We start from the raw sequence: 72,089 nt of genomic DNA on the forward strand, positions 1-72,089 counted from the left end.
ATTTATAAATCAAACTTTTCCCACATAAGTTCATCTAAAATTGATTTACTTGTGACAAACTCACCCTTTCATATGTCAAGTCGTAACATAAAAAATAATCATAATTGACACTAATGCTAGAAGAACAGTTTCATCATACCATTCAATATTCAATGTCAACATTATTGAGGTGACAATTTTATTTTTGACGAGATGGTTTGAGGTTTTTAATCCATCAACCCACTTTCATCCACCCTCGTGTTTTAAGTCATCAAAAAAATGGGTTGAGAGAGGGTTGAAAGAGACTAACTCGCCAACCTATTTTTATATATATAAAAAAACTTATTTTTCTTAAACTTATTTTTTTACATGAAAATAAATCAACTTATTTCAAGAGTAATTTTTTATAGTTGTCTTTTATCCTAATCATTGATTTTCTTTAAATCTAATGGTTAAAACTAAATACTTGTTACAACCATTAAATTTTAAGAAAATAAATAATAATAATGAAGAGTAACTATAAAACATCAATTTAAAGCTACACGAAAACTATGAGGCATGGATGCATTTGAGGTGGGGAGTGAAACAAGGTCATCAATGTGGACATCCTAGATGAATTTTACCACTAACTTTCAATTAGACCATGAGTTTCAAACTTTTATACACTGAAAAAATAAAAATTGATAAAAACTTTGAGTATGATTTCATAACATATAAGTGTGATAAAACATGTCAATTTATCCTATCCATCAAAAGTGAGTTGATCTGTTCCACTTCAAATAAAAAAAGTAAGTTAAAAGTTAAACATATTTAAATGAATTTAATTAATTTTATCTTTTAATAGTGTTAAATAATGAATATCTATTAAAAAATTAAATGCATTACCTTAAATTTTGAATTCTAATTTATTTAGAAAAAAATAAATTAAATAAATATTAAAAATGTATGTCCTCTATATAAATATTTATATAATACATGTACCGTATTGATAAAAAAATAGAATACATGCACGGATGCATGTATGTACTCATGTTCCAATTCAGGAAAAAAAAGAAAAGAAAAACTCATTCTCCATTTCACTAGTGCTCCTCCAAGTTAACGCCTTTCTGGGCTACTGGCACCGTCTGTCTGGGAAACGCGAAACCTCAATGGCAATGGCAATTGCTCATAGCACGCACTCTACACTTCCCAGCGCGAAACCCTAGCTTCTGAGTAGCAGAGTTTTCTTTATCGTGTTCCACTCCCTCGAATCCGATCACTTTTCCTCTTCAATTTCGCTCTTGCTGACCTTTATCGTGCCAATTCGCTGAAGGTGAACAACAACAACAATCCTCTTAGCTCTATTCCTCTCATGTTTCCCCAATCGGTATTTTTTTAATCCTGCATTTTACTTTGAGAATTTAGAATTGATCGCTTGCAGTTGAATACTTTTTATTTATATTGTTCTGCAATCTGCATGTTGTTTTCACTGGAACTTCATATTTGTGCAGTGAATTTCATTATCATTTTCGTTTTTATGCTTTTAGGAGTTTGGCCGTGTTGTTAAGAGTCGACGTTGCTTTCTTTTATTTAGTTTTTGAAAATATGTTAATTTGATTTTTTTTTCCCTTTCGTAAATTTCTCTCGATGCTTGCATTGGTTGATGTTTGGTGACAATTCCCATTTCCGGACAATGTGACACAAGTTTTTTGTTGATTACGCCAGGGCTTTATAAAAATTAGAAAAGACAAAAAAGGAGATGTCTCTTTGCTTACATGCTTGATCGTTGTTGAACATTTCACTTTATTATGATTTTCTCGTTTTGATTAGAAGTTGCGTACCTTTTTCTTCACTTTGGTTCTAAGATGCATGTGTTCATGCATTATTTCTTTCTTCTAAATAATACGATTCCATAGATCAAGGCGAATTCTAATTTCTAAAATTGTACTTGTTACCAAGGTTTTAAATTGCGGTTTTGTGGATTTCTTGATATTACGGGGATATTGAGGTTGGATGCTGCCACAGTTATGGTTGTGATGCAGTCGCATTGTGGTTGCAGACACCCAAAAACCTTGACGTTGAAACTGAAATCGTGATTGCAGACCCTTTTTAAAACCTTGCTTGCTACTTCACAATGATATTTTTTGGAATTGATCAGTAAACCCAACACAACTGCTAGTACTAACAGTCTAAAATTAATTTGTATCTTTCAGGTGCCATAATATTAAGCCTGGGAGAAACCTTAATGGCTCACTGTTCTAACAAGGATAATGACCCAAGTGCATCTCAATTAAGTTGGTGGTATGTAGATATATCTTATCAAGAACTAAAAAAGGGAAGTTACAAAGTGATGCGCTCAGATGAAACTTTCATTTGTCCGTACTGTCCTGAGAGAAAACAGGATTATAAGTACAGGGAACTCCTTAATCATGCTTCTGGGGTGGGTCGGAGTAGTTCAGAAAAGAGAACTGCAAAAGAGAAGGCTAATCATCTGGCTTTAGTGAAATATTTGGAAAAGGATCTTGTACATATGGATGTCCCATCAAAACCTGTAGATAAAGGTCTTCCTGTTAATGAAGTTACTATAACAAATTTTCTGTTTAAAATTTTTCCCTTGTTTCTTATGCTGAAACTTACCACAATTCACAAGGATAGTTGATGGAATAGTGCAGATATCTGATAAAGTAACATGACAACAGTCAGCACTAACACTATTTTTTGTCTTTCAGGTGCCAAATTATTAAGCCCAGGAGAAACCATAATGCCTCACTGTTCAAACAAGGACACTGATATAAGTGCATCTCAAATAAGTTGGTGGTATGTGGATACATCTTACGAAGAACTCAAAAACAGAAGCCACAATGTGAAAACCTCAGATGTGACTTTCATCTGTCCATACTGCCCTAGGAGAAAACAGGATTATTTGTACAGGGAACTCCTAGAACATGCTTATATGGTGGGTCGGAGTAGTTCTGAAAAGAGAAGTGCCAGAGAGAGGGCCAATCATCTCGCTTTAGTGAAATATTTGGAAAATGATCTTATTATTATGGATGGCCCGCCAGAACCTGTAGATAAAGGTGATCCTGCAGTTAATGAAGTGGCCATATCAGTTCACGATTTTTTTTATTCCCAAGTTACTGAATATGAAGAAACTTGCCAATTTATAAAGATATTTTAATGGAACAATGAAGATGTCTGTAAAGCAACATGAGAGTAGTCAGTACTAACACTAATTTTTTATCTCTCAGGTACCAAATTAAGCCTAGGACAAACTGTAGAGGCTCAATGCTCTAACAAGGAGACTGGTATGAGTGCATCTCCAATAAATTGGTGGTATGTAGATAAATTTTACAAAGAACTCAAAAAGGGAAATCACATTGTGCAAACCTCAGATCAGACTCTCTCTTGTCCATACTGCCCTAGAAAAAGAAAACGGGATTATGTGTACAGGGAACTTCTTGAGCATGCTTCTGGGGTGGGTCAGAGTAGTTCACAAAAGAGACATGTCAGAGAGAAGACCACTCATCTGGCTTTAATGAAATATTTGAAAAATGATCTCAAGTATATGAATGATCCATCAAAATCTGTGAATGAATGTAACCCCCCAGTTAACAGGGGGGATCAGAGCAGTTCACAAGAGAGAAGTGTCAGAGAAGACGCTACTCATCTGCCTTCAGTGAAATACTTGAAAAAGGATCTTACAAATGTGAGTGGTCCATCATCAAAACCTGTAAATGAAGGTGATCCCCCTGTTGTTAATGAAGAAGTTTTTCTAGTTATTGGTTATGCTGAGATTGGTTAATTCTATTCACTATGATGTATAATGGAAGTATTCTGTGAAGTAAATTGTTTTTTTTAATCAAAATTAAAAATCTGCAAAGTAACATAATGGCAGTCAGTACTAACACTGATTTTTTGTCTTTCAGGAACCATAACAGTAAGCCCAGGAGAAACTGTAATTGGTTGCTGCTCTAACAAAGATAGTAATATAAGTTCATCTCAAATTGTGTGGTATGCAGAAAATTTTTATGAAGAACTCAAAAGGGGGATACACAATGTGAAAACCTCAGATGAGACTTTCAGGTGCCCATACTGCCCTAATAAAAAGATAAACCGGGATTATGCGTACAGGGAAATCCTTGAACATGCTTCGGGGGTGGGTCAGAGTAAGTCTCAAAAAAGAAGTTTCATCGAAAAGGCCAATCATCTGGCTTTAGTAAAATATTTGAAAAGGGATCTTATGAATGTGGGTGCTCCATGTCCATCAAAACCTATGGATCAAGGTGATCCCCCTGTTAATGAAACAATTATAACAATGTTTCTGTTTCTTTTTCCTTGTTACTGAATATGCAGAAATTGGCCAATTCACAACAATACTTTGTAGAACTAATCTATAAAGCAACATGACAACATTTGTTGCTAACACTAATTTTTAACTTTCAGGCACCAAAACAATAAGCCCAGGAGAAACTTTAATGGGTCAATACTCTCATAAAGACAATAATATAAGGGAATCTCAAATAAGTGGGTGGTATGTACATAAATCCTATGAAGCACTCAAAAAGGGAAGCCACAACGTGAAAACCTCAGAAATGACTTTCTCTTGTCCATACTGCCCCAATAAGAAGAGAAAACGTGATTATCTGTACAGGGAAATCCTTGAACATGCTTCCGGGGTGGGTCAGAGTAGCTCAGAAAAGAGAAGTGCCATTGAAAAGGCTAATCATCTTGCTTTAATAAAATATTTGGAAAAAGATCTTATGATTGTGGATGGTCCACCAAAAACTGCAGATGAAGGCAGTCCTCCTTTCAATTTTGAGAAGCAGTTTGTGTGGCCATGGACTGGGGTTGTGGTTAATATTCCTACTAGACTGACAGAGGACGGACGTTGTGTTGGGGAAAGTGGTTCCAAGCTGAGGGATGAATACCGAAGTAGGGGATTTAATCCAAGAAGAGTCCGCATTCTTTCAAATTTCTGTGTCCACTCTGGAACTGCAGTTGTGGAATTCAATAAAAATTGGACAGGGTTAGATAATGCTTTAGCATTTGAAAGAGCATATGAATTAGATCATCATGGGAAAAAAGACTGGTTTGCTAATACACAGCATAAGTCTGGTATTTATGCATGGATTGCTCAAGCTGATGACTACAAGATGAACAATATCATTGGGGAACAACTGCGGAAGATGGTGGATATCAAAACAATATCTGAACTTATGGAAGAAGAAGCTCGGACGCAGGATAAACTTGTGTCCAACTTGAATAACACTCTTCAGGTCAAGAAGAAGCGATTAAAGGAAATGGAAGTAAAATATTATGAGACTTCACGTCGTATGGACATTGTAATGGGGGAAATAGATAAGCTCACTCAAGGTCACAATCAAGGTATCTATTATTGTTGAATCTAAGTTGTTTTCTTCTCTAATTTGGATCATGAATCGTTTGTTGTTTTTGTTAGTGTTCTGCTAGATCTTCTACAATACATTTCTGACATTTCATTTTTTTAAATGATGCTGAACTATTTTATTGATATTCAGAGATGAAGAAAATACAGTCAAGTGCAACTCAACACTTCCAGAATATTTTTAATGGTCATGAAAGGCTTAAGTTGCAACTAGAATCTCAGAAAAGAGAGCTTGAGTTGCGGAGAATTGAATTGGAAAAACGTGAGGCACGTAACGAAAGTGAAAGAAAAAAGTTGGAAGAAGAGATTATGGAGGTGTAGTGTTTTCTTATTACTGTTGCATCTCTTCTATCATGCTGTGATTGAAATTCCTATGAAAGGGAAATTGAAGGAAAAAATATTGTTTAAGGATGATTAATTAAGATGATCAACATTTACATGTTTTAGTGATTTCAATGGAGGAGTTGGTCACCAAAGTTAATAAATTTTCCATTTTTACTTATCAAGTTTGATGATCAGTTGACTTTGTGGAGAACTTAGTCCAAGAATATAATCCAATTGATTCCTATTATTGTAGTATGCAATTGAAGGCTACACATTTTCATTGTTCTTTGAAAATCCATTTTTGTTTATTTTGCCAGTCTTAAATGGACTGCATGAGATGGTTTCTGTCAATGAATATTGTAAATTTCCCTGAAGTGTGTCCCTTTTCTTTTCTTTTTTTTGTGGGTGGGGATTTACTCTAGTCTTAGGATGTTAAATGTAGTGTATTTCAAAATGGATGTCAATAATAATAATAATAGTAATAGAACTCCATTTAGTTTTCATATGCTAAGGAGTGATGTTATGAGATGAAATTTAGGGAAAGGAGGGCAAAAATAAAAGCCAACAGTTTAGAATTGTATGTCCAAGAAATTCACTGGGATTTTTTTCTTTCTATTTTTACACTATTTTTTCCCTCCCAGTAAGGATGTGGAATCTAAAACAAAAAAATTGGCCTTATGTTTTTTTTTTTTGTGACTTTGTAATCATTTAACATTAACAATGATGATCTGTCCAATATTTTTTTTGTAGAATGTTATGTTTAGCAATGCTGATGTCTATTTTCTTTTTAGAATGCATTGAAAAATAGCTCTCTTGACATGGCTGTTCTGGAGCAACAGAAAGCTGGTGAAAATGTTTTGAAACTGGCTGCAGATCAAAAGGTTTGTGTAACCTGTTTTTTGTGCATTTTTGATGACTGAAAGTGTCATTGTCCACATCAGGATAGCTGGTTGTTAATGCTATTTGACAATCTATTTATCCAGCGGCAAAAAGAACAATTTCATGCTAAAATAATCCTGCTTGAAAGACAACTGGAAGTGAAACAAAAACTAGAATTGGAGATTCAACAACTGAAAGGAAAATTAAATGTCATGGCGCACATAGAAGATGATGGGGACTCAGAAGTTTTGAATAAGGTGGATGCTTTACATAAGGATTTAAGAGAAAAGGAACAGTCACTACGAGACTTGGATTCCCTGAACCAAACACTGATTATTAAAGAGCGTCAGAGCAATGATGAGCTACAGGAAGCTCGAAAAGAATTGATTAATGTAAGTGTTTTTTAACCAATTCTATCTTTTATTCCTTTTGTGTCAATTTTGTAAGAGCATCTTCTGAATTTTCTCATATTTGAATTCTTGGCTGTATGTAGAATATGGCTCCAGTCATGTTTTAAATGATGATTTTTTTGTCTTTTTAAATTGTTATATAATAAGAAGCATGATATTAATTTATTAATAAAACTGCCCTGCATATCGCACATTGCCAGATGCTCGGATGTACACGGTTGGTGTTATGCATTTAAACATGGGATGCATGAACATACTATTTCCTAGGTGCATTAAATGCCATTATTTCCAATATGGGGCATAAGGCTCAACCGTACACTGGAACAGGGAAGGGAAAGCAGTGGGGTTCTCCTTACTTTCTTGAATTCACAAAGAAGAAAAGAACTATTGGAGGAAAGAAAGCATTGGGTCTTATGAAAAGAAAAGGACATTTGAAGTCCAAAACACATTGGGAAGGGGGAAAATTGACATTTGTGTAAAATAGTTGGAAAATGAATCTTTAAATTGAAAAAACTAAAAATAATTAATTAAGAACATATAAGAGAAAAAGTGACAAATTTTATTTAAAATTTAATTAGTACACTACTTGCAGTTGCTCATATTTCTTAAATTTCAAATATGCGCGCGCAAATGTAATTCTTCTAGATGTTTTTGTAAAAATTATGTTAAGAGCATATCAAATTAATATTTCAAAACTATTACAAACCTAAATAGCATATGAACTATGTATACCATTACTCCCCTCCCCACATACCATACATTTGATGTAGTAACATACTGCAAATCACGTACATGTACCTGTTTTGAAGAGTATTGCAAACCAGATAACAATGTTTAAACTATTATAGTGTGGGGTATTCAATACTCATTTGTTACTCTCATGTTTTTAATTTTTTTACTTTCTTGAAATTTTATCTATTGCAGGGCATTAAAGAGATATCTTGTCGTGCTAATGTTGGTGTGAAGAGAATGGGGGAGCTTGATATTAGACCATTCCTTGAAGCTATGAAGATAAAATATAATAATGAGGATGCAGAAGATAGAGCTTCAGAACTGTGTTCGTTGTGGGAAGAGTATATAAGGGACCCAGACTGGCATCCATTTAAAATTACCATAATTGAAGGGAAACATCAGGTGTGCCTTACTTAAGCTTATAGATATCATTATCAAGTCTTAATCAAATCTGGCCTTTTCTGTTGTAAGCACTGCATTTGTCTGTATGTTGTTGTACTGTTGTCTGAAGATAATGAATGTCCTTGAAGGCTATTTAGCTAGAAACATGGAACTTGAGAAGCTTAATCTATAAACCTTGGATACCTATTTGGCCCCTGGAACATGTATTTCTCTCAATTTGTGTTGTCTGAAGAGCATTTTATTTTTATGATTTCATTTTCATGTTTTGCAGAAGTAGATTGTTTTTGACTGATTGATTTACCTGCCCTCGTCCCTAGATGAACTTTTGATGGCCACGAACGGGAAGAAAAGTTAATGCTGAATGTCATTGCTATATTAAATATTCTGATCAGCATGTATGTCGTTAATAATGTCATCAGATATTAATTTTAGAACTAAGATAAATGGTGCCTATATTTAAGAAAGTAGATTAGGATATCTATTAAATGTGGTTGGAACAGCGCATCTCCAACTTCTAGTCGTCTGTGCATGACCAGCTTGCTTAGCTCATTCCACTAGTTTGGGACAATAATTTTTCAATATATATCTATTTGATCTATACGATGGTTTTCATATTCATTTTAATCTACAATTTATTGCATTATTTCTCTAATATGTGTTTTTCTAACTTATCTGGCTTCTTGGTTTTTTCATATCAGGAAATCATAGATGATGAAGATGAAAAGTTGAAGGGACTGAAAAATGAGATGGGTGAAGGAGTCTACAAAGCTGTGGTGACAGCTTTGACAGAGATAAATACATATAATCCAAGTGGGCGGTATATAACCTCTGAATTATGGAATTACGAAGAGGGAAAAAGAGCTACCTTGCAAGAAGGAGTAAAATTGTTATTGATGCAATGGAAACTAACTAAACAAAAAAGGGGGACAATGTGAAGGCCGCCGGTATGTGTGTAAATTAAAATAAGGCACTACAATTTTCTTTTGAACTATACATTCAGAAAGAACAGGATTTTACTCATGCAATTTAGTAATTGCTAAAGAATTCAACATAGTACCTTGGGCGCCGGCTGCATCTTTTCTTAGAATATTGCTAGAAAATTTATAATATTCATAAAATTTGGTTTTTTCCTCCTACCTATTTGATCACTGTTTCAATGTAACTGCGAAATATAATACTGAAGGGTTTGATTTGGTTACAGGAATAAATAAACATGTTGCTTTCGCAGAAGGGCTAAATGGGCTTTGAAGCCAAGCCGTCACATCTAAGGGCTGAATATTTAAGGAATACAGGTTGTATTTAAACTAATTTTCTCTTTCCACTCCATAATTCTATGGAGGTTCTTTTATTACCAATCTGTGTTCATAACAATTATGCTTACTGTTTAGGTCAAGTTCCATCTTTGACCTAAACTTACAATTCAGATCCCTAAATGTGTGAAACATTCAATGTAAAGTGTTGAGATATGATAAAAATAGGCTACTAAGATAAATAAAAATTATATTTCCTAAATCAGCAACATAACAGAATCTGAGTCATCTCAACTTTTTTAAACAGCATTTCTAATAACTTGTTACATAGTTTTATGGATATTGACATATTGTGGGTTGAAATACGTGAGTGACTGAGTGACCAGTTACCAGTACTACTGGTATTTACTTCTCCCTGTAACTCCTGAAGCTCTCCCTCCTTGTCATTCTATGTTGTATTATTAGTTTGTTCTAATAATCAATAATTAATATATTTAAGAAATTACTTCACTTAAAATGTGGTCTTCAACCAACTAAATATATAAGAAGCTATTTACTTAAAAGAAATAAGTGCATGCCTCCTAAAGAGAGAAACCCAATGAAGAAAATGGCAATTAGTGTGTGCTGCATTGCAAAAATTGCTATGCATTTTGTCTCTGTTCCTTAACCCCACCAACTGAAATTTGGAATTGCAGTTTGAAAATCTACTTGGCTAAGGACCAGATAATGACAAATGTGCGAGCCTCAGACTTCAGAATCAGCATATTTGTTATTTTGGTTAAAAATCAGAATCGGCATATATTTAGTTCTTAACGGCTATGAAATTTTGTTCTCCTTAATTTAGATCTTGGGTTAAATAAAGGAGAAAAAAAATAAAACACTGCCACACCAGCATTTTCATACTCATTCATATCAGATTCCTCTTAATTGGTCAAATTAAGTTTAAACCCTCTCTTTGTTTGCGATATATTTCGAAGCTAAGTTTGATAAAAAAGAAAGGATAAAAAAATATTTTTAATAAATTTGTAAATATTAAAGAAATAAAAAAAAACACAAACTCAATATTTTTAATCTTTTGTTTTTTTTTATAATATATAATTCTTTTAATTTAAAAATAATATATTCATCTTCTCTTTACTCTTTAAAATCTGACTTTGAAATATACCACGTTTTATTGGACAAGTAACAAATTTCTTAAAATCCATAAACTTCTTATCTCTTACATATTTAGGCTTTTATGAGTTGTCTTGTGTTGTCCTTTCCCTGCTTCAACTCCTAAGCCCGTATATTTCTTAGAGTGAAATTCTACCTTATTCCAACAATCACTAAAGTCCACTATTTTTTAGTAAAATAAAACGAGAATAAAATTTTATTCAATAAAGAAAATTATATATTTTTCAACAAACCAAAGAACAAATTAGTTTTTTTTTTAATCCATGTTACTTTTATTTTGGCATCGAAGAAAGTTAGGAGAAACAACACGGAAGGTATAGAATCTACTTTGCTACCAATTTATGAAGAGACAAATACGGTCAATTAGCACCCATTCGCATAATTTTATTTTTTCTCCTTTTGCTTTTCGGCGCAGGCAAGCGTGCTTAACAGCTTAAGAACATCTCATGCATGCATCAAACACACTTTGTCAAATCTCAATTAGTAGCTTATCACTTCACCAAATCATATACGTAGTTGGAGGCAAAAGAGAAAATTATGGTTCAATCAGAGCCCGTAATACCAACTTAACTAAACAAAATTGACATCAAACATTCAAACCCCAGCCTAACAAAAGTGAACAAGAAAAATTATAAAGAAGAAAAACAAGATAAGATAAACACACTTGATCTTTTCATACAATATATATAAATATACTAAGATAAGAAACATAGCTGCGGGCTCATGCATTTGAAGCCACTTCAGCCCGTTACATAAAGTTTCCCTCCATTTTCCTAGAATCCTACTATAAAACTTCAAACTCGTATACCAAGACAACGAAAAAAGTCAAAAAGTTTGACTAATCACTACCACAACATTACTTTCCCACCATTTTTTTTCTCGCCGTTTCCCTTATATCCACATCCCAAGGTAAATTCAAAACTACAGAGGTAAAAAAAAAAAAAAAAAAAAAAGCCATGAAACATAGTAATTAGACTTTGAAATTTTTGCCGGTGAATGTTTGACCAAATTGCCAATTGGCGGGTACGAGGTTCCAGGAGGTGGAGGTGCGTCGGTCACTGGCTGTGACCCTGAAGGAGAGTGACTGACCAACCAGAACAGCGTTTGATTGCCAGTTCTGACCCCAGTTGCGGCTCATGCTCATCCACCCAGTCTTCGACCCTTTCACGCTCGTCTTCACGATATCCCCTGCACCCGCGACGTTGGTGATCAAAACCAAGTTGAAGTAACGGAAACCGTTGATCGTGAACCTCATCCCTCCCTGCTTACGGCAAGGCACCCTGCACATCACCGCACACAATCACGCTCGTCAAGGGCATTATTCGTAATTAAACACAACCACGAGGGCAACTACAGTTACATTCAGTAATCGCACGTAATAATAAAAGATGAATCTGAATTCTGGTTGGTTTCGTGAATCGTGCAATTACGCGGCAAAAGGTGCACGTTTGTCAAAAATCCTGAACCGGTTTCAGATGAACGGTTCAGGTTCACTCTCTTGCCCCCTCTGAACCATCAACGGTTCTTATAAGTTTTCACTTTTTCCGAATTACGAATCACAACCACTGTGTAGTATCTGTCTAGTCCCCGCCACAGCGTTGGAATCTTAGTACACTTTGTCGCTTTAACCGACGTCGCATTTCTGATTATGCGCTTTTGTACTTCAACATGGCCAAAAGCCAAACAAGCGCGTTTGTCTATTTTTTAATAACAACTATAAAATAACTAAAACAAAACATCAAAATCTTCCTTTCCTTAATTTTTACAATATTTAAATTTATTTTCTGTTTTTTGAATTATTAAATTCTCAATCATATATGGTTTCAGATACAATTTTTTAAGATATGAATTTAATTGAAATAAAGTACAAATTATTTGTAGTTTTGTACTATTCCTTAAACACTTTCATATGAAATAATAATAGATGCAATAATAGTGTAAAATTTGTAACTACAAACTTCCACTAATTATAAATTTATTAATATAGTAATTATCTTAAAAATTGTAGTACTAATATTTGTAAACTAAATAATACTACTAATATAAAAAATTTACATAAAAATATATTTTTTTAATAATTTTTCATGTCATTAGCAGTATACTCTTTAGTCTTATACATTTGTGATGAAATAATAAGTTAGAGTAGACAATAACACAGAACGTGGAAAAAAGAAAGTGTTAATGTATGTTGTTAATAGTATCTTTGACATTAGAAAAAGAATATAGGTGAAAAAGTAAAGGGTGAAGCTTGAAGTTGGAGCGAAAGAGAGAAGAGAGAATAGGTGAAAGGTTAGAACTTGACCTGCGGTAAGAGACGGGGACGATGCCGGCGCGGTACTGAGCGATTTTGAGGAACATGGGCATGGCCAGGTCGAAGTGAGGCCGAGGAGGGTTGCACCATCCTCCATTGTCGTTCGGAAGAGCGTAGTTTGGGGGGCAGAAGTTTGTGGCGGTTACGAAGATGGAGGGGCTGCCAGCGTGGCACCAGCTGGGGTCGTTGGCGCACTTTATCTCGAAGCAGGCACCGCAGCTCAGCCCGTTGTTGAACAGCGCCGTGCTCAGCGCCGCCGTGTTCACGCCGTAGCCCTGGCTGTACAGGTTCCCGTACCCGCACGCGCCGCCCATTGTCCCCGACGCGTCGCTGCCGCCGTAGAACGTGGCGTGCGCGGTCTCCCACGCGCCGCCGCTGTAGGCGCCCGGGATCCTCGCCTCGGTGGAAGTCAGAACAACGGCTATGAGGGTCACAATGGCGATGAGAGAAGGCATGGTGAGTGGGAACACTGAAAATGGGATTTATGACTTGTGAGCAGAGGAAGGAATACTCAACTCAACTGAGTCAGAGGTTTGTGTTCTGAGAAAGGTGTGTTGCTATTTATGGAGGGAGTGCCCGAGGAAACTGGGCCCCACTTTCATCTCTGCTTTGGACCATGTTCTTATCACCGTTTATTTGTGACTCTTGATTTGTTATGGAGGTATAAACATGTATACACACCTAGAAAGATAAGAAAGATGAATAATAATTGATAAGATTCATAATAATATATAGAGATAAAAAGAAAAGAAAAGAGAGGTGTTATAAATTAGGAGTGCTCAAATATTAAAATTCTAATTTTTATTCTAGGTTTTTTTCTTTTGTTGATTAAAGTGTTAGAAAATAGATTATCTAAGTGTGTCTTTTAAAAAAATAATAATAAATATATGAACAAATTGATGTGAAATTATTTTTATTTAATCGATAATTTTGATCTCAAGTACTGAATATATATTTGTGTTAAATATTTTGACATGAAATTTAACCATTAATAACAATTATTCTCGGATAGAATAAAATTGTTTTCAAGAGAAGAACTTCCAATACTATCAATAACAGGTTGGATCTACATGGATAGACCCATGCATGTTTGAATTATGAACAATTTTAGTTCCATTTAGTTATAACTATTCACGGGTCTTTAAATACAAGCAGATCTCTCCACAAAAACAAGTTGTCCATAAAAAAAGTTACATGAAGGATATTCAAAGTTCAAACCCTTGCTTTGTATGTTTAGGGGTAATTAATGACGTCACTGCCCTGGCAAGTTATGATAATTGGTAATTGGGAGTGATAATAAGGAGGTGGTGGTGTGCGAGAGAGTAGTGATGGGTATTATGGTGATGAGTGTAGGGGACCTTAGGACCTCAGAATTGATATCAAATCTCTTTCCTTCATTTGCAAGTCGTGCCATCAAACGAAACCATTTTTTTTTCTATTTCGGAAATTTGGCTTGTTCTTTATGTTGCTGTTACTGTTAAGTGTTAACTTACTATGCTTGTGTTTTTGTTTTCCCCTCATGTTTCAACTTTGGTGTTTGTTGCCTACTTGGACTCGAGTCAAAAGTTACCGGGATCCAATAGTGTGATGGGTTGCGTTGGATAATAAATAGCTTCACAATATGAATACAGTATAGTACGGATGTGATTTGTTTCCCATCTAAATATGTGGATAACTTTACATTGCTTTTGACTATTGCATTACTTAATCATTTTTATTGGGTAACTTTATTTTAAAATTCAATGTTATAAAAATAGAAAAAAAAAACAACAACCTATTGTTATAATATTTGAATAAACAAAATTCTAATAATATCTAATGTAATGCCTCTTAAACATATAGTTAAGGGTTTGCTTAAAAAAATATAGTTAAGGGTTTGATATCCGAATATAAAATATCATTTATTGGAAGATATAAGCTTCTTAAATAAGTTTCAATATTTTGAGAAGATGATTGACTTTATTAGAAAATATTGTAACTTCACAGGAAAAATATAATTATAATTCAATTGTTAGATAGATCAATAAAAACCATATTTGATATTAATTTGTTAATAATATAATAATTGGTGTAATTTGTGGTAATGTAGATTGATCTCTCCTCCATTTTCTTATACTATATTTTTAAATTAAAAACCATAGACTTTCTTGCGAACATATTTTAAATATATTGTTCTCAATCAAGAAAAGGATAGAGATAATTAAAAAAAAAAATAATATGTTCGAAAAACAAAACTTTTTTTTTACTAGATATTGGAGTGGTGTTTAAGGAATCTCCACTGTGGAGCCAATGGTCAACAAGTCGAAGAGAGGAACAGGAATGAATCATCAACAACAGGGAGTGCTGAACCTCCTATAAAAAAATTTACCTCCAAATTAATTTCATAAACAAGTTAAACTCTTGAGATACTAATAAAGTTGCTTGCGCATCAGAATGATGGTAGCAATTATCATAGTGTTAGTGTACAAAAAAAGAAATTCAGATAAAATATATTCAGACACTGTGATTTTCTTCTTCTTTTTTTTTCTTTGGCCTCAGGCACTGTGAGTTGATGTATGCGTAAACATATACAAGTGTCAAGTGAGTTAATTACCTCACCATGTATTTCATTTTTTCTAAAATAAAATTTAATATTAGTTAAATACATTTTTACTTTTTAGTTTTTACGTTTTCTTTTCGTAACACACGTAATAAGATTTCAATCGACATTATATCACCCATTCACCCTGTATGCTTTTCATATTTAATTTATAAGCAATATTATATATATAATTTATTATATTAAGATTATTATTAAACATATTAATTTTATTTTGTTGATATGTGAACAAGTTAATAAATAAAAATAATTTATTAAATAAAAGTTTAAGTATTAAATATATTGACATAATAAATATGAAAAATAAATTAATATTTTATTCTTCAAACCTTAGAGACACGTGTTAACAAAAAAAATTTAATCCTTAATTTCTTTTTCACCCACGTTAAATTTTTATTTACTTCTTTTCTTATTTTCTGTTACTTATCACATTATTTTTTAATTTTATATCTCTTCTTTAGTGAGTATAAAAACATCATCATTCTTTTATAATAAGAACTTATACTATTTTTCTGCATTATTAATATAAAAAAATTATAATATCAATTAATCTGAAATAATTAAAAATAAAATTTTCAAAGTAATTATTTTAAAAATCATCCTTTTTATATATAACAATACGTGACTTAATGACATATATTGTCGGTAGATTCTAATTAAAATCTCAAGTAATTATATGCCATATTTAATCAAATTTAAGTACAATAAAAATAATAATAAACCCCAAAAGTCAGAGTCAAGTCACTTATCACGGCTATTGCGCCTGCATATCCCGTTACTTTTCCCTTTCGTGTTTACTAAAATGGAAAGAAAAAAAAAATTCCCGTTCAACATACTCATTGATTGATTTTTCAATATTTTTAGGTTGATAGTCAGAAACTCTGTAGCAAAAACGGGAAAAGTCGGAGAAAGAAACTAATAAAGTAAAACATAATATTTTATGATTTTTAACGTAAAGAAACAGTGGAAATTATGAATAAAAAAAAGAAAATATTTATTTTAAATTTAATAATGTGGTAATCACTTTAGAAGATGGAAAATAAGAAACGGATAGAGACACTTGCCAAATTAATTTGTTAGCACATTGTATTCCATGTCAGGTTTGTCGAGTTCACACATGAAAGTGGTAACTCACTCGGAGATTGTTGCTATTTTACTTTTAAATTACGTTAACATTCATCTTTTAATATAGATTATTTACTTACTTGTTTGGTGAGAAGTGCTAATCTAGTTCTCATTTACACTGATGATCATCGTTTTAACGACAATTATTAGTTTAGAAAAAATAATTCATATGTTAACAAATTCAAGAGATTAGCATAACATTTTTTGTATCCGTGTATTCTTTTTCAAAGAAAATACAAGGCTAATTCTAACTTGAATTATAAAATTATTTTTATTCATAGAGCATTTTTTTTGCAATAAGATTCAAATTTCTGGCATTATTTACCACAACCCAAATCAATGTATGCGACGTTTTTAAAATCGTCGTTGAAAATACTTATATTTTATTCACACAATAATCAATCCTAAAATACCATAATCTTACAATTTCGTTGGGGAAAAAATAAAACGAAACAGTCTATTCGGAACGATCTCAAGACTCAAGTTCGAACGAAAAGGCTGTAAGCAAAGAGCAAACACGTAACAATTACATTTACATTTAGAAAATAATTACAGTAAATATTTTTTTTAGAGAAGCAGTGAATAATTTTAACATATGAACTGTAATTTTTTTTCTTTCATACCAAGACGGTGCACAGTGGTTGAATGGCTTAGAATTTTTCTTTTGTCGACAAAAAATATATTGATATAGTGGGGTATAAAGACGAACACTAGTATAAAAGATTTGAATTTGTGAATAGATTAAAAATAAATTATTTAATGAAGTAATAGTACTAAGTGAATCATTGATAACATGTGCATTGATTTTGGTTAGAGATATTATTATCTTTTATATATATATATATATATATATATATATATATATATATATATATATATATATATATATATATATATATATAACTTTTCTTCAACTTGACTTAACCTAAAAAGGCTAGAATTATCTACTTAACTTTTAAATATATCTTCTATGCCACAATTAATTATTTTAACTTAATGACTTCAAGTACAAGTATTGAACATACAATTATGTTACAAATTCAAAAAAAAATATTTACTACTTATAATAATTTTATTCGACTTAATTATAATTATCATTCATAACAATATTTGTGATTTCTAAAAAGAAAATGTGATAAATAAATTATTATTATTATTATAAAATAACACTCTTAAAATGTTAGGTGTTGACAAGATAGATTATTAATATAAAAAAAAAACATGTTCTCTATCTCACAACTATTAATATTGAAAACCACTGTACATAGGCTAAGAAATAATTAATTAGTATATATTTGGACTAAAATATTTTCCTTTAATTTTATTCATCAATTAAAAATCACAAATATACGGTGAGTGCTAAAAATACACTCTCAGACACATATTTTTAATGGTTAAAATTTATTAAAAACTGTAAAATTATAATAAAAATTTGTTAAAATATTATGTGAGACTATGTAATTTTTAACCAATAAGAGAAAGTTTATTCAAAAGAGTGTGTCTAACATTATGTGTCTAACCTAGCATTTTCCTAATTCACATGTTTTTCCAATTAGTTTAATTTTCTCCTTTAATGTACTAATAGTATTAAAAAAACACAAATGTCATTAATATATAACAACAATTATCTTTAGCTTTTTGTGTGAACGCGGCCAAGAGTTAGGGTCTCTTTTGTTCAAAGGAATGAAAGAGATATGAAAGTGAGTTAAGATGAAAAGAAGTGAAATATTTGAATGAGATATAGTGTAAAAGTATGAGATCACATCAATTTTCAAAGCTTTCATCTCAAATGCACTAAAGTCTAGATAAATCAAATACTACCTTAAGGATTAATCTTTCAAAGAAATAACATTCATTTAAATGACATTAATCTCTTAGGGGATGTTTATTTCACAAAATCTTACAGGATTTATGTGAATATGAAAATGGAAATGTATATTCACATGTTTGTTCGAAAGTAATCGAAAAATATTTCTAGACATCTTTTATTCTAATAAAAGTGAAATCTTGTTGCTTATATTGATTTTGTATTTAATTGATTTCCATTAAAAGATGATGAAGATATGGATTCTTATGGGGTGAAAATCATACTATTATATAAAAATTTCATTATACCCTAAATATTAATACATATTATCTCATTATCTGTCCAAAATTTTATTTTATGGGAATCTCTCTTTTGATAATAGAGGGTGTGAATTTGTATACAAAGGATGGGTATGTTACAATTGTTTTTTAAATTTAATTATTGATAGGAAGGCAATTTATCGATTTTCTTTTTGTTTACTTGGGGTGTGGGTAAAGTTTTGCTGTACATGTCTTTTTGTGTTGCATGTTTTTATAAGACTAAAGAGGATATTTTGGTGTTGTGTTTCTTTCTTCAATAGTTAGACGTGTTTAAGGAATTTATTGAATAAATTTATAAGATTCTTTACTGATATTTGCAAACTGCAATGTCTAGCTTTGTGTATTATTGTATAGGTACATATCATAAGTTGTTTAATATAAAAATGACCTTTTAGTAATATAACACAGATTTTTAGGAAAAAATTAATATGAACCAAACATATTTTTAAAATATTCCTAAAAATATAAAAAAGATTCCCAATCATTTTTAATAGTCAAACAAACATGTTTTTTTGAAATACTTAAGAATGTCATTCCCATCTAATATTCTTTGAAATAATATTCCCAAAATCTTATAAGATTATGTGAAATAAACATCATTTTAATATCTTTTTTCACATATATTTGAGATCGAATCCTAGTTAAGTGCTTAAAAAAATAAAGGATGAGACTGATTATTTGTTAATTATGTCATACCACGTCGATCAATTATTTTTATTTTAAATAAATATATAATCGTAAAAATATTAGTTAAGTTTTAGGTTGTTTAATAAAAGATTTAGATTTATAAAACATCAATCATGTCAAAATAAAATTAAGAAACTAAAACATTAATAAATGTATAACGTAAAGATCAATTGTAGACACAATTTATACTCACTAGTGTAGCGGAAATAGGCACTGCGTGTCTTTTTATCCAAATTTATATTATTTAAAAATATTAAGTTTGATTTTTAATAATTTTTGTTTTTGACAATTTAATATGAGAATTTGAAAAAGAATGATGTCTTGTGAGTACTTTAAAGGGTGAATAAAAACTAATGTTATGAATAATTAAAATAATAGTTAAAAGATTAAAAAAATAATAAGGAGAATATTTCTTTTATTATAGTTGTTTTAGGAACCCTTTAATCATATAGTCATATACTTATTATATTAGTAGAATATTTGATTATTCGATGGAACTAAGAGTTGAAACTTTTACAAAAGGCATGTAGAAGATGAATAGTAAGTGGAACAAATTCAACGGATAAAGATGTAGCAAAGTGGGTCCCACCCCATGCGATCGAAGTGTCCACCGCATTCAGCGCTCCACGTATCACGCCCTGCGTCTTCCCTCCCGCATTCTAACGTCACACTCACTCACGTACCCTTTTTTACACAAATGACTAAGTTTTTATAAATAAATTACAAGAAATAATAGATTTTTTTAAATATTACGGATATCGATAAATAGTGTTTTAAAATATGATTTTATATAAAATAATCTTATTTTAAAACATAACTTTAAATAATCAGATTTTTTTAAAAATAAAATACTGAAATCTTAATTTAAAACACGATTTTAAATATTTTTTTAAATAAAAATTATAAAATTGTGATGACTTGTTTTTTTTTTTTAAATATTGAAGGCTTTTAAAATTTCAATCTTTTAAAATATGTTTTTCTTAAAAAGATTAAAATCTTAATTACAATTTCAGTCTTTTTCTTTAAAAAATAATATTTGAAGTCATGTTTTAAAATGATTTTAATATCTTTTATTTTTAAATTTTGACTTTCTAAAATCATGTTTTAAAATGCTATTTTATATACCGCTGTGTTTTAAAATATAACTTATTCATATTCATAATATTTTAAAAATTTATTCATTCCTATATTTTTTTTTAAATTACCCATTTGTGTAAAAAAGCGCACTCACGCGCGTACTACTAAACGGGACGGAGAACTTACCATCTTTTATCGAAGGACAATTCAGTTTGCAACAAAAAAGAAAAAGGGTTTATTTTCTATGAAATTAAAAACTATCCTAAAAAATATTATCAATAACAAAATCTTACTTAGTTTTTACAATGTCGGTGCATAGTTTTCTCTCTTTATTTTAAATCCCTTATTGAGTCATTTAAATTTGTTTACAACTAGAGATATGACCTATATACTAGTTTTTATTTTTATAAGATTTAGACAATTCTTACTTAGTTTACAAGAAACTCGTTTTGTGGGATTGAATTAAAACATAGAGCTTGTTGTATACAATGTCCTGTTATTAAACTAAGTCAAACATAAAGCCCCGATATTAAACTAAGTCAAACCATTATGTATAACAAATCAACTTTTTTCAATTTTCATTGTTGTATACAATGTCCTGTTACACTGTCCAAAATAATAATAACATTAATTAAATTTAGAAAGATACATGAAAAGTTAATGTTCGAGACTCACCCTAAACTAATTAAAAAATATTAATTGCTTTCACGAGTATTTAACTAATTATTTTGATAAATAATAAAATAAAGCTATAATTTGCATCAGAATATTCTTCAAATTTGTTTAGTCTTTGTGACTACTCACTCACTCCTGTTTCACCTTCTTAGGCGTGACTTGGTTTAATTATTCGATCGTAATATCTACCAAATCAGCCAGATTTGCCACGTAGTGTGTATAATTAAACCGTAGTTCAACAACTTCGTACGTGCACCCACCATTACTAGTTGACTCTCTAAATGCTAATGCACAATGTGATCCATAACAGTTTTTATCCAATATTCATATTTGACTTCAGCGTCTGAAATTCTAAATTAATTTATTTCAATAACATAAATTAGTTTGTGCTCTTGCATTGGTCATTAGACTATTGTTTTTGTATTAATTAGAGCCTTGTTTCTTGCCATGCATGCACAAGTGATGGACCTGGAAAACGAAGAAAAGGGAAGAAACAAGTGAAATGCGTGCTAACGTTTTTCCTACTACTACCTACCAAAGTAACAACACATCTAAGTCACATTCACTTTCTTCTCAGGTAGGGATGCTAACATTGTGCACTTGTGAACGTGTTTATTATTTCACCTAATACTATTAAAGGTGTTTCGATAATATATATGCCTATTGCAATTTTCACAACTTTTTATTATATTAAAAGATTTTGTTCAATTATGACTCTTGCACCAGAAAAACCAGTAACAATAAATTTGGCTTTCAACAAATAACAACTGCACCAGAGCTATAACAAAGCATATATTAATAGGACTCGAGTTTGGGCATCAAGTCCACGTTCTGACCTTACCCTTTTGGCCTTTTTCTAATTTTTATTTTTCTGAAAAGTGATTTAAGGACAGGCACTATTGATAAATTTCAAGCTCTATTATTAAATATTTCTATACTAATCTGCAACAAGCATCGATAGCTTTAGGACCTAAAATGTTTTTATCATTCCCAAGCTCACACACAACGCATTAGATTGGTCTAATTAAATTTGAATTTAGAATAATAAATGGTTTAGTAATACATAAACCGAAAAACATCACTATGAATATTATTTTTCCTTTAGTGAAAAGTCTCAATCATATGGTGGTAGGTAATTCAGTTAGGACTGACAATTTAAAGATGCCAAAGTAACCAATGATTAAAGGACATTCTCTGCCCAATTTATGAGAGAGGCCAAATCTATTCCTTAAAATTTAGATATTGCCAATTGCATTAATTTCTGAAATTTTATTGATCTCTGAATTGATTACAAGTAACTTCTTCACTCCATGAGACATTCAGTGTACTAGGCAATAAAGCTTTGGATTGAAGTTTGGTTTCTGAGTCACCAAATAATATTTTAATGACAACCAAAGAAGTTAACTTCGATCTGATCCAATTAAGTCAATTATTAGTAACAAATTTGCTTTCAACTCCAGATAAATAGTTATTATATATCATACGGTGAAATGTGTAGTCTCTGCTGCTAAATCAACTAATTAATACCACTTACGTGTATGGACATAAAGAATAATTATATATAAATCTATATGGAAACTATGGTTGTCGTCAACTCTTTAATATAAAATCAGAATCAATACGCTCGAGGTTGATTTGAGGACGAAAATTTTCAAGAAAATAAGGGTTCTGTTCTGATGAAATGTTGATTAGTGAGTATTGTGTAGGATGGACTAAGTGGTATTTACAGGATAGAAATTCTTTTTGTCCAACTAATAAACTGGAACAGCAATTAGGAAAGTGTTTTTAAGATGTGTAAATACAAAAAAAAAGATAAAATGAGAGAAATATAAATATAAATATTTTTCTTTGTTTATTGCATTCATGATTAAAAGTCAAAAGACTAATCTTTTTGGTATGAAAATCTATTTAAAAGATTAATCTTTTTCAATATATATTTTTTCATACACAAATTTAAAGATTAAATTTCAAATCAAACATTTAAGAAACATGATTATTTATCAATCATATTGCTTTGTATTAAAGAAATAAAAAATATCTGATGATTAATTAATTAACTGTTATAGCATATGATTTGAATTGATTATAAAATAAGTATTTGATTCGTTTACTTGTAATGACCATTAATCTGAAACTTAATGGGGGTGTAACACTTCCATATATATTTGCATAACACAATCAACTATTCAAAATCTTGACAATGAAATGGATAATTAGAGAAATAAGTGTATTATTCTAATGGTTTGTCATGATGCCTCTATAAACATTTAATTATTACATGATGCATCTGGAAAGGTATCATTGTAAACAAGATCATGGCCACAGTTGAGAAGGAGTAGTGGAGAGAGAGTTGCTACGGTGGAAATAAAATTAGGAATTAGTTAATGTCCTATGACGACAAAAGGAACAATTAGGAATCATAAATTTAATGACTACCCTATATACACTTGAGAATATTTGTTATGGTAGTATTTAATTAGTACTATGATTTAATTTAATGCATCCCATTTGTCAGTGCATGCTCTAATTGAAAACGTGTCTAACCTTTGTGGGACAATGGTGGACCGTTTGGCCCATTTACAATGTCATGTCTCTTCTTTAAATGAAATCACCATGCTCAAATTCAGCAAGCTCTATTGAGCTTTACGCAATCCCCATAAAAATCCCAAGTTTCCCGTATAAGCAAGTAGAATGCGAATCATATCTTCAACTTTTGTACTTCTCCCATGCATTTGCATTCCCACAACCACCAACTTTTTTCTTTGTGCTCTTTTTGAACTCAAGCTTCGTTTTAATCATTCATGGGTCCCACCCAAGCTAGCCCTCCGCCACACTGATTTATGTAAGCAAAGTTTGATGAAGACCAACTTCCTAGCATAATGGGCCAAGGAATTTTCAGAAGACCAACTAACAACTTTGCTTTTATTATTTCAATGTTTTTAAGGACCTTTAGGACTTGGGCCGTGAGATCTAGATTTGATTTGGAGATGGTGTTCAAGAAGCCCCACATGATTAAGCTCTTTTTAGGTGCCAGGAAGTAAAATTGTTATTGTATATTGATTTTGATTTGATTAAGGGCTACAAAAATTATAAATGACTATATTTCTAGTTGTTATAATTTACTAAACCGCTATTAATTTATGAGGATCCCAATTTCTGACATTAGTGTGATTAAATGAACTAACCAATTTCATATCATGTATTTCATTTCGTCTAGTCTTTGGAGTTTAGTCGCACACTATCATTTTGGTTAATATACACATGTTATTATTATTACTTAATAAGTCACACATTACACATAACTTTAGATTTAAATAAGTGACAAATTATAGTTTTAGAATTTTATTTAATTTATTAGTTCTAGAGAATAAATGACGGTGAATTGCATTTGAGGTATTAAGCTAGTTATTTTCTCCCAAATATTTTACCGCTATGGTGTATATAAATTACTCATTCCATCCTTCCCATCTTATATATGAATATAAGATGAAATTATCTAATTTATCAAGATTAAAAAAATAATTAATTTAATTAATAATAATAAATTTATCTTAAATTTATAATTTTTTTTAAAATTATCTTTATCATTAATATTTTTTTCTGATTATTTATTAATATATTAATTTTCTTTCTTTTTTTGATAAAGATATTTTTATCTAAAAATAATTAACACAAATAAGTATTATAAAAAATAAATAAATATTATTTCAAATTTAGGTTTTATAAATAGAAACAAAGTGGTATTTTTTTTTTCACAATTTAAATTTAAGGTTTTACACTCAAGTGTGTGAAATAGCTGGAGAACTTTGCGGTCCTTGTCCTTGGTGATTTTACCTTCACCTAAAATGAAATTATTTTAGAACCCTAGGGGCTAGGGTATGTAGCTGGGTCGGCCTTCAAGCTCCTTCAGATACAGAACCAGCACTAGATTATGAGCTCCGGCTCCTCCGTTCTCGACCTCGGTTGCGCCCCCGGCGGCTGGCAGAGCTTGGGTCCATTACGTAACGGCGGCTCCAAAGAAGGTCAAGGTGCGATTCTAGGGTTCAGACCATCTCCGCCGGCTAAAAGGTCTTTCCCCCAAGGAGAACGGGTTCTGCATGATTCTCTCGGATATGTGCCTTGGAAGCAGAATTCGCACGATGCTTCTTCTTCGGAGTGTTGAAAGTTGGAGGGCACCTTGCTATTAAGGTTCTCGAGAGTGAGGATGCAAAAGGTTCTTCCTTGCTAGCTTACTTGTCTGCATCATATATGATTGATGTGTTGTTCAATTCAATTGCTTTTGGTTGTGTTTCTAATGTGTTGTTGTTTGGTGGAAGACATCGTGGCTCAGACCTAAAGCTACAAGGCCTTCGTCAAGAGAGAATTATTTGATATGTTCAAGGTTTAAAGCCAGATGCTAAGAATTGAGATATAGATTCTTTTGCACTATTTGTCCGGGGAAATGTTAGGCATCAATTTGCTTGCATTGCACATCTTGGTGTCATGATGCTAATTATTGTCATTGTGAAATTCATTATTTTCTAGCTAGTATTTTTTATGCTTGTTACTTGTTAGACTACTGGTTATATGTATGAGGAGGGTGGTGAGACTTGAGAGGTTATGATTAATTTGTGATTGCAAATTTCCAATGTTCCGTATGTGCCCCGTGCCAGGAAAATTGGATTGGATTTCAGAAGAAGAAAAACGTGACCTAAATCGGGGAATCAGTGCTGTGCTTGAACGCCCTTAGTTTACCACAATTTGACAAGATCAGAATCAGTGTGACAAATCAAACTCGTTTTTAGTTACCGGTCTCAAAAGAGATGATCACTCAAACTCAACTGCAAAACATCCGAAATTCCAAATCACTTCTCCCTTATGTGCAAAACAGTTTTTAAAAGAAAGTTCATCACTGAACCAGATGTAATATATAAACAAGCCACACTAACCAGATTACTCCTCCTAATAATTCAATCTGTCTCCGTACTTCTTATTCTGGCTTCCAGAAGCCTTTTTTGCTTCTAAAATGTAACCAAATATGTCGCTGTTAAACTGCAATGAGTCTGATTTAACTGCCTCAACCTTAAAATAAAACCAATACTACTTGGGATGAGAAATCTAGGTAGCTTGAACTGAGTCGTCCAATCTTCATTCGACAATTCTGAATTACAAATCTGGGTAACTGCAAATTTGTGAATATCCGAACACTTCTTTTATTGTGACAAATTCTTATTTTATGATTTAAAAATAATTCTACAGTTAGTTTCGAAGTCGGGCATTTCATTGAACATAAATAAAAAAGTTAAGTCGATCTGCCTGCCTTCTTCAATCAACATCTTTTGTCGCAAACACAACTTTATCATATAATAATATCTCCTTTAAACAATAATAAATAAAAGGGTGGTGAAGTTTTGTTGAATTGAGAGTCGATAATATGGAGCGTAAGTCCACAATGTACAACGCACAAAACGGCACTGACCAGCCCCTGAGTGGATAACGAAAACCAAACGGATAATTGAATCAGTTTATATCAACGAAGTACATGCTATTAACAAGATTGAAAACATTAGCAGTAGCAGTATAGTACCATGCTTTTGTTGATGTTCCTCGTTCTAGTTTCAGCAAAAGCAAGACAAACGGATTATAAAACAGGAGTATACTTTCTAAACTGTGGTAGAAAATTATAGAAAATAATATACAGTACTATACTGTGTGATCAATTACAATGTATATTGCAGTTGATAATTTCGAAGCCAGTCTTCACCTTTTTCATAATAATCCAGTCTACTGAAAGTTTGCATATGGAACTGTGGGTCCGAGGCAAATGAAGCAGCCCCTCTCCATGCATCCATTACTGGATCCAGTGCTCTAACTATTTTTATAGGTGTGCCACAAGGTCTAATCATCCGAATTCCAGCTTCCAGGCGTTCAACTATACCGGGGAAAAGAGAACTTCCACCAGTAACAAGTATGGAACTAGTCAGTCTCTGTTCCAAGCTTTCATCCTTGTATGGTAACCTCCTTATTGAAACCCCAACCATCTCATCTAATCCTACCTGATCAACCGCAATCCAGTTTGGATTAAACAATAGTTCAGGACATCTGAATCTTTCGACCCCAAGAAAAATCTGAAAATCTTCTTTGGTCAGAGGTCGAACATGTGGCAACTCAGCAGGTTGGGAGATACCAGCTTCTAACTTGGGTATAAATGTTGGATCCAAGTCCTACCAAATCAACAATGCAGAGATTTTTTTTGTGAATTGTAAATCAAGACCCATATACAAGATGATCTTGTACAAGTACAATCATAAATTAGTTTTAAGGGATTTTATCCTTTAAGGTGAACCAACCTGGAGCCTGGAAGAGATGCAGGCCAGCTCTGCCTCTTCCTCATCAGGTCCCTCATCATCATCATTATAATCTTTGCTCATCAATTTGTATAGTTGCCAATCTTCATCTCTGGCACCAAATGTATCCTCACCCTTACCACGATCAAAAGCTGCAGTTGTCAGGAGACGCATTCGTTCTCTCTGAGCAGCATTTAGTCTTTCACCACGGCCAACACCACCGGACAGATTATTTCCATTAGAATGGCCTCCGTTTGTCTTAAGTCGCTTTTGTTGGTCAAGTCTCTCTGAAAGGTCTTTGTATCTAGCATGCAGTTGTTCCAAGTAAAGCTCTGGGTTCTCCCTACAGTAAGGAGACAAAAAAAAAAGTTTATATAATAATAATAATATTAATATTAATCCTTATTAGATAGAATACATGCTCTTTTTTCTTGCTTTCTCCCACTTTACTTAGTTTAATATGAGGGAAAACTATTTTACTTACATAAGCAAGCCTCAAACAATGTATAAATAAAGAAACTAAAGCATCAAACATACAGGCGTTTCTCCTCCTCTAGCTGTTGTTTTCTCTCTCGTTCCAATTCCTCTTCATGGCGCTTCTGTTTTAATCGCTGCCTCCCTTCAGCCATAGATTTGAGTGACAACTGTTTCTTCTTTTCATTGAGCTGTCAAATATCAATATAGAAAATACAATTAATATTGTTTAACCTTATAGAGCACAAAGAACATCATGCAAAGAAATATTTGGAAATTTAATCATATTAAGATTGTAAGCAAATGTGGCTCCAGAAAAAAATTGTACAAGTACACTTATCACATGTTTGGGAAAGCTTATTTCCCAAGTGTTTTTTAAGAAAAGCTTCTATCAATAACAAAACAAAACAAAACAAAAAAAAATGCTTACTTTCCCAAAATAAGCTGAAAATGTGGTACACACAGCTCAATTTATTAATAATGGATGAGATCATCTGTCTGATACAAAAACAAACCTGTTCTTGGGTCAGCATGTCATCAGGAATGTTAATAAGAGAATACTTCTCATTAGCGGCAGGATCAACCTTTTCAGTTTCATCTTGTTCATTCTTTGGTTCACCTTTTGCTTTCCGTAAAGATTGCATAACTTTATTACGTGCAGATTCTATCTCCTGCCTAGAGCCATAGCCAGTTTCGGCCAGGAAAGATAGAACCTTGCTCTCTTCCACTTGTTCAAGCTGATGAAAAAGAAACTCTAAACCATGCAATTCATTTTCCAGTTCATTTATCTTAGAAGACCTCTTTGCCTCAGCCATTTCTCGAAGCCTTTGACCTTGTTTCTCTTTTATTGCTGCCTTTCTTGCAATCTCTTCCTCGGAAGGAGGCTCCTCAATTGGGGGTGGAACCCAAGGGAGCTGCCAACATCTGGTTTTTTCTTCAGCTTCCTTGGCTCCTTTCTATTAGATCGCAGAGTTTTAGAAACAATAAAGGAACTTGGTGGAAAAAGAAAAACAATTTACACATATACCTGAAACAACCGAACTTCGGAAACATAATCTGGTGCAATGTAACAATGTTCCATCTTCAGGTCTTCAACCTTTTCCCATGTAAATCTAGCCCTGCATTGAGCATTCAATAAAATCTAAAATATTCTTCGAACTTAACATTCAGTTGGGTAGTAGCAGAACCCAGATGATTTGATACTTACAAATGATAAGGGTATTTAAGTGAAAGGAGTTGCTTCAAATGATCAGTCACATGGAATCCACCAACATTAGTACGACAGCATCCTTCGTAAACAGGCTCCCCATCTACAAACTGGAAATACCCAAACAAATAATTTCAACACTCCAACACACTTGGTTGATTTTATTTTGATCCTATTTTTGGAACTCTAATATTATCTAGAAGACAAGATTGCTAAAGACAATATATATTTGAATATTCCTGTTGTCAGAACTAATCACAACTTGCCATTATTACATACTGGCCTCCCCAATATGCACAATCACATGTACGGTGGATTTCTTTTCATTTATTTCAATATTTAAAAGAAATTAAATTTCTACATTTATTTTTATGGTTATTTTAAATGTTAATACTTATTTTTTTCCCTATAAGGGCATATCCTCTATAAAAGTAGCAACAAGTTTTGGTTTCAACAGCCGCACTCTATTTAACAAGGTTACGTTTACAATTTTTTACTTTATCTACTTCAAACTTCTAAAAGGACCATAAGGAGAATTTCCTTTATATGTATTATGCAGTACATATGAATGAATAATTGTTATTAATTACCAAGCCATCTTGAAAAATAATTATACATATTAACACTATTATTGCTGATATAGTACTGGGTAATCAGCTACTATAGCAAAGAGCAAATGAGGTACATTGATACAAAAATATCCTTTCAAAACAACATTGATACAACACATGCAACTGTCACTTAATAAAGGCATATAATGTCAAAATAAAATAATTGTCTTCATCACATTATCAACCTTTGCCCATAAAGACAACAATCTGTCAGGCTCGAGAGTAACTTCAAGCAGATTAATAATATTAACTACTATAATTACAATTCACCAAAAAAACCCCCTACTATAATTACAATGGTGATAATAAAAAACGAGATCCTATTTACAAATTTAACCATATGCAGGTGGATGATATTACAATAATCTACAACAGAAATGACAAACTCATTTCATTGACATATATAATACTTTAATTCAGTAAATAACATAAAAATATACCGGAATCACATGGGTTGTGTTGAATCCAGGACACAAAGCAAGACAATCTTTAGCACAAACTCCTTGCTGTTGATTATATTTATAGCTGAATGCCACATCAACACCAAAAGCTGCCAGAACAGAGAAGCACAACTAACTTTTAGAAGAAAAAATACATATACAACATCTAGCACAAAATCCAGACATGTACCCCTAATGGGAAAAACAGTGTACTTGAGAATTTTGCATTGAAATCAGTTTTCTATTGAAGGTCACTAGTAAAATATGAAGTTTTTTGTGTAGGTTGCAAAGTATTAGTACCAATTGATGGAACTCCATAAGTCTCAAAAAGAAGTTCTGCCATTTTGCTACGAGATTGAACCGGGTTGCATACACATTCTGTGATCAGGACAGGATGATCAATCTGCTCTGGCAACAAACATTAAATTAGAAAGAGTGAGTCAAAATTATTCAAATGCCAAAAAAGGAAGAACATATATTTATTAAACCAAAGAACTACTAGATATCAACTCAAGGCCATTATGTTCTACAACTATCAACCAAATCTAGTAGTATTGACAACACTAAATAAACCATAGAAGAAAAGACAATAAACTAACAGCTAGGGGGAAAGAGAAAAATGAATCACTTTTCCACCTATGGCCATACCTCTGTTCCATTTGCACCCATCCGGTCAAATCCAAAATCAAGAATCTGTGTGATAAAAAATGTCAGTAATGTTATTCTCAACAAGTTCTTCTAAAATAATGAAGCATACAAGTTAAACTTGTGACAAGAGGAAATTTACATATTCCATTGTTTCAAACTGGTACACAACATTGCTGTCAAATGCAGAGCGTGGCCCTGAGCGAGTGCAGTCAAAGTATTTCAGTAATGCTGGATCATGGTCACCCACAATAGTGACAGTTTCTCCTATGTTGTACAATGTAAAAGAACAAATATTTCAGTACGGCACACAATTGTAGGCAAGCAAAAAGGACCAATGTCGGGACAGAAATTGTCTTAATAATACAGCTATTAAAGCAGAAACAACAAAAACATATAGGAGTAATAGGACCTAGTTATTTATCAAATGAAAGAGTATCCACAACAAACAATGCAAACGTACAAAGCAACAAGATTTTACATAAATACATATTAAAGCTAAATGTTAGCCAATGCCCTAAGAAACAAATGTATGAAAAATAAAATAAAATATTCATTATATTGAAAACAAAATTTATTTAGGAAAATGTTATATCAGTCCTTTTAAAGCTGATTTTAAGATGCTAATAGTAAGTTTTTTTTTTTGTTATAGGATCACATGTATCCTCCACATGACACAATTATGCTCGAGCCAAGTAGAACCATTACGTGCAGCAAAACACTCTCCGACTATTTAAAGCAATTATACACTCAATGTTCGAACTTAAGATCTTTGTTTAAACTGGAGCAACCAGTGGTAAAAAATACTAGTAAGTTTTTTTATTAAGAAAGAAATCATTTATCATATAAAAAATACGGTATAAATATTTTCTTTTTTCAATAAAAAAACTTTATCACTCTTTCAAGTAATTAGAAATTAGAAGCACTCATTAACCAAGGGCAATCTATGATAGGATCTAATGTTAAATACTCGTATCTTTACGTAACAGACAAGCATAAAGATTCAGTCAATTATGCATAATTATTGACAAAAACCTAAACAAAATCTTGCAAAGTTAAAAAAGGTGAGAAAGCAGTACCAGTTACTTTATGGCGCGGCCTTTGCACAAGGTTGCGAAAAACAACACGAGGTTCAGACTCTCCCGCCCACCTGATAATAATTCACGAAAACCAAAACGAGCATTAACCGAAAAAAACCAATTCGCAGAGAAAGGAACAGTGAAAATTAGGGTTGGCGAGAGGAGAATAGTGGAATACCCTATGCGAAAATACGAGGCGCCATTGTCTATCACAAGAGGAGTGTTGGAATCGAAGAGGTTGTAATCGGATTGACGCTGAATTTTGGAAATGAAAGGCATAGTGATAGTGATTAGTGAGGTTCACGGCGCAGTGGTTTCTCGAACTGAATTTTGGTTCTTCTGGAGGACTCGTGAACGAGCGAAGTGGCTCGCGGAGATGAAGAGAACCGCTTGGTTAAACCGAACCGGTTTGGTTGGGTCGACGGAGAAGTGTATCGGCGACGAGGAAGAGCATGAGTAGATGAACTAACACTAGCAGTGTTTTAACTGTTTTTCCTTGAGTGTGCTTTCGCTCTCTCGTCTACTCGCGTTCAACACTTTTCTTCGGGGATGGTTGTTAAAAGGAGATAATAAATATGATTTTAAGAATCCCTAAAAATAAAAACTATTTTTGAATTAATAAAACTGAAAATAGTTTTTTTTTTTTTTTTATATAGGAATCCATTCGATAAATTTATGCTTCTAAAAAAATAGGTTAAATACTTTCTTTATAAAAATGTTATTTTTTTTAGCTTTTTTCATTAAAAATTATTTTAAAATTTGTTAAAGTTATGTTTCATTTAACTTCTTATGTTAAGAAAAGGATAAAAATTCCTTCAAATAAACTAAACCAAGTGTCTAATGTCTCTTATCTAAGAATTGAATACCAAAAAGAGAAACTCTCAAGATAAATTAAACCACGTGACTATATGAGAATTGAAAAAGACATTATTCATGAGATACGACATACAAAAAATAAAGAAATATAATTACACAAAGAGATAGAAGAATAAGATTAAATCAATAGTAGGATAAATAAAAATATTGATAACCAATGTAATGTGAAAAATATAATATGGCGTGACATGTGATTAGCTGGTAGTTTGTAAGTATAACAAAAAATACTTTGTGAGAAGTTAGTTTTTGAAATAATTCCAGTTGCAATATATTTTAGTATTTGAAGTATTTTTAATTAAAATTAGAACTTCACTCTACTAATTCGTGTTAATATTTAATGCTATTCTTTTATCATACAATGCAAATAATTAAAATACAGTACAAATTTGAATTAAAAATGTTTATAACATTATTGAAGAATCCATACTGGCCCATGGTACAGGCTTACTGGGCATATGGCCCATTAAGGATGTCTAGTGAGACGAGAACAGTATGTAGAAAACTAGAAATACTATTACTACTCTTGCACCGACAAGTCTAATCTACTTTTCCAATTTTCAACCTTAATTAACCCGCAAAACAATAACTTATGGAATATCCCAGAGAAAGGTAAATGTAAGAATACAAATTAATTGTAGAGTAACTAGGATTAAGAAATTAGAAGATTTTTTTATGATATGAGAATACATTTAAAAACTATTAGGGGTGTATTTGTACACATTTCAATAAAAAAAGTTTGTCACTTGTGCTAGTGTCTAAAGGATTAAGAAGCTGGAATATTTTTTTTATTAAAAATCATATGAGAGTGTATTTAAAAATATGGTTTTAGTAATCTTAATTTTTAATTTAGATATTTTATCCCCATTTTTTTAAAAATCTATGTTTGTATTCTTTTTTTTTTTCAATTTCAGGCTTGAGTATATATTTTTTGTATTTTTTTCAATCAATATTTATAAATATTTATAAAGTATATAAATCAAAAACTGATTACAAAGATCGGAATAATAAAATTTTTAAAGTATGAATGAAATGTTTCAATTAAAAAATAAGAAATTAAAATTATAAATTTTTTAAATGTGAGGATGAAATATTTTAATTAAAATATAAAGAAACTATAATTACAAATTTAAAGAAATTGAAAGCCGAAAATTACATTTTTATCTGAAATCTATTAGGATGTATCTGTACACATCACAATTAAAAAAAAACTTGTTAATGTTACTTGTACTTCCTTGGCGAAAACTGGTTAGTATTATTAATTGCTAATTATTTGAATTTTCTCATTAAATATTTATTGAAGTTTTTATTTATTTATACAAATTGAACTCGGGTGTAGAAAATTTTAAGAAGTTTAGAAATTATAAACTAAGTCATACTTACGTTTTAAATCAGTTTCATTAGAATAAATAAATTAAAAAAGTAGTCAAAGCATAGAAAAAATTTAGACATTTTAAACTAAGTCAAACTTACGTTTTAAATCAGTTTCATTTGAGTAAATACATGAAATTTGACCAATTTTTGTTTTTCATTCTAACCTAAATTCCAAGTCCTCAATTTAACTTGATTTATTTACATTCTTGAAAAAAACTTAAACAATTATTCATACGTTATACACACTATACATGATCATGATTCTACTGTTAAACTTATTTTAAATTCTCATAAAAAAAACTTATTTTAAATTCCGTATAATATAGTGTCACCTAAAATATTGGTAACACAAATTCTGGCTATTGACCATAACTGACTATCTTCTTAAAAGCATGCCCATAAAGTAAGCAAGCGTTATCTCAAACATTAATTCAACAAACAATAAATTTAATAATTCAAAACTCAGAAGGGCATCCACGGCCAAAGTTGCCTTGGCGGTGGCTTCCATCACAAAACCTAAGGGTAGGAAAGTCATTTCCAAACAACCAAACACTTTTCGCCACGTGGACTCTCTTTAGATTCCACCACACGAACACTGTCTCCTTGCGGAGCAAGCTAGTAACCCACACTTGTTCTTCGGTGCCGCTATAAATATCAACGCGCGCGCTTCAAAACACAAACATTCTTAAAAATTGAAAAATACTATGACTATGGTGAAGGACATCGAAGAAGGTTGCCGCACGCCCAAACGCAGCGCTTGTAGGATACCGGCGGCGATGGTGTGTCCTCCGGCGCCGAAGAAGAAGCCGGCGATTTACCCGGCGAGGAAGAGGGTCCCACCCAAGAAAGGTTATTTTGTGCCGCCGGACCTTGAGCTCATTTTCAGAGTTGCACCAACAAGAGAAGCTTTTGCTTAGTTCATCTAGTTAATTATTCTATACTTATCGTGATCCTTTAGAAATGTCGTCACAAATTTAACAGCATTTTAACCTAGTTAGTTAGTTTAATTTCTCTCATGTATAAGGAATTTGAACTTTGAAGTACGCGTTTACTTCTCAGTTTTTTTTTTTTTTTACAGGAGAAAAAATGTGGTATATATATGTTCGTGGAATTATATGAATCTAGATCGTCTATCAATTGTTGTGCTACAGTCAAATGATTTGTTTATTGTTTATTAATTTTTGGTTACACGATGTTCGATGAATTCAATTCAACTCCATGAAAAATGAGCAAGAAATAGTACGCGTTTTGTTGGACCCTTACCCTCTGGTAAAAACAAAAAAGAGTCCATTTTGAGAATAAAATATGAACCTTGTCCGTTGCTTTTGAGTTTTGACCTTCTGAAATGTGGGACATAATTGGCACATTCCAATTTAGCACTCTTTAACAATCTTATTTTTACAGTCAACTTCAACTCTATACTTTTCCGGTCCGATTGCTGTCCGTTGAAAGCAGTTTGCTAAACTTGCATAATTATGAGCTAAGTGTGATGATATAATTAAACCATTAAGTTCTTTCATGAAGTATTTAATTATATTAAAGCTTTAAATTCAAGATCTATAATTAAATCAGAATAATAACACATCAATTAATTCATACTATATATATATATATATATATATATATATATATATATATATATATATATATATATGTATGTGTGTGTGTCTCTCCTAGCATATATCAAAGAATCTATCAAGTAAAAACTCTTATTTATTATATATTACACAAACACACCAGAAAAATAATGTTTATCCTATTAATGAGCATGTAAATCAATTACTATCAAATGCTTTTAATATATGTAAAAGAGTTTTAATCTATTTTAGACATTTGATTAAAAAGAAATTAGGACTTGTAATTGCCAGACACGAAAATCACGTCTCAATGGCTAAATTTCATTTTTATTCCTTAAGTAGGTAGTTTCAATTTAGGATTTTTGGATCCAAACCACCATGTGTCATCACCAAATCAAATATATAGCAAGATACATCACTTGAATGCATTAGGACAGCCAACAACACATTATTAAACATATTTTATAGAGAGTATATTTCATGCATCAAGAATAAAATATGTTAAGAACTAAAGTTTGTTTTAGCCAATAATATCATCTCCATAGACCATAGGTCAAAACTATTGAAAAGAGTTCACAAAGCGAACTTTCCACACAACACGAACAATGGTCCATAAGTCTCCATATACTTGTGTCCTTGAGCCCCCTTAACAAAGATGCAAGCATTGAAGTCATTTGTCTAAGATCCTCAAGTAGGCCACCAAATCCTAACACTATCTCAACAACTAATTAATTACCACATTTTGGCTCAAAATTGTGAGTGGAAGGATAGATAAAATAAAGATAATAAGACGATCGAGGAGAGTATTTTGTACAACATAGACAGAAGAAGCTAGGGAGAAATATAAACTCCCCTTAATTAAAAAAGAATTGAAGAAAAGAATGGAGAACTTTAGCTTCCAAGGTGTTTGATGATGGAAAGGATGATGGATTCAAGCTTGCTTGTAAGGATCTTGAAGGAAAAATGATGGCTATGGGGGAGGGAAGTGGTATGCCAAGGGGCTGAATCAATAAAGAATTGAAAAGAAAGAGTTAGAAGGAAGACAGAAGGTTGGTGCTAAAATGAAGTTAGGGTTAGGATTTTTACTAATGCAATGTCTTTTACCATTATATTTGAATTTAATTTTGAATAAATGATGGAAATGAATTAAAATTATTTAAGGTTCCCTCCCATTTTCCATCTAGGAAGTGCAATTGGGAAGCCAAATCCATTGCTTGATTAACAAAAATTATCACATTTGGAACAAAGCTTGAACACTGACTAAGGTGCAGTTAATGTTTAGTCATTTTAATATAGCTTCCATATTAACCATGTTTATAATTGCCCTATTAGTATACACAAGGCAAACGATGGGTAGAATGATAATTTTATCTTGTTTTAAGAGATACTAAGTGTGTGTGGGTATATATATATATATATATATTTACTGCAGTGAATTTATACATAAGAAAATTAATAAAATGAAAGTTATGATAAGAGGGTTTTATTCATATAATTTAGCCGTTAACTGTTGAGGCGACATAAATTTTTATGATTCTACCTTTTGATCAAGACTAAAAGTAAATTGTGTCATCGTGCAATGGATGAAGGTGGTTAACGGGCACATTGTAGTATTTTCGATCAAATTGGCCCAACATCAGCCGGAACCTGCTCTTCCATCAAAGCATTAAATGCCTTCACATTGGCAACTGTGCCATACAATATCAATCAAGAGACCCACAGTGCAGGGGCCATTTCTTTTACTTCATTTATACTGTATCTTCACTGTATATGAAATTGTCCCTTTACCTAGCCTCGTCCAAAACAACCAGCATTTTGTGGCATGACAGCATCTTAAGAGATGATTTACATTAGGTTTTTTTTTTACCGGTAAATATTAGTTTATTAATTTTGTTAAAAATATAAATAACAGGAATTCAAATTTATAATATCTTTTTTTTATCTTTAAATTTTTTTAATCATCAAGTTAATTTTATATCTCTTTTAGGACACATAAACTAAGTCATTCTTAAGTAAGAAAATAGTTTAAGTGTCTAATAGTGTAAATACACTTCATATAGGTAAGTTGAAAACTCTCTTGATAACAATTACAACCTAGATAAAATCAGGAGTGATGAGAATTCCATCGACCTTCTAAGTTCTACAATATGTTGACATTTTCAAAATATTACATATATTATTCCTTACAAGTCATCTTTTAACACGTATATATAAATTATTGTGTATAATAAAAATATTATTTTTATAATAATTATTTTAAAAGTTATATGTAATTTTAAAATGAACGACAATAAAGTATGTCAAAATTAAACTCATATTTTATGATAGTTAGATATCTAAAACAGTTTGAGAAGGTTGGATGCCTAGAAAAAGCAACCAAAATTCACACATATGATTTTTTTTTGGGCAAAGGAAACATGCAAATTAAAACATCATTTCAACGAAAGAAATTTCAACTAAATTAAGTTGGCACCTCAAATGCTAACAATTTCCAATAGACCCAAAATAACGTTAAAAATAAAGGAAGAGGAAGACAAATACAAAAAAGGTCGAGGGGGTATTGGATAAAACACATCCTCTTTATGTTGACCAGAGAACACACAATAAAATAAAAAGGAAACAATGTTAAATAATTATGTAATAATATAAAAAAGATTACACAAATTTATTTATTAAGGTGGTTCAATCCCTTTTTTGCAGTAAAATTATGTTGGATAATCAACACTCTTTCAAATAAAATTATCCATACCCACAAAGGATTGTGAGAACACAACAAATATTACATCGTAGAAAAATAATAACAAACACAAAAATTTAACATGGTTCAACACCTTTTGCCTACATTTACGAAATCGTCTCAAAAAGTATCTCACTATCACAAAAATGATTATAAAATTGTAACTCATCCCAAATAGTGTATTATTCTACAAACTCGAGTATTCCCACTCAATACTTACAAGAAAATGATAACACTCTCACACAAAGACATTTTTCTCTCCAAAGTGACTTTATTTGTTTCACAATCTCTTTTCTCACACACTCTCTCTTCATGTGTTTCTTTTCCACTAATTGGTTTATCTATTTATAGTGAAAATTGTCACCAACTATAATAAATAAGTTCTTTTGGAAGTTAAAACAAAAACAACTTCTAACGCATCCATTCAAATAATCTTCATATAGTAAAATACAATCTTTCACTTTGTATTTAAGTCACCTAAACCTTAGTGATAAAAATCAAATTTCCAATATGCATGCACCTTATCTTTTGGCTTGAAACTCTACAATTCTCCCCCTCAAGCCAAAAGAGAAATATCCTTCAATCAATTTGAAAGTGAACAAACCCCCCTCCAACGAAAGTCTTTCCCAACACTTCGACAACATTAGAAAACTTCACTTTCTTCTTCACTTTGCTATCATGCTTCCTCTTCAAGGCTTGTCCATTCAAATAGTAAAGGTTATCTTTATTTTTCTATCCTCGCAACACCAAGTGTCTCCCCTTGTACACCTTGCATCCCCACTTTGAACCAACAGACTTGTACCCTTGTGATGTCATCTCCCCCATAGAAATCATATTGACAACAACATAAGGTACAAACCTCACATTTCCACCATTCCTTAACTTGAAATAGCTGAATTCACCATTCCAATATAAGGTACAAACCTCACATATCGAATAACACCATTATGGAACTTCATCCTTGTGTTCTCTATGCCTTCAACCTTCATTTTTCCACCATTCCCTAACTTGAAATGACCAAATTCTCCATCAGTTTTCAAAATATCAAACATTTCTCAATCTCTGCAAATGAGATTTGAGACAGCAGAATCTATCACCCATTTTCTTTTAGTAACCTCATCGTTTGTTGCAAAAAATATATCATCTTCATCTTCAACATTTTTTACTACATTAGTTTTGGGTGAGAACAAAACATTGCTTGGAAAAAAATTGTAACATTATATATAACATCTTCATCATCACTCGTTAAAGTTCGATCAAAGACATATATATATAACTTTATTTAGAAAAAAATTGTAACATTTTTTTTTACAAATATTTGAAAATAAAACATGGATTAAAAACAATGTTACAATTTTGTAATTAAAAGGTGAAAACAGACAATGAAAACATAAATAAACAAAGTTTTGGGTGTAACTATGTATACTTGGTTTTCATTTTATTATAGTGAAATATTATTTACTACAAAAATACTTCTTTTGTGTGGGGGAAAAATCCTGGTAACAATTCCTTCCTGTTCACTAATTTCAATTTATTCGGAATTAATATTGCTACTTTATCAACTTATATACTAATGCATGTATTAATATATAAGTTGATATGTGGAAAAGATGTAATTCAACTTGTTTGGATAAAGTGTTTAAGTATTATAAATTTTTTAATTTTATATTTAATTCTGAATATATATATATATAAGCTATACCGTACTCAAATTCAAAACAAATTCAATTTACTTAAAACATTCAGCGTGAGAAATGAAATTGGAACCATAAATTTTACCAAAATACCTTGGAACAGATCATTGATTGAAAATGGCCATTCACACCAAATACTGGCCATGTTATAGCAACCAACTGACAGATCGATGGATAGCCCCATAACACCTGATGAAAGGGCACCCGTGATCTTTTCTTCTGTTGACAGCATTATCACACGCCACATGAGCCACAATTTTTCACAATTTCAACCAAAAATTGTAAGGACATTGCACAAACTTATATTGTATCTACTGTTATTACAGCCAATTACACCTCAACAACAGCTTCAAAGGCGTCATAACCAATCTGTGCAAACAAAATCCATCAACTCACACTAGCTATTCGACAGATCACATGTGTCTCAACCATACATCAACAACAGTTTAAGCCAGAAACACCCGACACAGAAGATATTAATTTGCACCATAGCACATTAGCACCATGCAGATCGACCCAGCCATTCACCGTCCACATGACTTTGATTATGCTTAAGGAACCTGTAGGATTTTAATATAACAAAATTAATTGTAATATTGCATGAGAGGGTTTTTTCTACATCTACATGCATGCACATATTAAGAATGTTATAAAACTAATTAAATATGTATTATTACTTTGTCTCAATAATGAAAAAAAACTTTATCTCTTTTAATTTCTAGAAATAAAACTCTTTTATTACCTCTCCTCCATCAATTAACTCTCAATTTTAAAACTTCTTTTGTGGCTCTACCCCACTATGCCTACCACTTACAACTGCGCTTATCATCTGATGTCATTTTTTTTATATCAGTCAATATTAATGATTAATTTTTTTTAGAATATCAGTGAAAGATTCAAAATTACGAATGTCTCTTTCTCTCTTTAACCCTAAAAATCTCTTTTTTTTTTTTTTTTTCTTTTCAATTTAAGTCAATCTTATATAACTCTGAATTTGATGTCATACTAAAGCATTGACCAATCTAACAATGTTATAGCATCCCTTGCGATCGCACCAATTAAACCTATTTGCCCATGCAACCACACTGCGTGCCGGTCTGTCCCTTGTCGTGGATGACTCCATGTACCTTTGATCGGGACACCATTGCTAAGGCCTCCATTGACTAAAGGATGTCAGTTTTTCAAAAATAAAATAATTGGGGCGAAGAGATAATGAAATAAATAAATTTTTATTTTTTACAAATTAAAAGAGATAAAATTAGTTTTCATTATCAAGAAAAAACGATAAAAGAATAAATTAATGTAATAAAATTCTTAACCCGTGCATGCATGCCTATTGTGGAAAAAAAACTTATGAAGTTACAAGACAAAATTTTTATATTGAAAGTCATGATTACCAACGCCATTATAAAGAGAATTACAAGAGAATGTAAATGGAAGGGTCAAGTCTCTTTTTCTATCTGATCACACTCTCAAGACTTAAATATCAATGAAACAAGTCATCGATGATTGTAATCCCCATGATAATAAAGAAGATTACTCGTGTATAAATATTAATCCTAAGTACCTCTCATACTATATGCATAGTGGTTAAGGCCTATCCACATGGATCAATATTTAATGTCCAAAATCTATTACCAAATGATCACTGTACTAGAAGTGACAAATTAAGTACTCCATTATATAAGTCTTATTTTCATCAATCCACAAGCTGCATCAATATTGCAAGCATTATTAAAAAAATTCTAATAACATTAAATACAAACTGAAAAAATAACTTTGAAACTTGTTATCATGACCTTCAACCATAATCATGACCTGAACTTAATTCCATTATATTCTTAACGCCCTTGTTCTGTACATGTTAGTTTTCAAAGATACTGCTTTTTTTGTTATTACTGTTCAATTGAAGTTCGATTACAATGGCAGCTAGAACGAAATCACCTGTCTCTTTTCTTATTTTTATTTTTAATTAAAATAACTCATCATGTATCTCTTTCAGTAGTTGTTTTTTCTTTTTTGTGCTATTACAATGATTTGATTCTTGCTTTAAATATATAGATGTTGTCAAAATACGGGTTGTCGTTTTCTATTATTTTCGAACAACGCCTAAAGTTCATAATGTTGGTGCACGCACTTAACTTTCAAATTAATAGGGATATAAGATATAACTTTTTTGAAATTATAGGCATTTTAGAGAATAATCTATGAATTTTTTTTGACAGAACAATTTATGAAATATTAATCATTAATATTTTAATTTTAATAATTTATTATATATTTTATTATAACTTTAATGTTTTAGTCAATAACTGTAATTTTATACCTTTTCTTTTACAATAAACATCTCATTTTGAAAAATTAAATTCAAATTAATGAAACTTCATGCAGTTGCATTTCTCAATATTTTTTCCATTCAAACTTTCTTAATTGGTCAACATATTAACTAGTTCCGACGACTGATTATATTTTTTCAATCTAGATTTTCTCCCTCTTACAGAGACAATAAAGTGAAAACAACACACAAGTGTGCGTATGCATACACCATATATAAAAGTCAAGGGAGTAGTACAATACTATAATGCATGGCCAAAGATATGCGCTTATTTTCACACATATTATTCTCTTGGAGCAACCGTCGAGTACTCATGCAACTAAGTAATGCTGCGCGCTCATTGAGGTAATTTAATACTCCTTAAGTTTTCTTACAGCTAACCAAAATACGCACTTAATGATGTTTAATACTTTTACTTGCAATCACTAAGTATTTGTTTATAATGTGAACTGATAAATAAATCAATGTAGATTGCAATAATATATCACACCACCTTTTGAGTATGTTTAAAAATTTTCCTTATTTTTTGAAAGAAATTCTTATTTATAAAACTGCCTAAATATATATAACTGACCACAAAATTAATCCCTTTTCTTGATTTCTCCCAAAAGAGAGGCTTAGAACAAAGTAAAGAATGCTTTCAAAAAAGAACAAAGTATAGAATAATGGAAGTGATAAAAAAAATGACCTATTGTTATTGTTTTTGCCTTAGATATAACTCCGCAAGTGTATCAGTCTATCAGAGGTACAACAGAAACGGACAGAAACTGAGTTATCTGCATGATCTATGGCAGGGGTTAATATCAACATTTTTTGACCGAAAATTTGGAAAATGATAGATTGTGGAATTTGTATGACATTTTATAGTTCATAATCAATCATCAACAATAGGTGACTATATAAATTAGCTGTAGTCGGATTCTTAGTAGTGTGAATTGAATCAATCATGTCAAATTTCTTTTCAAGTGTGTCTCTCTTTTCCTAGTAATTAATTAATTGCGTCTAAGGGACACGCATTAAACTGTACCTTGATAAGAATCTCTCTTTTGATAATTAGACGTAAGAAACGATAGGATTAAAATTTTCTGGTACGTTTATCTTTTTCTTCTTCTTCCTTTCATAATTATATGGTTATCATTTAGTAATTTTTTTAAATTATTTTTTAAAAAAGTTGACAAAACATTGCAGGAAATTTATCCTCATTGAAAATGAAGCATTTCACCATTTTCTGGTAAAGTGTTGTGCTCTGTTTAAAATCACAAAAATTGTGAAGAAAGAAAATGAGAGCAAAGAAAACAAGGGTCTAAATATTTTTCTATCCTTTAAAATGGCCCAAAAACATAATAAAAAACAATTCTAAACATATACTTATCGAATGATAATTATATTGAAATAATTGAACATTAAAATGTACAAATTTAACTTTTGTAGATTAGGATTAAAACAAAATAAATAGGGAATTAAAAAAAAGAGATATTAATTAATCAAAGATCCAATTTACCTGGTCAGTATTGTAAATATGCGATTACAAATAACCCAGCCAGCAAAAGTAATGAGAATTAAACCTAACACGATTCTAAATATAGAAAAACTTCAATCTTTTTTATTTCATTTTCACTTTATTTTGTATTTATTTTTTCATCATATCACTTATTACACGTGTTACCTTTTCATTTTACCACATAAATTCACCCCCAAAATAAAAGGAGCGTTTATATTTTCCTCCAAAATGAATAAGATTCAGATAAAAGATTCTCTCATAACGCAGAGAATAGGAGTTTGGACAGTGTAAAATTGATGAAATAATAATTATATCCTAATTTTAATTACATTTTATGGGTATTTTTTAGTAAAAAAATTGTTTTCTCTCTATTTTGTGAGATGCCTAAGTGATACCAAATATTTAAGTGGAGTAAAATATGCAATAAGTGTGTCTGCCATGAATTCTGGAAGTTAATCCTACACGTATGTTGTGATTTATATTCTCTTTTCTTTTATAGCTAGAAACGATCTTTACTGGGCCTATCTAGTGTCTTGTCAAACTTTTTTTGTTGCTTTTGAAAAATGAAAATTATTGCTATAACAAAGAAACAAAGAAAAGAAGCTAGGGTTGGGGGAGTACTGGTGACTATACGATGCTCTATCTTCTCCATCCTCATCACACATACACTTATGTTTGGCAGAGTAAAAATTAAAAGGATAAAAAGAAAGAGGAAGAAAAAAAAAGTAAAAGTGAAAAATAGTTAGATTGTTTGGTAGGATAAATGTGTAGAGAGATATTTAAAAAAAAGTTTGAGATTCGCAATTTTTTTTTTCATATATGTACTTTCCATGCCCATTTGTCATCCTTACCAAACACATAGTTAATCAAATTAGCCCAAATTAATTCTAGATTTTACATGAAAATTAGTTTGTTAAATTCATTTTATATAAATTAAATGAGTTAAAAATTAAGCTAGTTAAATAGTTAAATTAAATTTAAATTATGAATAATTCAATTCGTTTAATTCATTATCTTTCTCTTTATATTATTGAATTCATATAATTCTCTAATTAATTTATTTTATATAAAATAAATGAATGAAAATTTTAAATCAAATTAGCTAATGATATGAATCAAATCATATACAAGCTTAAGTCAAATTGATTTTTAGCTAAAAAACTTTAATTTTTATCAAACTCAAACCAAGTTTTGAGTCAAATAAATTCTTATCAAGTTGAGTTGGACTTAATTAACTAATTTTGACTCAAATAAACTCATTTTCAATCCTATTCAACACACATTTAGGAATTTGATTTGTTAATTAGTTAATAATTTCTATAAAACCTTTTTTTTCTTTTATTTTTTTCTATGATAATGTGGAAGCTTTGTTTTTTTAGAGAATTGACAATGGAAGCTTAATGTAATTAATTTGTTATTATAATCTTATTGAATAGTGTTTTAATTAAGAGACCTGATAAAAAAATTAATGAGTATTTTTTATTAAAAATTATGTTAGAGGTATAATAAAGTTAAAATTATATTAAATATATTTTTAGTCCTTCTAAATAACATGATATTTATTTTTAATTTTTCAAAAATAAATTGTTATTTCAGTTCCTCATTGATCGAAATATATCATGTGGTACTTATTTTTTACAAAAAAAATGAATTTTTTAATTTTTCATTTATTGAAATAGGGAAAAATAAAGAATTAGAAGAAAAAACATTTATAATAAAAGCAGATAATTAATATTATATTGGATCTTTTTTTATAATAAATAAGTTATAATGTAAAATATGCTATTACTTATTCTTTTATTACAAGGATAAAAGGCAATAGTTTTCAATAAAAATTAACCTTCAATTTTTAATCATTTTTTTAAAGTACTAGTCAATAATTACCTTCTTATTTGGAGTCTCATTATTTATTCATTGAGAAAAATTATTATCTCTCTTAATGCAGGCTTCATCCAATGTGTGTGTGACTCATTTGGCAATACATTGAGTTTGTGAAGGAAAAATTTAGATTTGATTCCCAGCAAATTTATTCTTGGAAAACAATAAAAAATTTTAAGTCGAATAAAATTTCAATCCAAGATTAGTCTCATAATCAATTCAAAGAATCAAAGCTGATGTGATATCTTGGGGTATCATTGACTAGCTTAAACTCTTAATTACGTTGGTATAAAATAAAATAAAATAAATATAGGGTTGTTCGGGAAGGCCAATTCAAGTTGAATTTGGATGGATCAGTGAGAAATTTCATAAATAAGGAGGCTGCTGGTGCTGTTTGCTTATGCTGCTGATATTGGCGTATGTTCAGTTATTTGCTGCTGAACTTTGAGCTATTATGAGTTTAATTGTGGAATCTAACTCCTTGGGCGCTATTTCTCTGCTGGAACATGGTTGTCCTTCGTTCCAATTGGGTCACAGAGTATTAAGTAGTTTGTCGCTCATGCATGATGGAGAGTCCACGTGAGGGAAATCAAGTTGCTGATAGTCTTTGCGAATTTTGGCTTATCATTACAAGGCCAAATGAAAGTCTTTGATGTAGTTCAAGCTTTTATTCTAAACGTTGTTACCACGAATGACAAATGTATCTTCTACGGTTTTTCTCGCCATTTCTAGTGTTCTTTGGGGTTTTTCTCCCCTTTTATTTGCCAAAAAAAATGTAGGGTTTAAGACGCTTGCCAGAGGCTGGTTAAAGTTCGATCAATATTATGCAACGATTGGTTTTTATTTGAATTCAAATATATCACGCTAAACTTTGTTCGAAAATAATCTTAATTTTTTAACACTTTTTTGTTATCTCTTTTTATTTTTTCATTTCGTCGTTTATTATATTTTTTCCCTTTTTGACTGAAGTATATGCATCTCATGCGATAAAATTATAATTTTTTTTTGCTTAAAAGTTAGATGGAATCGCGGGTAAAGATAGTTGTGCGGGCACCAAAATTTTTAAAGAATAGAAAATTTTCTATGCCTATTTCTAATTTTTTTTCTTCTTCTTTTAATTATACATCTTTGATAAGTTCTAAAGTTAGATAAAAATATGTTTTTGGTTTTTTGAAAAATTTTCAAATTCAATTTTACTTCTTCAATTGTTTTTTCTTATTTTCGTCTTTATATTATGAAAATATTTCACTTTTAATTTTCAAAATATTTTTTATTGATCAATATTAATTGTTAATTTTTTTAAAATATTAGTAAAAGATTCAAATACAATTCTTTTATTTTTTTTCTTTTTAATCATCAAATTAAATTTATAACTTATTTGTAAAGTGTATTTTATTTCGATTTTTAACTAACAAATGTTGACCACCTTGAGGACCAAAATTGGTAGGAGCTGGAAAAGCAAGGTAAAGGAAGGGATTTTGATGTACAATTTTTTCTTGTTTAATTACAAAGATTAGAGGAAAGAAAAGAAGACAAAAAAAAATGAAGGAATAAATTTTGTCTCTTGTTAGTTTTCACCATATTATTATAAGTTTAAATATACATTAGTTTTGCTCAAACCAACATTATATGTTGATATTTTTCTTTCCTTCTTTCACACAAAGGAAAGTATAAGCTTTTTATAAACATAATATGATTATGATAAGACATAGAGCACTATAAGGTGTACCTGTATTACTACTTCTGTAACTGTTTTGTCTCTTAAATCTCGATTATTATATATGTAACTATATAAGTTATTACATAGAACTTTGTTATGATATATATAAACCATGTACATGTACTCTATTATCTGAATTGCTTGGTATGTGCAGGTAACAATATTAACTTCAGCTTTTAGAAGAATCAGTAATGAACTCTGTCCGGCCTAGTTGTTGGTATAGCAGAGAAGGTAGATCGATAGCTTTATATGTGAAACGATATATCAAACGTAGTGTAGTCCTGAACAGTACAAATATAAGCAGATATCTACGTTCTAAACTCAGTCTCAGTGCATATTGGAACGTCAGATCCTATAAGTTGCTGCAATGCACTTGCAGCTTACTCGAACTGCAAAAGAACATTGTTCGGTCCCTACTCGTCGTATGCCCCTAATTACTTCAATATGTACTACTAGTTTATGCAGGCAATCTAAGTAATTACGTGAGAAATTGTTCCATTTTGTGTCCTTTTTTATTTTTTTAGAAAATGAGAGTCACAACTCACAGTTGAGTCAATCCAACAAAGTAAGACATAAAATAAACTCTAAATGTAATAACTATATTGTAGGATTTTTTTTATCAACATATATGGATTTCTTGTTGACACATGATTCTTCTTTGTTTTATAAAAATTAATAACGAATATTTTTTTTGTTGATAGGTTTAAAATTTATGTTTTTGTTTTTTTACCTTTAGATCGACCGTGCAACTACATTATGCAATCGATTTCATATTAAATGCTAATACATTATGCATAATGGAGTGGATAAATTAATGTTAAGAGGATACAAATGGCAAGTAACTAACAGCTAGCAGATATACACTAAGTCCTAAACTTTGTTATGTACTCTTATGTAAGCAAAGTGATTCAAGAAGGACAACCTATGCTCCTTTGTTGAATGTTTATGTTCAACAACGGCTAGTAATTAACTAGCGGAATTTTATTTTGAGCAAATGATATTTTTCACAATATTATTTTATAATTCTTTTTTTCTTTATATCTCTTTCAATCATATCATTCATCTTATCTCACTTATCTCTCTTTATCACAAAAGATACTGTGAGAAGGTGCTATGGCAATTAATTACATTACTCATTTATCTTATCCTTATGCATTGACATTATATACCAGAACATGCTAACCACACCATGTACTTTAGACTATAGCATATGACATGAACAACACCTTCAATTCAACATCATCATTATTAATTATATGCTTTATGCAGATTGATATATAATGGTTTGTTTTTAGGTTTCTAATTACATGGCATCAATTAACTGACTTGCCATAACAAAATAAAGTTCCAACACAGCAATAGCTGATCCTGATAGCTCTTGTGGTTGGACAAAGACTTGTTGAGCATATAAGGTCCTCCACTCCTCAGGGTACATTCATACATCCATGTCTAAGCTTGCAAAATTAGCTAGTGATTTAGTTTTCCAATATTAGCATGAATTCTCAAGCATGTAAACGAAAAAGTATATATATAATAACTAGTTATATCATGATAAGCATACATTATTATGCTTAATTAACGAAACTTGGGTGTTATGATTGTTAGAGGGAGAGGAAAAGTAGGGTCTGAGGTAGCCAGCTGCAGATGAGTGTGAATTATATGATGAAGAATTTTTAGGTAACCGTGTTCATGCCAAAAGAAATCATCGACCCCATTAAGTACTTGTGGGGAATACTAGTAGCAGTGTGGTACTGCAATCTGAGTTTGACAAATGACATTATCGTACCACCCTCGTACTTGTGTGGGGCTCTTGTTCTTGGGGTAAAAGAACCTCCCTCCATAGCCTTTCCTGTTTAGAACATTTCCCTCTCTTTTTTCACTTCTCTGTTATTGAGTCCACAAAATCTTCTTTCTCTCCATTCAAGTTTGAAATTTTTAATGTCAGCCAGACATGGGCCAGAGGAAGAGATCCTACGCAGGTAATAATGTGATTGCGGATCACATGCATATGAAGCATATTTAATTAATTATTATGAGTTGAGATATATATAAGCCATGCAAATATCATGAAAAATAAAATGATGTGTATGGTGCTGTGTGATTGTGTCCATATTTATATAATCCCCACAAAAATACTAATAATTGGAACGAATTCTACTTTAGAATTTACATCTAAACCAAAAAATTTCACTCGTGTTTATATTTCACAACAGTTACGTGGGATAGTAATTAAATTTCTGTACATATATCTATGTATAATTTTCTCATACAGATAAGGGGTATTCTTGTGATATATTTGTCTGCATTCATAATTGAGTTCCTGACTACTTTGTTGCGTCAGATGTGTGATCAAAATTGACACGACCAGCTCCAAGTGCCAGTGAATTGTACTATGATTTTGATCATCATTGAGGGAAGTGTCTTATTAGTTTGTATTTCTGCTCCAGTTTCCGAGATCTCTCACCATGTGTCTTGGAAGTAAAATCACAAGTGTGCACCAAGTTTATAAGCTAGGGAACAATCAAATAGAAGTAAGAAACGTGTGTGACAGAAAGTGAATTGACCAAAAAACCATGAGATATTCCCTGGATTTCGCAAGGCTTTTACAGCCTAAACACAGATTAACTGGCAGTTCCTCCCCAAGTAGCCAAAAATGGAAGGCATATTTCAACCCTAGGAATCATTTGCATTTTTATAACTTTCGAAAAAGAACCACCACATAAGTTATAACTTAAGAGTTACTTTAGATTTGTTCACATTTTGATATGAATTGAAATCACAAAAATATTCTACGTTAGTCAATTATGCTTCAGTTATACATAATCAGCGTGAACAATAAAATTCTGTTTTTTCTCCGAGTATTTTATTAGTAACTTGTATTGGAAAATATTCTGTCTTTGTTTAGTTTTCATTTTTTTCTTCATATTTTCATTATTTAAATTTTAAAAATATTCGGGAAAAAACAAAGGAAAAATATAAAGTCATACTTTTGTAATTATTTGTAAGGTTAAAAAAAATTCTCAAACCAGAAAAGTCTTTAATTAGTTCATGATCCTAGGAATCATCACGAGACATTGTGTTATCTTAAGTCAAGAAATGGGGTAAACATGGATACAAACACGAAGAATTTGGTTAGTTTCGTATTTTCCCTGTAATTAAATTCTTAATTTCTTGAACGAGGTTGTAAACACATTTTTCATAAGTAAGCTCAGCTGAAAATACATTTTTTTTTTGTAAGAAATAAATTGACATGCATGTTGGTACATTTTTTTTTCATAAGTAGTTAATACAACATTCTCTTATTCTTTCTTTCAAATTAACTGTAAAAGAACAAAAGCAACTGACCCAACTTTGGTTTGGGCTACGTAAAATGAATTAGGCCCATCATAGGTGAACTAAGCTTCCGTTTTGGACTTGATCCATGTCAGAACCTGTGAACATCCTTCTAAAGTCGGACCTAATGAAAGATAAGTCCCAAAATTCTTAACATTAATTTTTTTTTTTTTATTAAAGATCTTAAAACAGGAGACTCTTTCGTTCCAAAGTGATTGACACTAGTTGAACAAATACCATAGCCAACACTGATTCATTTGGGTAAAACCAACTCTTATTGGCAATTTACTTTTTAAGTGAGGGCTAGGGAGTCTGTTAACATCCAACAAACTAAAATTTGGCTCTTGAGTTAATACTAATATATATTAAAATATTTGAACAAAATTAGTAAGGCCAATGTAGTAAAGTAATTTTATATTGAATTAATATATGAAACATTATAGATTGAATCTTATTAAAAGGAATAAATACTATTTTAAATTTGAGTCTTATAAATAAGAATAGAGGGAATACTATATATTAAATATTTGAACAAAATTAGTAAGGCTAATGTAGTAAATTAATTTTATCTTGAAAACTAAAAATACTAACCTTTTTTCTCTCCAAGTTTTATTTTCTCATTTAAGAAGATTAATTTCTCTAAAAAATTTAATGATATGTAATCCTTCCATCTTCTCCACTTACACGGGAAGAGCTTGGATGACGGCATGTGACTGTGGTGCGTGTGGTGGGAAGGCTCATATATTTAAAATATAAGATTGATTGAGGATGATGGTCAATTTGCTGAGTGCAGTCATGCAGTGCATATAAACTACAGAGAAAAAATTGAGGGTAAGGTGAGATCGAGAGAAGAGAGAAGAGAGAAACAAGAAAAGAAGAGTTATTTAATTTTGAAAAAGTGACTTACCAAAACAACTTTGTAAACTAGTTTGTTTGAGTAACGTACAGTAAGTTTTTTTTTTCTTTCAAATATTTTGATATATGTTACTTATGTGAATAAACTAAAATTTAAGTTAAATCACACATAGATAATGCTTAAGTCAATTTTTGAACAATTATAAATATATAATGGACAAGTACATATTTTAAAAGTATAATTATGTCAATATAATATTAAATAAATTTACATTATTAATGAAATTTTGTAAATAGCGTGTGTGTGTATATATATATATATAATTAATTAAAATAGTTTTCCTTTTTAAATGAAAACATAATATTGAAAATCATGTGTATAATTGAAATATTTTCCCTTCCTAATTTTATTTTTTTTATACATGAGAATTAAACATACCAAATGATTTACAACAATCATACATCTAATTCAAATAATTGAACTACACCTATTTTGTCCTTCTTAATTATGTTAATATAGTAAAATATATGTTTATGTGGGTTAATAAGTTGACCTACAAAAATATTAAACCCAAACCTGTAATTTTATGAGTTTTTGCATGGCGATCCATCGGTCAAAGACGGTGTGTCATCTCCTCCATCTCCGTGTGTATCAGTTTAGGAGGAAATATTTCCTAATATTTTGAAGCTTTAGTTCCGGCCACCAATAGAGCACAGGTAGAAATTGCGGATTGTGTATTTAATCAAAGTCTCCTGTGAAATCCTTTATTATGACAATTTATGCCTTTTAGACTTAGGAGAGTAAGAATATATCTGCAAATTTGAACAATTAAAACGAATAATTTAATCAGGTTTAATTAAAATTTTCATATTAAAAATGAGGACAACTAATGACACGTGTAAAATAAAACTGAGATTTTTAGGTAGTAATGAAAACAATTTAGATTTATGAAAAATTTAGTTAAGTCAATCTAAAAAACAATTTTTTAGTTAGCAAATGATAACAAAAAGTTTTATCAAAATAAATAATTTAATTTTAGATAAAATGATAAATTTTATTATGTTATTGAAAATAAAAATAAAAATAATAATTATAAATTTAAGTTATGTTTAAAAGTAAATCTTATAAGTTAATAAGAAAAAATTATTTCTCAAACACTTTTATTTAATTAAATATTTGTAAACTTGTCAAAAAAATTAAAAATTAATTAAAATAAGTTGATGAACATATATGTAATTTACTTTATTCTATTTATTTTTTTAAGATAATTTCTCATTTAAAATAAGAATATACATTAAATTAATAATATATTTTTTATTGGTAAGAATAGAAAAATACTATTTGAAATCTAAAATAATTCACCTATCAATTTATCATGTTTAATCAAGTGAATTAGATTAATAAGATAGTACTAAAGATAAAATAGACGATTATCAGATTACTACTTAAAAATTTATTTTTTTTCAATCATTTCAGTTTTATTTTATTACTTAGTGTTAATCGTCTTTCCTTGAGCGATGACGTGACAGATGAGATGTTAGTCATTGAAGGTGATAAGGTAACAATGGGGTGTCCATGACGAGGCGTGATGATGTGATACTCCATTTACCACATTATCACTTAACAGGTATACGATTAACGACATGTAGTAAAATAAAATTTAATTTCTTCAGGTACTTTAGTGAAAAAAAATATTATACAATAATCTAAAAATAACATATATTTCAAGTAGAAAAACATAATTAAGTCATAATTAATTATTAACACATGATTGCACTTCAACAGGTTGCCTCTCTTGTCCAAACCCATATTTATATGACCGCTTCTCACATAATAAAATATGCATGTATTACCGACGTATTTTTCCTCTAAATTTTTTGCACATTTTATTTTTGAGGGAAAATTATATTTTCTGTAGGGTGTTCAGTCTGAGGTATAATTTGAAAAATCTTCACATGGAGGCATGAGATATTTGACACGACCAAATGAAAATCAAAAGAAAGAACAAATTATGTATATTTTGGGATAAAATCATACCTGCACTTGTATGAGAATCATAATCTCACAAAAGATGGTGGAGTTATGTCCCATATAACTTTCTTTTTATGGTACATAAGAGAACAAAATTTTTGTATTTATCCGTCATAACAAATTAACAAGAACAATGGTAAGTTGGTAAGACACGATGGTGGAATAAGACCCAATCTTCATAACTTTGACATCTCAACTTTGCTAAGTAATTTGCACTATAAGCTTCAAGGGAACACAATTTCACAGTTACACGTTTCCTGTAGCTTAAAACTGCACGTGATGTGTTTTGGGGGGACCTCAACTGGGAAAATTGGTTAATAAAGTCACCATTTTACGTAAAATTAACCCCCTAGGTTTCTTAACATTGTTGCACTGTTACATAATTCATCTCAAATTTGAAGATGAATGCCTGTACATTGTCAGCAGATAGGTACTACCGTACTAGAGAAAAATGGCTTGTCCCTTGTCTCAACTGTGACACAGTTTTTTCCTCCTTGGTTTTCTTTGGTCCCCTAGAGTTACTAGTCTAAATCCAATGAATAGAAGTACAAGCTTATTAATGTCAATGGGGAACTCGAACACGTTCCTATCAACTAGGATTTTCATGAATGCAAAGTTTATAAGCAACATGAATGTTGCCAAAACAAGGTAGCATAGGTTATAATTGATGTCTCCTAGGCCATTGCAATTGATATATTGTAACATGAGGTTGTTCTAGTTTTGTTCTTCTGTAGCCTTCATGCCTCTGTAAGATTAAGTAAAGGGGATTGTGAAGTGTCATAAAATCCATAATCTTTATAGAGAATCAATCAACAAGGGACCCAGATTCTTCTATAATCATTTTCATATCAATCATTATATCATAAAACTAGATTATAATCATAGATCACATCAGAAATCAATGTCAATATTGCCATCTATTTTCTGATTAATATCTATGTTAACTCATTGGCAAGTGTACCAAATCGTTACAAGTAGTAAAGTTCTCGGAAGTCCGAGTGTCAAATCCACAGGGACTTTGTTTGTACTTAGATTAATGCAAACCCAATTTAAAAGCAAGAGATAATAATTTAAAATAAAAGATAAAGAAAGATAGAAGATAAAGTAAAGAAATATAAGATATTTAAAGATAAACTTAGAAGAGAAAATAAGAGATAAGATACTTAAAGATAAAATTAGAAGATAAAAGAAAAGATAAAAGATTGAAAGATCAAAATAAAAGATAAAATATTTAAATTGAGATATGATAAAGATAACTACTTCTACGAAATTCAAATAAATAAAATCTATATAATAAAATTGCTAAAACCTAACCAGTCTAATCAGCCTAGATATATGGATTCAGGATTTGTCTGTTATTAATACCAGTGAGCTAATTCTGCCCCACATCTATCCATCTACTTGCCCCTGATGCCTCACGATGACAAGCCTACCTTAATTACCTATCTTCCAAATGCCCTTTGCGAAGACTCAATAACTAAGATGCATTAGGATTACATTCTAGATGTTTGCTAAAGCATGGGTATTGGGGCATTAAGTCATGCTAACCCAATAATTTCTTTCTTTTAGTGTTCTATTAAGCGTTACCCTCTCCCGAGTGGTCTAACCCTTAAAACCGATTCACGCATTCATTCCTTATCCCTAATTAGGCTTTACCCTCTCCCGAGTGGCCTAAAGACTAACAGAAAACAAAGTCCGAGATGCAGAATAAGCAAGAAAGAAAAGCAGATAAAAGAAACTGGAAGGAAAAACCCTCTAAAAGATAACCCGATAATTTCCTCCTTTTAGTGTTCTCTTAAGCGTTACCCTCTCCCGAGTGGCCTAACCCTTAAAACAGATTCAAGTATTCATTCCTTACCCCTAATTAGGCTTTACCCTCTCCCGAGTGTACTAAACCCTAACAAAAAGCAAGTTCAGAGATACAAGATGTAAAAAGAAAGAACGGTAAATAAATAAAGAACCTGGAGGAAATTCCTCTTTTTATTGATAACTCTTGAAATGTTCCATACATCATTGGCTTTTTAGGCCTGCCAGGCCCTAGCAAGGGGGTTAGCCACTCATGGTCATGAGGGCTTTACAATGAGAAGGGGGTGAAAGAAAGTAAATGAAACCCCTAGGAGAGGGGGTTCTATGGTGGTGTGTTTCTGTCCCTTGGACTGACTCTCTATTTATAGCTGTTGAAGTGGGCTTTGGGCCTTCGTAGGCGCGCTTAGCGTGACACCCTGCGCTTAGCGCGTGTACTTCCTGACCCGCTTAGCCCGTGACGCGCGCTGAGCGCGCGTATTGGATTGGGCCTTCTTCAAATTTTCTTCTTTTCTTCAATTTTTCTGCCCTTTTTGCTTGTTACACCTCCAATTTTTATATCTGCACCCAAAAATTCAATTTAATTAATTTTCTAACTTTTAATCACAAATAACTGCTAAATAATTAATTTCAAGCCAATATTTGATTAATTTTCTACTATCAAAATACAATTATTTAGCAGTTATCAATCTATGTTAACTTTTGTTCACAATGAATAGGACCAACACGAAGAGCATTGTAAAGTGAATAAAAGATCGTATCAACGTGGTATGCGGTTTTAACTAACGTTTGTCCTTGCTGTATCAATAGTTTTTTCCTTGGACCATATGACAATAGGACAAATTGAAATGCATTCATAAATTACAGAATATCTATCTGTTAGGCCCTAGGCCTAGCCTCAACAAAAGACAGAGGGTAGGATTTGGTGGCAATCTTTCATGTGGATACATGAACCTAATGTGAAACATTTTGTTGCATCCACTGTAGTATAAGTTTTGAATTGCTAGATCAGATAATACTTTAAAACTTAATACTTGGTAGAAAAATAAACCCCTAACTATGATTTTTAGAATTCAGTGTAAAAGTCCTTGTTCCCCATTTGACGAACAATTTTTTTCTGCAAAGTCTGTAAAAAAGGCAAATTGAAAGATAAAGAGTGGAACACTTAGAAGAATACATAAATGAAAAATGAGGATCATAGACCAATCATTTTATATTGTGAACAACTACTTTATTAAGTTGTAGAGCCCCAACACAACAAAGCATATGGCATGCTTCTAGTGCGGTGCTTGTTAGTTAAGGACTTAAGTTTGTAGTTCACTGGTCACTATAACATACCATGTGAAGTCATCTACACTTATAAAATCCTCCATGATGTAAACCCAATGTTGATAATTAATGCTTCATCTCAGAAAAAGAGGTTAACGGATCCTTGTCCATTATCCGTTTTCTGGTTCATGGTAGGTACACTTAACTTGTTGTGAACAATCATTTGTAAGAGAGACATGTTTCCTTACATTAACTTTTTGGTGTTTGTATAGTTTTGGAATATGCAGCCAGTTAGAAAATCTTGGGATCATAAGTTTTAAAAAAATTGCATTTGGAGTGGATTTAAAGTAACTAAGAATACACTCATAAGAGAATTTTATAGTTTTTCAGTGTTTTGTGGTAAGCAAAGGTTAACTATTTAACAAGAAAGTGGCTTATGGTCTGTGAGAATTGTGAACCGGGGCCGTTATTTGCTCAACTTCATTTATTGATGATCATAGCTAATTAAAGACCAATAAGAACATTGAGAATCAGAGAAATGATTTCATGGCCACAATTTCTGACTTCAAAGCTTCAAGGTCTGCCACAAAATTTGAAACACAATGAAAAGGTTCTTTTGATTGTTAAATGTTAACAATCACAATTAAGAGGTAAAGCACAACACAATGACACTTTTTGCATTAGGAAGATATTTCTTGATGCCTCCGAGTCCATTATTGCAGTACTGCAGAAACCAACAAAATTTTCCATTCTTGGAAAAGTAATGCACAATTTTTAATTGGTACAAAAGATTAATCAGCCTATGGAATCTTGCGCCGCTCCCGAGTTTAACGCTGTTCTATTCATTGATCCATGTGACAGTTGATAAGCAACTTGAATAATATAAAAGGCTTTTAACAATTTCTCAATTGGAGTTTCCCTTTGGTCCAATCATTCAGCTAAGAAACCATGATAAGGGATGGAGTTTCTCTTTATTAAACATGATGTAGCAGTCCTAGGAACATGCACCACATAAGAAACCTTTGTTTCTCTTTCTTGTACATTGTGATTTGTGGCATGTAATTTATTCATAAAACAATGATAAATGTCATGAACTTTAGTGCTTTTGTCAAGGAAAACTAATGGGAAACAATTCAGAAGTTTCAACGTTTAGTTTGGACGTGGTATTGGAAACACATTTTGTCCAGAAACTAAGCAACACTGGAAGCAGACAGAATGAGTGGATAAACCAGTAGTTCAACGGAACTATTAAAAAAAAAGCTTAGGTTATATAACACGTTCAATTTACTTTTTATGTTTGTCAGCCAAAAGACAAAAATTGTGAGTATAATCCAAGCTTGTCGAATTGAATTTGTAAATATGAACATGCCCACATTAACTGCTTTGTGATATTTAAATTAACACAAGCTCTGCATTTTCATAATGTTATTCTTTGTTTACATGCTATGCAATTTAGTATGATGACGATTTATCATAAAAAGAAGAAACTTACACAACCTGGTTAGGCAAAAATATATAAGAGTTTAACTTTCTTTCAATGTAAATATTTTACACTATCAAGTGGAAAAAAACTTGAAAATAATTTCTGAGTAAATCTTCCTTGTTCCCCATTACAAGAACAAAGTTTCTGCATATCATGTAATTCCCACTATTCTTATATGCATGGCTCGAGAAAGGAAGGAAAAGTACAGTATCTCAAGAAAGGATTGCATGTGTTGCAGCATGCTATTAAGCATCTTGGCTTATTTTCAGAGAGTATTTCATATAAAGATAGAATTTGAGTATTTCACATAGAAAGTTGAACAAGAAGCCTAGGAGAAAGATAACAATTTCATGCCATCGAATTTTCTTCAACATGCAGAGTGGAGGAGGAGTCATTAGACTAATGTGCAAAAGATAAGATCATTATTTGTGGGATTTGGTTCTGGTTGCTGCAGACAAAAATAAGGCAATAAAAAACAGCAATTTCGTGCTATTAATTTTTCAAAATGCAATTAACTTGACCAGTGACATGACAAGGAGAAATGAATTAGATCAAATGATACTCTAGGTTTTGAAACTCTTCTGTTGAATGACAAATTACTATGTGTAGTGTAGGCCTTGTCCAAGAATTTAGGAAAGTTAGTGGACTTTCAAGTTTAAGTAGTTTGTCTAAATACTTTGGCACTTAAAAGTCGTGGCCCTCTTAATGTACTTCTTTATTTGTTTTTAACCCACTAATGTGGGATTGGTTCTCCTGTTCAATGAATTTGACAGTGCGTAGTCAAAGGAAGATCTCAAATTCTGATATATTTTTATGTTAGATGTTGCTTTCTTCCCTTAAAAGCTGATTTCTCTCGGATGGTCAAATGCCTCACAAACTTCGAAATATCCTTTATAGTAGTAGATATGTCTTTCTTCCCTGAAAAACTTTTTTACACTGGGCTATGATAATAACTCATTTCCTTTAAACATTTATGTGCAAGGAAGTAAGGAACCATAATGATTACTTTGTTCTTTTAAGATCAACTGAAAATGTCAGGTGAAAAAAAAAGTGTCGGTCATCCTTTTAGTACAATTGTCGCTTCAGCCAATTCATGGGGTTTGTACGTACCCAAAGTCTAATATATGATGTTGTACTTATATATTCTTATTTGTAATTCTTAAGAATTATTTCAAACCAAAAAATAACTAAAAAAAAAAACCCACCGTTGCTTTAGCATCCAGCATAAAACAATGTGAAAACTGAAAACTGTTTTCCATGATTGATCAACCCCATATAGTGAAACCTGGCATGCTTTTAGGAAGCTGCTCATTGTTTTCTGGTTGTGTTTTACCAAAATGTCAAAAGGATGAGACAGTTACCACTATGAATTGCTCCCTGATGCGAACCTGGTGATGAATATGCATCATAACAAGTCACAAAAAAAGAGGAGAATGGTTCATGTCTTCACTTTCTGGTTCATTGTAGGAAGGCTAGGACTTAGTTATCAATTAGTATGTGAGAAGATATATTTTTTCATTACTTGTAACCTTTGGCCTTTGTGTTATCGAAGTAGAATCTGAAGCAAACAACAAAATCTTATGTTGGGATTGCAAGGAAAATACCAATTTGAGTGGGCAAGAAGTAAGTGGAAGAATATCATTATTTTTTGTTGTTTGGAAAATTTTTCGAAGTGATTGATAACAAAGGTTATCAATTTCTAAATTATTGTCTGCATTTTTGTGGGGACGTGAAACTAGAGGGTCTTCTCCACGTAACATCATTTATTGAATGTAGGCTAAGAATGAGTAACAAGATACCAACTACCAAGGTTTCATTGAGGAGATATAAGGTTAGTCTTAGGGAAGGAAAAAAGGTCCTTAAGTTTGAATCATCCAAGTGACATTTCTAACAAAAACTAATAAAATAACATTTGTCAATAAAGATAAATAAAAAATTCGTTGAAGACATTTTTTAATGACACTTAAGTCTACTAGCAACTACAGAAACGTTAAAATTCTGTTATTTATCAGCCAAGATTTCATTTTAGTTAGGTTGGAAGGTTTCTTAACTATTAAAGAAATCGATATTGAGATATCAATGTTGTAGTATAGTTCGAACAAGGCGACACAAAATCTATTCTAATAGTAATCATAATCAATCATTAGATGATGGAATCAGACAAAAAACCAGAAACCCATCCCTTGGTTATGTAGTAAATGTTCAAATCCCCTGAAATTATTGTTAATGCCGTCCATAGAAATTTGCTCTGTTAATTACAGAGGAAAATATTTTGGAAACCATGACTTTCTCTCACCTTAACAACACACAAATTGAGCACAAACTGTTAATGCCTGAGTGATTAGAAGTTTAACATTTAGTAAACAAGCAAAATACTTTTAAATTGTGTGATAATTTATATATTAATCATCACATGTCTAACAATATAAAATTAACTCCCAAGTTCATCCAGGAAAATTGTTTGCCTTTGACAATTTTCGTGTCTATAAGATCAACAAGTCAACAACTTTATTGTGCACGGTGTAGTTATGATTGCTAGCACTTATTTAATTCTTTGAAGTAGAGAATCATAATTTTTAACGTGAAAATAAAAATTTATACTCAAATAGAAAATTGAATTATGCAATAATTCCCGGTGATACCAAGTTGATGTCTGATCTTCCTTTCAATTTGACTAGATGAGAGAGATTCATGTGGTAGATGAGTGAAATATGAAAGGTTTTGCATGTTGCAGTTGCATGCTTTAAAAGTTTGACCGAGTCAACACACAGTTAAGCAGCAAAAATGCAAAAGAAAAGTAAAGAACTAAAGATCATCATTGAGTCCACTAGAAAAGAGTTCTAGAAAATATTTCTAAGGAGTTTGTTCCCCATTACACGAACAAGTTTGCTGCTATGCAGTGTTTCCTAGTGGTAACTTCATTATATAGTGGTTCTGCTTCACACATTGCTTGGAAAAAGGAAAGAAAAAGTGCAAGGCAAAATCGTCATTGTAAGTGTGCATATTCTTTCATTGTCAATTGAAGTAGATCACCAACGTCCAAAAATTATATACTGGAAAGTTGAAAACAAGAACTAAAGCACAAAAAAGAATTAAAGGAAAAACAGTGATTTAACTAGACCTATTTTTGTCACATAGTTTTTCTTTCTTTGGGTGATGCCTTTATTTGATGCAAATGAGATGAGATAATGTGGTCAAAGTTGATGCAAGTTAATGATTCCCACCGACATATGATTAGGCTCTAATTAATATATAGCCTTTCTTTTAGACCGGTAAATATTGGCCAAAAAGAAATAGCATTCGAAAATGTGAAGGAAATAAATTAGGAATCCAGAGAAAAAGCACATTTGACAACTATATAGTATACATTGCAGAGTTAAAATTCAGAGAAGCATATCGCCAGGCAAGTTAATTCTAATTACATATAGCTAGCTCATCGATGTGAACCTTTAACTCGTGATAAGAAACTTACGGCAGCAACAAAAGATGCAAATAAATAATCTTGAGTTTGAGGTTGGAGAGAAATTTCTTTTAGTTTCAGTGGTATTATTTAATTCGGATAGAACTGTCTAACAAAAAATATATGTAGTCTCTCATGAAAACAAAGATTAAATAGTAGTCTTCTGCTGAAGGATAAAGTAAGAGTTAAAAAGTAAAAGCCATTTATATTATTTATTTTATTCTATGCACTAAGGGTATCTCTGACTCTAATTAATAGAACCTGTCTCATAATCAATATATTGAAAGGGTCAAACTAATATGTACTTACTATATAGTTTGCTTATCGTTAAAGTTAGTTTTTGAACTAGGTAATAAATATAAAACATCATAAAAGAACATATTTATTAAATTTTATTTATTTTAATATAAACATAATATATTTTAATTTATTTTATCATTTTTGTTCAAATGAAATTTTAAAAAAAATGGAAAATGGCATAATAATTAAAATAAATAATATAATATTGATAAATTAAAATAGTAAAAACAATTAAAAATTAAAAAAAAAGATTTTGCTTACTCTTTTTATTATGCTATGTTGTAACCCAAAAATAATAAGAAGGATTTTCTCAAATTAAGAGGACATAAAGGAGGACTTTGTTGAAATGTATTAAAGGTTTAGATGAGGGTCTCATTTATTTTTTTCATTAGAGTTTTAAACACAATATAAATTAGTAAAATAAACTCATTTATTAAAATGCTTTAAATAAACTAGTAAACAAAATAAATAAATTATAAATGACTTGAAATGATTAATCTAACACAACCAATCTAATTGGTGTTGATTTCAATTGTTTATAAATTGAACTGATTTCATTGAGATTTGTGCATAATGTAATTATATATAACAAATGAATAATTATAAGCTCCTTACCAATTTTTATTATTAAAATTAAATTATTTTTTGAAAATATTTCTGACATTATATATAATTTGTTCTATTTTATCAAATCTTGAGAATTTTAAAAAAATGTCCATAGTTAAGATTTATATTCTTATCAAATTTATGTAATTTAACTTTCTATCTCAAGTATATATGTAAATAACTACTAACGTGAGCGTAAGTGAAAATGATTGTTCTTTTGTTAAATTTTTATATGACATTGTTATATGAAAAAAAAAATTATGCCTATCTCTCTCATTATATATATATATACACACACAATAATAAGTAAGGTGTGATTTGTGACCAAACATTTATAACTAGATGAATAGCCTAAACAAACTACACAACAAAACATATAAAATTTCAACATGAAAGAATCTATTCAACAGTTGGTCTAAATAGAAGAGATTTAGATAAGTTTAAAATGTAATTTTGTGCTGATCGATCTTAAAATAAATGTATACGTATTAAAGTACTATTGAAAGAAATTTCCACTTCATGGTTAACAATAATATCATGAGAGATCCGTTGGATAAAAGGTACTCTGATGAAAAAGAAGAATCACGTACATAACCATTTTTAAACTTTAAGTTCTCCTTAATATATTGAAACAGATATCGTCACATTTTATTAGAAGATTCTTTATTTAAAAAAATATCTTTTATTTTTTGTAATTTAATTTTTTTTTTGTTTTTTTAATAGCTTTTCTTTGTTTTTCATGTTTGTAACTTTTTTATTTTAATTTTTTTAAAAAAATATTATCTAAAGTGTTATAAGAACTAAAAATAAAATAAACCTAATTTATAAGGATTAAAAATATAAAAAATAATTTTATAAGGATGAAAAAATAATAATAAATTAGAAGAATTAAAAAGATATTTAAATCTAAAAAAATTCTGAAAACAACTTTAAACATATGAAGATCATTAAAAATGAATTACAATGTTCCTGTCAGCCATGAATATAAATATATCCCCCAACAATCATTCTAGATGAATGATTATTGACCAAGTCGCTTTCGAATGGAGACGATGATGACCAATAATACAAACAAAAACGACCCTCCTACACAATGGCAAAGGCAAAATCAAATTTACGTTGTAACAATTCTACGCAGTTCATATGCATTTTCCACATTTCAGCTGGCTACTCAATTAATTAATATTGGGATTCCTATAAACAACAAATTCATGAAAAATGTATATTTTTATCTTTCTACAATGCTAATACTAATTAACAAACGCCAGTTCTAGAAGGCTGAAAAAAAAATGAAATAATATATAGGCAAACATTCGGGCTGCAAATTTTGTCTCTATAGTCCTATAAGCTATTATTTACTCTTAAACCACTTGACCAAGAGAGGTTTTGGTGACTCAGCTAAGACCTAAAGCGTAGATCAGGTTTAGTTTTTTTTTCTTCTTTCGGGTACATTGTTTATAGGGTAGTTTTGGTGCCAAGTAGGTACGCAGAAATCTATTTTAGTGAACGACACGTTTTTACGCAATTAATATGCGACAAATTATACAGCAAACGACCCAAAAGATCAGGACCACCATGGTCACCCTATTGATACTGTATTACCATTCCCATGTGCTGCTCTCCACTGCATAGTTTATGACTTGGATTGTAGTTGAAATTTGCTCATGAATCATGACCCCAAAAGGAAAAAAAAGAAAAAAGTCGATTTTTTTTACGAGGTAAGAAAAGAAAAGAAAAAGTTGAAATCTGCTCTCGGTTGTTTTTTGTGTCCTTTATCCAATAAAAGAAAATGAAAAATATAAATATGAGATGCAACTCTTGCTTGGGGCTGCTTCTAGACATTGATGTTTAAGGTAATTTTTTTTTTGTATTTAATTCAAATTTAAAATAACTTATTAATTTTTATTTCATTTTTCTAATTTTTGAATTGGAAATTTATGAATTAAATTCAAATAATCCAATAATTTAACTATAGAATTGTAACAAAAGCTTAATTTTCCTACATTATTATGGTAATTTTTTATACGAGTAATCACTTATATTTTTTTGGTAAAATCAAGGTATCTCAATACCATAAAAACATGAAATCAATCCCCATAAAACGTAGAAATCATTCGAATTGATTTTACGTACTTCTTACGACAAAAACTTTTTCATGCGCATGTACGTCTTAAACTAATATGACTTTTAAAATAATATACAAAAGTCAATAACTTGATCGTATGTGATAATTTTTAATCAAATGATAGTCTAAATTTATATTTTTAATATTTTTATTAAATTCTTATAATAATTAAGTCTAGTTTTTACGTCTCACGTTATATGAAGAACTAAAACCCATTTTTAAATATTTTTATAATACGAAAAAATGGACCCACACGGTGTTAATATGTATATATAAATTAACTGGAGGCTAATGATTGGCTAATATATATTCAATGCACCATTATCCTCCAGAAGCAAAAAAAAAAAAAAAAGTATACCCGTTGCATTTTAAGGTTCCAATAAGTATGCGAAAAATTGAGGTTCCAATTTTCTTACAATAATCAGCAATATATAGAATCCTGAAACAAGCATAAGTATACCCGTTGCATTTTAATTAAATGAGATTAACAACTAGAGCATAATAATAACTCCTAACCCAAAGTCTTTTTCACTATCTAACTAAGGCAAAACAAATGTTCCTGACAGAACCGATCGATAATTCAAGCACCAATCAAGACCCTGAAAATTCCTCCACAGCCTGCACGCTGGCTTTGTTCCAGTCTCTTGGAGGAAAATCCATAGGGAAAATTTGTAAGAAAATCGTATATTTCTACTAGTGCAGGCTAAAAGTTGTAGCTAAATTGAACTCCATCCACTGATGTAAGTCATATAGAAGTAATATTCACTGATTAGCTTAGGATAAAGGATTCTGTCCCACACATGCGTATAAGACACGTAGGGTCATTGGCCAAGTTGCAAACAATCTGCTTGTAGTTGGTGTTTAAACCATCTCTATGAACAGCCCACATGAAAGTCTTGACCCTAGGTGTGAGGATATACAGTACTCCAAATCATTTTCCACACAAATTTTGGCTTATTATTAAAATGAATTTTTTTTACATTATAATCATTTGTTTTCTTTCTACATTTTTCAATTTTGATGCTAGGTGGACCGGGCAGATTAGGTTCACTTTCTAATTGGTGATTCTTGAGAGGGAGCTGGCTAGTCCACAAACAAACGAGGTGGTAGTACTTGCAAGAGTTTGGCATTAAGTTAGGAAACAATATTTGCAGAGTAACATGAGTGATAAGGTTGATTGAGGAAGAGTAAAGAGAAAAAGGAGGAGAAAGAAGATCTCAAATTCAAATCCTCTCAATTAATATTTCTAACAAAACTAACATGCCGATGAAAAAATTGGACGGAGCAATAATATGAAAAAGTTTAAGAATATACCTACTGGAAATAGATGTTTGGTATTTGTCGGTTAAGGTGGTTGACCCTAAGGTATATGTGAGATGAATACTAACTAAGTTGGTAATTGCTTACAATCGATCGCATCCCGACATGAAATATGAAGACTTATTAGATACTCGTTGCTCTAACTGAGATCAATGGTCAAGGTTTTTTCAACAGCCTCTTCACACTACTTGGCGTAACAAATCACAAATAACGTGGTGCCTGGGGCATCTTGAGGATACGTTACTTCTTAAATGTGAATTAATATTATCCTTGTATATATGTTGGCATAAGTTTCACCAGTGGCCTAAGATTGTGATATTTATTTCCATCCTCGGTCAAGGTCTCAAGGATAGTTAGGATGCTTCAATTGATGTGTTGGATCTCAGTTTTCGGAGTATTTCAGGCGGTTGTTGGTATCAATAAAATTATACTGTGGTCATAGATAAGCATGTTATATTAACATTTCTAATCTTGAATTCGTTAAGGTTTTGCTCATATCACCACTAAGGATTTTTTTGGGTAATTCGCTAAAAACACTTACAAGAAAAATGAGAACAAATTTTTTTCATAAATTAAAATCAATCTATGCATAAGTTAAAAATCAACTTTTGAATAAACTAACAAAATAACTTTTACAAATTAGTTATACTTATACATAAGTTAATTATAAATTATGGAGAAGTGTTTTTTTTTTTCATTTTCCCTTCTTATTTAATTTCTTTTTTATAAGTGTTTCTAAAAAAAATTTAAAAAAAAACTCTAAGAATTAACCTTACGACTATAAAAGTATCCGATTAAGTCAAAGACAGAAACATTCTGTTACTTAATAAAAGAGTCGTCTAGTCTATGATATTATAGTATGTATAAAATATAATTATATATCATCTCTCAAAAATTAATAATTGAAACATGTCTCTTGTATGAATAATTGCACGTGCTTATGCCTATCACATAATTTTGAGGTAACATTGTCAAAGTTTATATAATCTCAATGCAATTCACATGGCATATTTAATTATTAAAATAACCATCATGCATGGTCTGGTACAAAAACACAATACTAATACCATTTTTAAAACCGCCCGAAAATTTAACCTAAATTTAAGGTATATATACTTAGAGAATTAACCCTTACAAGTTACAATTACAAATATGACTCATCACACCTGCATTAAAAAATTAAAACAAAAAACAGAACTAATTTCACCATAAAATTGTTCATCTCCCTCCAGCTTCTCTATTAATTGTCCGACATTGAAGTAATCGAGCATGAATAAGAATTTGAACAAGAGAAAATTTCCATGCATACTCGACGATATATGTGCATAAACCATTCAGTTTGACGATAACTAAAATAATTAACAGTCAAAATAACTCTAAAAATGAGAAGCATACACAGGAATTAATATAAAACACCCAACAAATAGAATGAGTCATTGAAATGCACTTTTAAAAAACTATATGTGAAGAATTTCATATAATATTTATAAATTAAGTAAAAGAATGTTAACGGCTGGTAAATTATCATAAGTAATTGTAACTTATTTGCAAATGATTAAAATAGATTCTAATGTGCATATATGAGTGGCAATGGGAACGCAACAACAAAAAGTGGCATCGGTAAGGGATCGGAATGCCGACATGGAATAAAGGACTATAAGCCATTTTTATTTTTTTTACCGAAACTTCACGATTGCTTGAGATGTAGGACAGAATGAGAGAAGCATTTAATAGTGTACATACTAAATCTGAAAATTGAAATTGGAACAGTCCAAGAAAGTCAATGTTACACTCGTGCAAATTTCCTACCTGAGATATCTTTTCTACAATGTACATCCATTTTTATTTCGAAACATAATTGTCTAAAATTTTAATTCCACGGGGTCCATGATTAATACCACATATAATGACCTGAAAACCAAAACTCCTATGGAAAAAGGTTTCAAAACATTATTCGCGCTTTCAATTATCGATAGATACATACAATAATTCAAACGCAACCCCATCACGATTTATGATAGTTACAGTGGCAGTTTGAAAAGGAATTGTCCATTTCACAGAACAGGGAACGGACTAAATTTTCTCAAGCAAAAATTACATTAGAAATATTAATCATGAGATTCATTTGTTTGGACATTGAAATGTAAATTCGAGTGTGGATGAGAAATTACAGAGGCGTGCATGCAGTGATGTTTCCCATCACGGGCATGGTGTAACCCTTTGCCGTAATCAACATGCCTAGGCACGAGCATGCATGATTTATATATGATCAAAACTCATATATATATATATATATATAACAAAATTGATATATACGTGGCCACTTGTTTTGTTTGTTGCACATGCACATTACCTTATTTATAGACTAGCTAATTAAAGTCCTCAATGGTGCTATGGCCGATCACGCTTTGTACAATAAACACTGCTTCTGATATGTCACTGTGGGTCACACACCCTCTCCTTGATAGAAGAAAGCCTCCACCAAATGAGGCACAATTGGTATGGACCCCGAGTCCCACGTACGGTCACATCCACAATATCATGCATGATGCACCTTTCATTTTTGGACTATTATTATTATTTACTCGAATGGATTCATTTAATACAAAGAGTCAGTTAGGAAAACTGTAGAACACTAAACACAAGCAATGTATATACTCTCAGCTAGACAAGAGGTGTACCGTGTTGATTGTGTGTTGTATAGATAGAATAGAAATTAAAGTATAAAGATTGACAGAATCAGAATTTGCTTTGTGTGTGGTGGTGGGTTAGTGATGATTCGTGCACCGAATATATATACACAAGATTGCGAGTTAAGAGCTGACATAAGCAACAAAATGAACAAGCCTTAAGCGTTGCGTACCTACAAGAAGTGACTATATATATATACTCTCAGTTTGGTATTGGTCATCACCTCTTCTGCTAGCTCTTCACACGCACCACTCAATTGATACCTATCACTTGGTGGGTATGGGGAATCAAGGCAACCGACTCCTTTTTTTTCTTTTGATTGTAATATAATACTCAAATAGTAATAATAATAATAATAACACTTTTGGTCTATCAATATTGGGATTGTGTGATTCTAGTCATGTTCACGTCGCAGAATACTAACAGGAACACACGGAGGATATGTCAATCTCAAAAGCTCAGCAAATACTACTCAACTTAGTAATGCTTCAAAAATGCTAAACACCACCTAGTGCTCCCTTGATTGATTGGTCATTTGTTGTGGAGGTCCCTTGCTCGGCTCGTGTCATACCAACCAATCTCTTGGTTGGACGGTTCACAATCCTTTAAGCACGGAGTCTTGTAAAAACATAAATGCTTTAAGTGTCTTGATGTATCATGCAACATTGAAAGAAAGAAAATATCAAAGTAGGCCTAATGGGATTTGAAACCCCTCTCTTAAGTTCTTTTGCATCTCTTAACTACTTAACCAATGCAATTCTTTGGTATATGTATATAATAAGTAACTTAAACGGCGGCGATCTAAAATACACATATGTCTACCACTACTAAATAAAAATATATATTTATTATGTAATTATATTATTAATATTAATAATATTCTTAATAATATTAATCATAACTTTAATATATTAGTATATTAATAGATGAATTAATAATTTGATAAATATAAATTGATTGAAATATAATTTATTAGGTTAACTGAAAATATATTATATAAATGTAAATTTTAGTAATTAAAATAATTTAAATTAGTTTTTTAGTCCTCTAATTAATTATTTATGTTCAATTTAATCTTCTAATTTTTTTTGGTTCAATTTGTTCCTTTAATTTTTTAAATCGATTTAATTTGGTCTTTCAATCTAAATTATAAGAAATCATACTTTGTGACAATTCAAAACTTCTATTAAGTGATTTTAAACCGTCACAAAATGCATATTTTTTTTAAAAAATGAATCATTTTAAAAATTAGAAGACTAAATTGAACATAAAAAAACTAAAAGATCAAATTGAATCTGTTTTAAAAATTAGAGGACCAAATTGAACAAAAAAAAAATTAGATAACTAAATTGAATCTAAAAAACAAATTAGATGACTAAAAATTTATTTAACCATTAAAATATGAAAATTAGATGCTCAACATCATCATGGATCTCAATCACCTCTACATTAATAGTAACAATATTATAAATATTCGGCTTAAATACATTTTTTATCCTTGAATTTTTTTTTAATTTTCGTTCCTATAAAAAATTATTCTAGTCCTCACAAAATATTTTTATTTTATTTTTTGTCCTTAAATTTTTTCACATAACACTTTGAACAATGAAAAAAAAATATTATCTAAAACATTTTGAGGATGAAAACTAAAATAAACACATTTTGTAAACACTAAAACAGACAAAAAATTACAAGAACAAAAATAAAAAATAAAACTAAATTACAAGAATAAAAATGTATTTAAGCTTTAATATTAATATATATTTCTCTAAAAATATACATATAAATAATAACACTAATAATATTAATACATTATTAATATGAGTTTAAATCTCACTATGACTATTTTGGTTGTTTCTTTTTTTATTTTTTATATCACACAATCGCTTCATATCATCAACATCCCAAATCCTATGTTTATTGCCATGTTGGTTATCACATCATCTATATTGACCACATCATTTGTCATATCATTCATTAGCTTCATCATCATCACATTATCTATTATGGTCACATCATCATCCATATCATCTATCAACTTCGTGTAAGCAAAATTTATTAAATATTTAACAAAAAATTGGAAAAAGAATAAAAAAAATACAAACAATTAATAAGTCCTTTAAATATGATTTATATATTTTCTTGTGAAAAATGAGACTATAACCTCCCAAACAATGGATGAGTACCATGCCTTCAACTTGGTTCAAAGTCCCTAAGCCTAAGGCTTAAGACTTGAAGGGATGAATACATAGTCTTTAACTCGATTCAAATACATCACACTCAAACCTCTAACAATTAAAAATTTAGATCCTTTGGACCAACAGCCTAGCCCGCATAATCAACAAAGGGATTGTTAAGTTATCAACACAAATGATGATTCAAATTTGATTTTTCTTAATTTTGGCTAGGACAACTTAGATCGGGAAGTAAAGCTTTTGAGTCAATTTTTGACAAAGGATAATGATTGCTTCAACAAGAGCTAGGCTTTAGGGTTGTTCACCTATGACAAATTTCCAATTGGAACTATGACAAGCGAAAAATGTAATGCATCCATGATTGAATATTGTACACCTCATAAAGTTAATTAATTTAAATAAAATATATCTCATTTTTTACTAGATATAATATTTTAATGTTGGAATACAAGTGTGAGGTGAAGTCACACATCGGATAAGAATGAGAATGTTGAAAACCATATAAGTGAGAATAAGACTCATAAACCTGAGCCTTAAGGTTTTGAATTAAAATGTGGTGTTAGATTTATTTATGTGATTGCTTGAGGCCCATTGGTGTAAGTCTCCCTAGTTTACCCCCCTTGATTTCACAATGATTGGTATCAGAGCCAATAATTTCACTTGGTGACTAGCTCACATGAGTAAGATGACAATGGTGGATTCATGGATATGAGAATCCCTTATATCGAAAATCTTCATGTCAGGCAACAGGTCCTCCAGGTGTTGTGGCGGTGCAAGATCTCGTTCAGTTTGATTGATAAAATCTATAAACTTTAGTCTTAAGATTTTGAATTAAAGTGTGGTGTCAAGTTCACTTATGTGGTTGTTCGATACCTATTGGTGTAAATCTCCCCAATTTACCCCACTTGATTTCACAACATTTACTTAAAAAGATCCAAATCACCATAAATAAATTCATTTAGCATATTCAAATTAGTCAAAATAAAAAATAATTCTTAAATCTTAAGTATTAT

General features: G+C 30.8%; 4 protein-coding genes across 9 annotated transcripts; 2 read left to right on the forward strand and 2 right to left on the reverse strand.

The window, feature by feature from the left end:
• Positions 1-996: 996 nt before the first annotated feature.
• On the forward strand, positions 997-9,621 carry LOC114398421 (protein INVOLVED IN DE NOVO 2-like). 5 transcript variants are annotated; one of them, XR_003663600.1, is made up of 12 exons: positions 997-1,345; positions 2,172-2,519; positions 2,688-3,035; positions 3,207-3,698; positions 3,885-4,241; positions 4,402-5,343; positions 5,496-5,677; positions 6,478-6,567; positions 6,670-6,957; positions 7,900-8,109; positions 8,381-8,504; positions 8,808-9,040. XR_003663600.1 is itself a non-coding variant. In XM_028360615.1 (12 exons), the coding sequence occupies exons 2-11, from the start codon at positions 2,204-2,206 to the stop codon at positions 9,042-9,044; spliced, it is 3,462 nt and encodes a 1,153-aa protein (XP_028216416.1). In that variant the 5' UTR covers positions 999-1,345; positions 2,172-2,203; the 3' UTR covers positions 9,045-9,053; positions 9,311-9,621. The 5 variants fall into 5 exon arrangements, 4 of the variants coding, with proteins under 4 accessions (XP_028216431.1, XP_028216416.1, XP_028216424.1 ...); XM_028360615.1 differs by lacking the exon at positions 8,381-8,504 and adding an exon at positions 9,311-9,621 and having other exon boundaries at positions 999-1,345; positions 8,808-9,053; XM_028360623.1 differs by lacking the exon at positions 8,381-8,504 and adding an exon at positions 9,311-9,621 and having other exon boundaries at positions 999-1,291; positions 8,808-9,053.
• A 1,540-nt stretch (positions 9,622-11,161) lies between these two features.
• On the reverse strand, positions 11,162-13,501 carry LOC114398449 (expansin-A4-like). The gene is made up of 2 exons (XM_028360649.1): positions 12,835-13,501; positions 11,162-11,812 (listed from the first exon to the last, which is right to left on the reverse strand). The coding sequence occupies exons 1-2, from the start codon at positions 13,296-13,298 to the stop codon at positions 11,503-11,505; spliced, it is 774 nt and encodes a 257-aa protein (XP_028216450.1). The 5' UTR covers positions 13,299-13,501; the 3' UTR covers positions 11,162-11,502.
• Positions 13,502-24,923: 11,422 nt separating this feature from the next.
• LOC114398458 lies at positions 24,924-25,764 on the forward strand. The gene has a single exon (XM_028360661.1). The coding sequence runs from the start codon at positions 25,065-25,067 to the stop codon at positions 25,293-25,295; it is 231 nt and encodes a 76-aa protein (XP_028216462.1). The 5' UTR covers positions 24,924-25,064; the 3' UTR covers positions 25,296-25,764.
• Positions 25,765-26,587: 823 nt separating this feature from the next.
• Positions 26,588-32,456, reverse strand: LOC114398468 (actin-related protein 5-like). Of its 2 annotated transcripts, XM_028360672.1 has the most exons (12): positions 32,094-32,456; positions 31,916-31,986; positions 30,979-31,103; positions 30,840-30,884; positions 30,492-30,594; positions 30,192-30,301; positions 29,141-29,250; positions 28,961-29,051; positions 28,449-28,889; positions 27,997-28,124; positions 27,463-27,802; positions 26,588-27,336 (listed from the first exon to the last, which is right to left on the reverse strand). In XM_028360672.1, exons 1-12 carry the CDS (start codon positions 32,192-32,194, stop codon positions 26,833-26,835), a joined length of 2,169 nt encoding a protein of 722 aa, XP_028216473.1. In that variant the 5' UTR covers positions 32,195-32,456; the 3' UTR covers positions 26,588-26,832. The 2 variants fall into 2 exon arrangements, with proteins under 2 accessions (XP_028216473.1, XP_028216481.1); XM_028360680.1 differs by lacking the exons at positions 31,916-31,986; positions 32,094-32,456 and having other exon boundaries at positions 30,492-30,599; positions 30,979-31,071.
• Between the last annotated feature and the right edge of the window lie 39,633 nt (positions 32,457-72,089).

The sequence above is a fragment of the Glycine soja genome, chromosome 2 (genome assembly GCF_004193775.1).
Source record: "Glycine soja cultivar W05 chromosome 2, ASM419377v2, whole genome shotgun sequence".
NCBI classification, from domain to species: domain Eukaryota; kingdom Viridiplantae; phylum Streptophyta; class Magnoliopsida; order Fabales; family Fabaceae; genus Glycine; species Glycine soja.

What these genes read in the sequence shown, in the direction of transcription:
- LOC114398421 (XM_028360630.1), top strand. Translation starts at nt 2,204, where the DNA reads ATGGCTCACTGTTCTAACAAGGATAATGACCCAAGTGCATCTCAATTA. An exon ending in TGGAAGAAGAGATTATGGAG is followed by an intron (nt 5,678 to 6,477) that starts GTGTAGTGTTTT and finishes TTTTCTTTTTAG; the next exon opens with AATGCATTGAAAAATAGCTC. An exon ending in TAATTGAAGGGAAACATCAG is followed by an intron (nt 8,110 to 8,807) that starts GTGTGCCTTACT and finishes TTTTCATATCAG; the next exon opens with GAAATCATAGATGATGAAGA.
- LOC114398449 (XM_028360649.1), bottom strand. Translation starts at nt 13,298, where the DNA reads ATGCCTTCTCTCATCGCCATTGTGACCCTCATAGCCGTTGTTCTGACT. An exon ending in GTCCCCGTCTCTTACCGCAG is followed by an intron (nt 11,813 to 12,834) that starts GTCAAGTTCTAA and finishes GGTGATGTGCAG; the next exon opens with GGTGCCTTGCCGTAAGCAGG.
- LOC114398458 (XM_028360661.1), top strand. Translation starts at nt 25,065, where the DNA reads ATGAGCTCCGGCTCCTCCGTTCTCGACCTCGGTTGCGCCCCCGGCGGC.
- LOC114398468 (XM_028360672.1), bottom strand. Translation starts at nt 32,194, where the DNA reads ATGCCTTTCATTTCCAAAATTCAGCGTCAATCCGATTACAACCTCTTC. An exon ending in GCCGCGCCATAAAGTAACTG is followed by an intron (nt 31,104 to 31,915) that starts GTACTGCTTTCT and finishes TGTACAACATAG; the next exon opens with GAGAAACTGTCACTATTGTG. An exon ending in TGGGTGCAAATGGAACAGAG is followed by an intron (nt 30,595 to 30,839) that starts GTATGGCCATAG and finishes TTGCCAGAGCAG; the next exon opens with ATTGATCATCCTGTCCTGAT.